Source organism: Alnus glutinosa, chromosome 1 (assembly GCF_958979055.1).
Source record: "Alnus glutinosa chromosome 1, dhAlnGlut1.1, whole genome shotgun sequence".
Taxonomy (NCBI): Eukaryota; Viridiplantae; Streptophyta; class Magnoliopsida; order Fagales; family Betulaceae; genus Alnus; species Alnus glutinosa.
In genome coordinates, this window is record NC_084886.1 from 3,543,482 (window position 1) to 3,606,501 (window position 63,020).

General features: G+C 36.4%; 6 protein-coding genes across 7 annotated transcripts; 4 read left to right on the forward strand and 2 right to left on the reverse strand.

The window, feature by feature from the left end:
* Nucleotides 1-13,434: 13,434 nt before the first annotated feature.
* LOC133866332 (BOI-related E3 ubiquitin-protein ligase 1-like) lies at nt 13,435-20,398 on the forward strand. The gene is made up of 5 exons (XM_062302853.1): nt 13,435-13,782; nt 13,877-13,934; nt 16,201-16,380; nt 18,781-19,142; nt 19,721-20,398. The coding sequence occupies exons 3-5, from the start codon at nt 16,275-16,277 to the stop codon at nt 20,261-20,263; spliced, it is 1,011 nt and encodes a 336-aa protein (XP_062158837.1). The 5' UTR covers nt 13,435-13,782; nt 13,877-13,934; nt 16,201-16,274; the 3' UTR covers nt 20,264-20,398.
* A 681-nt stretch (nt 20,399-21,079) lies between these two features.
* On the reverse strand, nt 21,080-23,326 carry LOC133866341 (uncharacterized). The gene is made up of 8 exons (XM_062302861.1): nt 23,199-23,326; nt 23,029-23,112; nt 22,871-22,951; nt 22,645-22,784; nt 22,449-22,554; nt 22,123-22,180; nt 21,561-21,623; nt 21,080-21,450 (listed from the first exon to the last, which is right to left on the reverse strand). The coding sequence occupies exons 1-8, from the start codon at nt 23,258-23,260 to the stop codon at nt 21,379-21,381; spliced, it is 666 nt and encodes a 221-aa protein (XP_062158845.1). The 5' UTR covers nt 23,261-23,326; the 3' UTR covers nt 21,080-21,378.
* Nucleotides 23,327-24,735: 1,409 nt separating this feature from the next.
* On the reverse strand, nt 24,736-27,349 carry LOC133866350 (cytochrome b-c1 complex subunit 8-like). The gene is made up of 2 exons (XM_062302865.1): nt 27,081-27,349; nt 24,736-24,967 (listed from the first exon to the last, which is right to left on the reverse strand). Exons 1-2 carry the CDS (start codon nt 27,248-27,250, stop codon nt 24,919-24,921), a joined length of 219 nt encoding a protein of 72 aa, XP_062158849.1. The 5' UTR covers nt 27,251-27,349; the 3' UTR covers nt 24,736-24,918.
* Nucleotides 27,350-39,872: 12,523 nt separating this feature from the next.
* Nucleotides 39,873-45,789, forward strand: LOC133866367 (uncharacterized). 2 transcript variants are annotated; one of them, XM_062302875.1, is made up of 5 exons: nt 39,873-40,031; nt 42,203-42,533; nt 43,612-43,716; nt 43,829-43,876; nt 45,353-45,789. In XM_062302875.1, the coding sequence occupies exons 2-5, from the start codon at nt 42,279-42,281 to the stop codon at nt 45,590-45,592; spliced, it is 648 nt and encodes a 215-aa protein (XP_062158859.1). In that variant the 5' UTR covers nt 39,873-40,031; nt 42,203-42,278; the 3' UTR covers nt 45,593-45,789. The 2 variants fall into 2 exon arrangements, with proteins under 2 accessions (XP_062158859.1, XP_062158866.1); XM_062302882.1 differs by having other exon boundaries at nt 39,878-40,031; nt 42,219-42,533.
* Nucleotides 45,790-45,902: 113 nt separating this feature from the next.
* Nucleotides 45,903-48,463, forward strand: LOC133866358 (pentatricopeptide repeat-containing protein At3g20730). The gene has a single exon (XM_062302870.1). It carries the CDS (start codon nt 46,111-46,113, stop codon nt 48,208-48,210), a length of 2,100 nt encoding a protein of 699 aa, XP_062158854.1. The 5' UTR covers nt 45,903-46,110; the 3' UTR covers nt 48,211-48,463.
* Nucleotides 48,464-48,704: 241 nt separating this feature from the next.
* LOC133858407 (probable polygalacturonase At1g80170) lies at nt 48,705-52,040 on the forward strand. Its single transcript, XM_062293876.1, has 9 exons — nt 48,705-49,121; nt 49,331-49,459; nt 49,636-49,806; nt 49,910-49,930; nt 50,011-50,218; nt 50,572-50,653; nt 50,818-50,926; nt 51,230-51,346; nt 51,495-52,040. The coding sequence occupies exons 1-9, from the start codon at nt 48,882-48,884 to the stop codon at nt 51,813-51,815; spliced, it is 1,398 nt and encodes a 465-aa protein (XP_062149860.1). The 5' UTR covers nt 48,705-48,881; the 3' UTR covers nt 51,816-52,040.
* The last annotated feature ends 10,980 nt before the right edge of the window (nt 52,041-63,020 follow it).

Genomic DNA, 63,020 nt, shown 5'->3' on the forward strand with positions numbered 1-63,020 from the left:
AATGGAAGGAACCTTAAAGACACAAAGATATTTCTTTTCATTCAAGTTTTTTTTTTTTTTTTCAAGTAAGATGAGATTTCTATTGTATATCGAGTTGTGGAAAATGGATATGGGCCTAATTAAGCCCGGTCCACCAAACCAAAGTGGGTTCTTTTCATTCAAAGATAAATTGTGGAAAATTCCCCCGTTATATTGTTCTCTTTTCCCGGAATATTGTTTAGAAGAAGAAAAAAAAAAAAAATTGTGGAAAATTCATCATTGAGCCACGTACTAACCCTTTCTTGTGGCTGTGCAAATGTCAAATAATGTGTAGAACACGTACCGTTGGAGTTGGTCACGTTTGATGGGATCTTGGTTTATCAAAGAGGGAAGAATATGAAAAGCCACATCATGAATGATGAAAATTTCACTCTTGAATTAGTTTATTTAACCAGTATTTGATATTCACTTATCATACGCTAGTATATACGTTGTCCTCATCATCATAAAATAAGGGTCTACATTGAATCTTATATTATTCTTGGTTTCACTAGAGAAAGGAAAGAGCTTCATTGTTTGATCGACAAGTAAAATAAGAAAGAAAATATAGAACGAGAAAACATATTTTCTCCCATAGAAAGCTTACCAAGCAGCGTATTTTAAGTGATGAAAATGAGATAATCTATTTTATATTTCAAATTAGCTTTTACAAATCTAATGGATATCATGATCGATTTAATATTGACATATTTTATCAAAATTGGAAAAAGCTCCATGCACAACAGGTTGTGCGCAACCACTCACATTGGTGGAATCCACCTCACATGAGTCCCACCAATGTGAATGGTTGTGCACAAATTATGCATAACCTGTTGTGCAGGGATCAGCCCCCTATCAAATTTGTACATGTATGTCTTTGTAATTTCACTGAATAATTGAATATTGGAATTCACATAATTTAAGTGCAACTGTGCAATCTTAATTATGTGCATATAAGCTATTGGGCACCATTCCTTGTAATCTTTTTTTCTTAATTAGAAAAAAGAAAAAGAAAAAGAAAAAAATAGCTATTGGGCACCCTCCCATTGTAAGTCGGTTTTCAATGATGAGTTTTACCTGAAGTTTGTATAATTTGATATCAATAACAATCATTACGTCACAGGTTCGAGCCACGGAGAGAGCAATCTATGAGATAGAATAAGCGACAATGGACAACAAATTCGAAAGCATAATGATATGTTACGATTCTAATTTAAGCCATGTTTCATATGGTCTTAAATCCAATCTTAATCACAACGCCTTCTTTTTACAAACCAATTTTAATTTCAAATTAAGATGACTTCTACGCTAAGGTTGTAACACACTAACACCACATTACACATTCTTTACGCTCACCGACTCTATTTTTGCCACACGCATTGTCATCTCAATTGAACTTGAATTGATTTGCATTGATGATGATGAGCGTGGCCATTGACAAATTGAGAAAAGCCCAGCGCTGCCCCTACTTCCCGTGTCGTTGTTGGGAGAGGCGTGTACGTCGCCCGATGGAAGTCAACAATAATGCAGGCCATTCGATTAAACTATGCCATCATTGCCCACCCATTGGGCGAGTGACGATAAAGCGCTGCGGTCCAAAACACATGCACATACCACCATTATTGACCTGATTAACTTGTTCTCCACTCTGACAGCGATTTTGAACACTTGGCTGCCCGTTCTTGGCTCAATGGAAGCTAGCTAGAAGATACATATATAGCTAGTACATGCATATCGATTGAACAACCACGAGTGAATCCTTATAACTCACTGGTTAATTCAAACTCTTCTTTTAACCTAGTTTTACCGTTTCAAACTCTTCTTTTAACGTAGTTTAACGTTTCACGTCTACTTTTAAGATGTTCTTCCACAAAAAGTTGCACAATTCACATCAATATATCAAGAAGCATATATATATATATATATATATATATATATATATATATATATATATATATATATATATATATATCAGGCAACAAACATATTTTAATTTAGTGATCGAGATAGGTTCATGAGTCATACGTACGTGTCAAGACCATTCATGATGCTATAATTAACTAAAGCAAGAACATAATTTTCTCCAGTGCATGCATTCTAATAATTTTACATGCAATGCAAGCGTAAAAGCTCAAGGAATCAAGAACGTACATGATGATATGAACAGAGGAGGAAGGCAGAGTAGAATACAAACACAAATTGGTGAAATTTAGCCAACAATATTGATCATAACGTTGCTCTAACCATTGATGTATATATGGTGAAGTGCTTGCAGATACCCATCACCCAATTATATATTAATTAGAGCATAAAAGCGTGAGAGAGAATGGTTAAATCCCACACCGGATAGTAGACACAAGAGTGAGTAATTGAGGAAAGTCTTAACATGCATCGAGAAAATAAAACAAGAATTCTCATCTAGCTTCTCTTATCCTTCTTTCTTTTGAGAGTGACTAGATCTCTCTAATCAGTCATCCTTTTTTCTAATTATCAATTACACATTCCATTTTAACTATTTCATCATCATCCGCACAACACATCCATTTACCATTACAACTCAGAATACAAACACAACAATTACAGTCTTTAAAGTTTAAATTCATTCTATTCATAATTCAAGAAGCCCACTACAAATTATTTTTCTATATATATTAGCTAAATCTTTAAGAGATGGGGCTAAAATTGCGACAAGTGACATTAAATTCTGCTAAAAAGTGTCCCTTTTAAGTGTGAAGCGTGATTAAGTGAGTGAAACATGTTGAGTAAAACATGCGTTTAGTTTTTTTTATCCACCGATTTTAAATACTGCAAGTTGAGTCTTTTAAGAGAGCCTCCTCTTTTATTTTGCTGATATGACACTTACAATCATAACAATCATCTTGAGGCTTATTTTGGGTTAGTGTATGTTACTTTATAAAAGTGTAAAATCATGCTCCTTATTTGATATTTGCATCCAATCTTGATCTAAAGTGTTTTTTGCTTTTTATTCTTTGGTGAATTACTATACTATGTAAATGGTCTCTTGAATTAATGGCTGTAAATATTCAATACAGGTGATAATGTTGCAAGAGAATTTGCACAATGGATCTTGAAAACATGTGATTGCAAATTAGATGATGGTGAAGGTGAAGTGTTGATGAAGATACCATATGATTTAAAAATTCAACATGATACTCATCATATTAATGATATTGTGAATGCTATATATTTACCTTGAGTTGCAAACTATAGGTGCGTTTGAGATTGCGATTTCGTAGATAAAAAGTACGATTTTAAACCAAATCGCATAATATAAATCGTTTGGAAACGGCATTTTTAAAAATTGCAATTTGAAAACGCAGAAAATCTGCTTTTTCAAATCGCATGTAAAATTGTGTTTTTTTTTTTTTAAAGGCTAATTTACAATTTTAAAAGCTAAGCTGCGATTTTACTAAACATGCACTTAACTACGTTCTTAAAAATCACTTTTTCACATCACATATTTTAAAATCGTTATTTTAAATCGCAAACCTAAACGGACCCTAAATACACTGATGCAAAGTATTTAGAAGATAGAGAGATTTTAGCTCAAACAAATAATGTTGTGCAGGGCATAAATGACTACATGATTGATCTTAATTATTAACGTTGATGATAAAACATATCTCAATCTAGATTCAATATGTAAAGCTACAAGCAACATTCAAGACTAAGATATTATGTATTCAATAGAATTCTTAAATTTATTGAAGTTTCCTAGTATTCCAAACCATAAACTCTTAATCAAAGTTGGAATCTCTATAATGTTACTTCGTAATTTAAATCAAAGTGCTGGACTTTGTAATGATACTAGACTTTTAGTTACTCAATTGTTAAAACGGATATTAGAAGCTAAAATCATATCAGAAACTTGTGTTGAAGATAAAGTATTCATTCCACAAATAGTTATATCTCATTATGATTCTCAATTGTTGTATGTATTGAAAAGAAGACAACTTCCGATATATACTTTGTAACGACCCAAGGAAAAGCGCTAGCCACATTTGCGCTATCACCCAAAAAGGACTAGTCAATTTGAAACTTCCTTAGAATCCATTATAAAGCCCAGTTTCACCTAGTAACTAGGCAATGTGAGACTTAGCACCCATGAGTATCTTTATAAACTACTAACTCTATGTGAACTATTCATCTCTTCCCAATATGGGACCGGGGTGTTACAAACTTCCCCCCTTAAACCCCTGACGTCCCCGTCAGGGCCATGTCATGCAGTGCTCTAGTATCACATGACCTGGTGTTACTAGGTGGCTCTGATACCATTTGTAACGATCCAAGGAAAAGCGCTAGCCACATCTGCGCTATCACCCTAAAAGGACTAGTCAATTTGAAGTTTCCTTAGAATCCATTATAAAGCCCAGTTTCACCTAGTAACTAGGCAATGTGAGACTTAGCACCCATGAGTATCTTTATAAACTACTAACTCTATTGGAACTATTCATCTCTTCCCAATATGGGATCGGGGTGTTACATACTTGCTTTGCTTTGACAATTAATAAAAGATAGGGCAGTTATTGCAATGTGTATGCCTTTTTATACCTAAATTTGTCTTCAGTCATGGTCAATTGTATGTCGCTATCTCTAGACTTACAAGTCGAAATGGACTTAGAGTACTCGTTGCAGATAAACATTATGGTGATCATTTCCATACAAAAAATTAAAAATAAGTATATAAGGAAATCTTCAACAATTTACATAAATGTAACATTTAGCATAAATTTTAAATATTTTAAAGAATATATCACGATCCTTACATTGTAACTTGATTTCAAAAGACTAGATTTTTTCCGTACAAGTATAAAGTAAACTTTACTAACATAAATTTTGTTAAGGTGTTACTTAATCATATCAACATGACTACCATCTTTGAATCAAATATCAGTCAAAAAAGGCACATAGAATGTGAAAGTCATAATTATACGAATGTGGGACGCAATTAACATAGCACATGACCATGAGTTGATCATCAATCTTTACATGATTAGGGCTTATGAAAATGTAATTCGATATCCATTTTTTTTCAATAAAAGTCATTTCAAATATGGAGCAATAAATTTATAATCGATGAATGTAAAACGAAGTATCGTCTAGTGCATAACCAAGTTAAAATTATGTTCATGTCAACCACAGCATCGATCTTTAAGATCCATGAAAATAGATCACTTCATACCTCAATGTGGATTTAAACTTGCTAATTATATATGAAACTATAACGAGTCGTTGCAATGACACCACTTATTTGACTGGTATATCGATAATTTATTTTCATACATTTGCAATTGCAGTCTACAAATCAATTTCATGGATATGCATATGTGATTGGTAGATTAGAATCAGTTGTAGTTATTCAAGAGGCTAAGTCAAAAGGTCGCCCAACAAAAATTCAAACAATTCAGCTATTATTTGAAAAGTAAGACATAATTTTATTTGCATGTGAAATACGATGAGCCATTGAATCCAAAAAAATAAATAAATTCTTATCAAATAAAGATAAAAATAAATTGAAAATTGAGAAACTGATTTATAACTTAATTATCTATTATTTAAGAAACAAATCTTTGTAGACAACTTTGTGAGGATCTACAACGCTACAAATAGATGATGATTTCTATTAAAATAATCCAAGGCACTTATTGTAATAGTAACTTTAAGGGGTAATTACATTTTCCCCACATCAACTACTAGCCATTGTCAACATGCTCCCATGAACTGACACTTCGACCAAAAAAGAGTATCAAACTACCATCTCTACATACTTTGGCCCCTTTCGTCAGTCTGATTTATGCAAAAACTTAAATGTTCTAACTCAATTTAAAAAATGACCTAAATGCCCTCATCTTAAACAAAAGAAAAAGAAAAAAAAAAGATGGCGGCAGCCACCCCCTGAGGTGGCTTCGACCACCTTTAGAGTGGCTCGCGGCTACCCCGAAACTAGGGGTGGCCGCGCGGCCACCCCAACTTATCTCGCACGGCCACCCCAAAGGCCGTAGGTGGCCCGCGAGCCACCCCTAAAGGTGGCTCCGGCCACCCTAGGTTTTGGGGTGGCCGCGAGCCACCTCTAGGGGTGGTTCCCGCGCCACTCCCTTAGGTTTATTTTTTTTCGTTTTTTTTTTAACAAAAATATATTAATTTAAATAATTTTTATTAATTACTGTAGATGGCATTTTGGTCTTTAAACCAAAATTAACGCTAAAAAATAGCATATTCCATCCAAGTTAACGGGATTCCCTGACGGAATGGGCCAAAGTTTGTAAATATGGTAGTTTGATGCACTTTTTTTGTCGAAGTGTTAGTTCATAGGGGCATGTTGACAATGGCTAGTAGTTGAAGGGGGAAAAATGTAATTACCCCTAACTTTAACTATTGTAAAAACTTTTAGAGATAACTATTTTACTTAGTATATTTAAAAACCATAGAACGTCTTCGAATCATTAATAGTGTTAATGGATTTCTAGTTGAAAATAAATATTGACTTCTAATTAAACCAAATGTGTGTGTTTGTATGCAAGAAAATATCTTATATGAGGAATTTAAATAAGACAATATATTTATTACGAAGTGAAAATTCTATGAAAAGAAAAAATCACTCCAGGGTAGCCAAACCCAGGAACTCCATTATCAAAAAACAAAGTTAGTTACAAGACACTCGTACTCACATACCCTTATGCAGTAGTCATACATTTAACTCTGACACGAAACCTATCGTGAACGCTTCCCAACCAAATCTTCTACCTGAAGGGGTTTTTTATGGATTCCTTTAGGGGTGTGCAGCGGTTCGAAAGTCTGTTAAATCGGCGAAGTCGGTTCGGTTAACCGACCATGTCGGTTAAGTCGTTTAATTCACCGACATTTAACTAACAAGAAATTTTTTTGAAGTTTTCGGTTAAGACGGTTAAAACGGTTAAGGCAGTCGGTTAACCATCGGTTAAGGCGGTCGGTTAATCGGTTTTGGTTAAGATTAAGCCTTAAAATGGGCCTTCTAGCCCTTCTTAATTTGGGCCTCATTTTTTAATGGGTTAAAAAGACTCAAAATAATATTAATTTTTAAGGCCTATATATATCAATAAGCTGTCTGGCTGTTTCAAAAAAAATTAAAAATGATACATCAAAAAAAACTTAAAAATGATAGTATGATACATAAAAAAAAAAAATTAAGACTAAGAGAAGAGAGAGAGAGAGCTACCGGAGAAGAGGGCAGTCGGCAAACTCGGCACTGAGCACTGCTGCATTGAGCAGTCGGCGACTCGGCACTGGGCAGGTGACTAGGTCACTGACTCACAGGCGGCCAGGTGGGGACTCTAGGTCCCGGGGAGGTGCCGCGGTAGCCAGCAGGCAGAGAGGGGATCCGGGAATGGCTGAATCACTGGAGAAGTGGAGAGGGGATCCGGGAGTCGGGATTGGGAATCGGGATAGCTGGACTGCCAAAGCCCAAAAGCCGTTTGTCAAGGCGTCAACGTGGTCAAGGTTAGGTCAAGGGCAACTGGGCAAGGAGGTTCACGAATCACGAAACAGTTGAAACTGATGAAGAGCAGAAGAAATTGGAGAATGCGTTGAATATATACTCCATACAAAACGACGCCGTTTTGTTTTTTTGTTTTTTAAATGAATTGAAACGACGTCGTTTTGGCATAGGCGATCGGTTAACCGGTCGGTCAACTTTCGGTTCGGAAATTCGGTTAACCGCTTAACTAACCGCTTACCGAACCGACCAGTTTTCGGTTAAAAGATTCTCTTCCGACTACCAAACCGAATTTTGTCGGTTAAGTCGGTCAATTTCGGTTCGGTCACGGTTCGGTAGGTGGTCGGTAGGCGGTAATCGATTAATCTGCACACCCCTAGACTCCTTTACCTTAGAGCCCACCCCTAAGATAGACTTCACACGAACTGTTGAGCACACACCAGCAACGGCTTGAGAGCTAGCGGATCTTCGATTCTCCCTAAACACCCTTTTAAAGCTAAGAGAATTCAACACCGAATTCTGTACAAAATACAAGCATTGGGCCCTCTATTTATAGGCTTAAAGGAAACCTAAAACTGTTGAGATTCGGGCTCTAGCTGTCGAGCGTCCGGACAAAAGTTAGCCACGTCCGGACGATTTTCTGCGATATCCTTTCAGAAACAGCGTAATTCTATCTTTATCAGGTTCACGTCCGGACGGCTTAACCGAGCATTCGGACGGTCTTTGCTAAAATCCTTTCCGCGTTTAAACGGAACTCTGGAGTATTCTGAAATACTGGACATCGTCTGGACGTGTTGCCACGTTGTCGGGATGGCTTGCAGAGACTTCTCAAACAGTGTCGACTTTTGAAATTCAACTCTGTGTTGAACAATGATTGACCTAGCGTTCGGACGGTGTTGCTCTGACGTCTGGATGTCTTCATCGTTATCCGTAAGACATTGCGGGGCGTCCAGACGCCTTAAAAGGCCCGTCCAGACGATTGCACATGAACCGACTGTTCTGACTTGAAAATTGCATGGAATCTTCATGGACATCTTCTTAGAAACTTGTGATCATACACATGGCATGAAATGAGACACTGTCTATATTACTTGAAGACTCTGAATAGAACCGATAATCCCGTTAAAAAACAACCATTACATAAAGTGTTTTTGTCAACCAGAATGCTGTCAATATAAAATACTAACATAGTTAAACTTTTTGTAGGTAAGTAATACTTATCATCAATAAGTGCAAAAAGGGTGTACATTAACTTGGCATTCCTGAAGTTGTCAAAGTTCTTGACAAGTAAAAATACTAACGTATTATATTAATTTTTTACTAAAAAAAAAGCTAACCCAAAAAAAAATTTAATGAATAGGTTGAACATCGTCATGATAACAGAAGTTAAGGAATTGAAAATAAAATGACCACCAAGAATACAAGACAAATAACTTCCCTTACATAACACAAAGACAGTTGCTGAAATAAAACAAATGGAAGGGAATTCAGAGGCAAAGGTATTTATTAGTTATAACTATTAAACAAGATATTGACCAAATGAGGCCCGGATCAATTGTAGTTCAAAAATCTTAGTATTAACCTATAAGATCGTCAATGTCGTATCATTTATTTTACTTTTAAAATAAAAAACAAAAAAAAAAAACTTCATATTAGAGGAAATAGTCGTTAAATGTTTATACAAAGTCCATATAATAAACAACAAATTTGGATGTTGTTATATTGGGTGTCTTGTATGCAAGACGAAGGTTAAGAAAATAACTCAACATTAAAGGCCAAACCCTAACCTTGCCTGGGTTACCACAAAAGTTTAGTATGCTCCAAAAGCTAACCACCCCCCCCCCCCCCCTCCCAAAGCCCTAAGGTTCTCTCCCAAAAAAAAAATCTCAAAATTTAAATTTTACCCATATATATATATATATATTTCTAATTTTGACCCCCCAACTCTTTTTTTTTTTTTTTTTTCCAATTTGGCCTTCCAAGTTGGAGAGAAGACTGGCTCCGCCCCTGATTCTAGGTGTATGATATCAGCATATTAAAATTGATCTCTCTTTGTTTATCGTAGTCATATAAAATGAAATTGGTTCTCATTCTCAAAATCAAGGTAAATTTTTTCTTTTATAACAAATGCAAAGTTTTAGAAAAACTATCGCGACAACAAACCTTATGCAAAAAGTCAGTGAAAAATTAAGCTATTTTCTTTAACGTTAAAATGAAATAAGACTTTTTTTTTTCTTTTTTTTTTTTCTCCCAATAAACTTTAAAACTGAAAATCCTTATATGCCATGATCAGCTACGACTCCACCATATAAACGTGAGCGTTTGGAATTAAGGGAAAAATCAGAAAAGTCGGACAAAGAAAAGAGGAAGAACCTACAAACAAAAAAAAAAAAAAAAAAAAAGAAAAAAAAAGAGGAAGAAGATAATATCAAGCACTTCTAGACGTACATAATGATACGTGTGAACACAATTTTGCACCGAAATTGAAAGCAGAAAAACGGGAGAAAGTCATGGTTAACGCCGTGTGATGGGTGGCGGACGATGATTTAGTAGAAAAACAAAAAAAGGCAATGAATTAACCAGTCTACCAATTGTCTTAACCACGTGATCAATATTATTTGAACCGAAACCCCACGGAAAGTTGTAATTGAAGGAGGCCGAATTCGGGCCCCTCAGTGGTCCAATTACATCAAAATCCTTTTCCAAAACAGGTAGATGGAGTTAGGACTTAGGATTAGGAATGCCTTCTTTCCATATATAAAAGACGCAATCATAACAAGGAAAGAAAATTCTCTCTTAATTAATAATCTCCCTTCTTTCCATTATCGATTGGACAGCTCGACATGTAGTTTTGGTGCCCACATTTAATTATTTGGCAAAATGTCAATTTATTATTATTAATTTTTTTTTTTAAGGTCTAGAAGCGTAAATAAAAATATTATTATTATTATTATTATTATTATTATATAAAAAAAAAAAAAAAACATGGATTAGTTGCGGGATTGGATTGGATTAGATTAGATTTGAATATAATAATAGATGAGGTTGTGCGTGTCCCGTGGACCGTGGTGGGGAGTAACGTTGCATCTGATTCCGTGACTTCTGGACCTGCAGAGCTCGTCGTTTGCTGACCCGCCAGAATTAGGAGCCAACTACGACACGGCCGTGGCCCGTGGGTGGTGTGGGACCGCGGGTCCCACCCGGTAGTAGTCAGCCAAGCCAACCCCCGTTGCCTTTTTCCCGCTTTATATTAAATTCTTGTTGATGGGCCTCCTACCGACCGCGGAGACAAGTATTCATTTTTCGATATTACTAAAACCCTTTCTGCGCACTCCATTAATATTGCCAAATTCAGTATATCCTTGCCGTTATGACGACCATACCCCCGCTCTAGGCTTCTCTAAATCTCTACCCTTCAAATTGTTTTTACCTTTCGTTAATATGCAAATCTGCCCCTTTGATTGTCTCGGATTGTTATTGCTTTTTTAAGGTTTTTTTTTTTTTTTTGAAAATGATTTTAATGTAATATAAATAGAAAAATAATTTTGAGTATTTTATGTTTTAGATTATTTGTTAATAATTTTGTTTTGAAAAAAAAAAAAAAAACCGAAGAAAATAATGGTTTAACAAACAAAACTTCAACAATTTCCTGGCTAATCTAGTATTTTGGACAATTTAAATATTCATGCTCCGTTTGTTTTGGCGTAAAATGTTTTTTGAAAAATGATTTCGTCATTTTTTAGTATTTGGTGGGAGCAAAAATAATGGTCAACAAAAATCATTTTTAATTTAACCATAAATTATTTTTTGAATTTAAACTCTTTATTCTTCCAGACACGTTTGTAGGAATCTTCATCACTTGGCATTAGAGTTTGTTGGTAACCCGTATCTACCTCAAAAGGTTCTTGTTTACCGAATTCCTGTGCTAGAGACAGCCACCAAAATCTAGCTGATGCCGGAATCTGACAACGTCCACCACTGTCGCCAAATTCCAGTTACTATATTTCGGTCACATTTGTTGGAATCCGGTCAGTTAGCCAGAATTCAGTTGTATTGTATCAGAATCAGGCATAAATGGTCGTTGATGATATTTTCCTTACTAGCTAAACACCAAAAAATATTTTTAAAATATTTTACGACGAAAACTATTTTACGTCAAAATACACAAAGTATAAAAGAAAACAAAAATCATCAACAACGTGGAGAAAATGAACGGCCTGAAGGGAACTCATCCCAATAAACAAGTGACCACAAGCGTCTACACCATTAACAAAGGATTCATGCTTTTGTCCATGCACATGATGCTATATTTTTCTTCATTTTCTAGTTTTATCAAACCAAAAACTTTGTTTTTTTTAACGGAAATGATAATCTATCATTGATATGGTGAACAGCCCAAGGCTTACAACTTGAAAATAAGGGACAAGCCCCCCATTCTCTAAGCCAGAAAAATCTGGCTTAAAAAACAGCTGCCTAAGCAGAAATACAACTTTTACAAGAAAGCATTTGATCCTCTTTACATTAACGCTCATTTTCTAAATAAAAGAGACCAGATCTAGCAATTAGCCAACAAATATTCCCGTAAAAATTAAACCCAACACAAGCAGACTGTGACCCAAGAAAAGAGAAAAAACACATGACATTGAAGCAGAGACCACCCAAAAACAAGCTGCCGACAGTGGAGAAAATGCCAAGAAGCCGGACGGCGGCTCGTGGGGGACACGCGCCGACACCGGTGGCACCCAGACGGAGGACCGAAGCCAGACGACCGAAAACCGCCAAGATCGGCCAGAAAAAGTGGCGCGTGGCCCACATGCGCACCAAACAGCGGAGAGCCCACTGGCGCGTGGGAACCACGCGCCGGTCACCGGCGACCGACAGGGCCGGATCTAGCGGTGGAAGGGGCGGAAGGCGACGGAGAATCCAGCTGGGGGGCGCGTGTCAGTCAGAAGTGGGCGAGAAATAGCAGATCTGGCTTCCAAAATCTGAAGAAAAAATGTAAAAGAACGGGCCAAAAAACATCCCGCCGACGACACGAACGCTCGGCCAATCCCCCAAAGAAGACAACGTGAGATGAGAAATCCTGCCAAAACAAAAGAAAGCAAACAAATAAAAACCCATAAAAGCCACCATAGCCCAAAAAGGCTAGGGGAAGACCAGCCTCCACCGGATCTAGCCGGGAGGAACAAAAGCTCCACAACCCTAAAGGTTAGGAGAAAAAACTAACCCCACTAAACCAACTTAGGAGGAACAAAAAACTCTGACTCACGAGGAGTTAGAGGAAAATCACCACCAGAAGGGGGAGGCAAGAAAACCACCTCCTCCCGGCGAAAACCAAGCTCTCAAGACTTTTTCCTCTCCTCTCTCTCCCTGATAAACCAAAAACTTTGTTGAGTTACTTATATATTCAAAAAAAAAAAAAAAAATTGTTGAGCTATGGGTGGTGGTGGTGGTTTGCATTATCACATTATGGGATTTATATTTCATTGACTTGTATCTTTTAATTATACCAAACGGCTTTATAAACTAATTTATAACAATTAATATCGATTAAAGATCCACTTGTAACATCGATTTAATGTCCCTTGAAACATCAAGAGACAGAGAGAAGGGGCAGTATAGTCCACTGAAAACAAAAAAAGAAACCGAAAAATAAAAAAAACGAAAGTAAAATAATTAATAAATAAATCAATAAATATGTGCGGATAGGTGGATGAGTATTGAGCAGGACGACTAATACAAGTGAGCGGGATTCCAGAAAACTGCCCCCCACCCCTTCCAACCCCATTTTCCCATCTCTGACTCCTCTGGAAGCGTGGGGTCCGTTTTCCGCTGTTAAGTCGGACGTTTTTCCCTAACCCCGTAAACCATTCCTTTCATTTTTTTTTTTTTTAAAAAAAAATTTTGAATACGAAAAAATCAGAACAAAACATTAATAAAACAACAAAAAGAAAGAAAGAAAAAACAGAACGGAATTCCGTTTCGCGTAACCACTACCACCGATTCAGTGCCTCATTCATTTCCTTGCATTTCATTTTCTTTCGAATCATAATTCATCTTACTCGCCTCCAACTCCCTACAGTTCCTCCCTCTCGCTTTTATCTTCCTTTTCCTTCAGTTACTATTGCCTCAACCCTCTCTCTCTCTCTCTCTCTATCTATCTCTCTCCCTTTCTCTACGTTTTTTTTTTTGCATTTTTAGATCGGTTTGACGGAACATCCTGTGCGATCGGTCTTTCTGGTTCCTCCTTAAAAAGCATTATACTTGTAGAGGTATTGATTTAATGTTTTTTTTTTTTTTCATCGGAAAGCTGTTTTTTTTTTTGTTGTTGTTTGTTGTGGATTCAGAGATGTCGTGTGATTACAGGACCCGGGGCCGTCGTTGTCTTCCTTGAGACTGTGTCGAACTGGTTTGGCATATTAAGGTAACTTGTGTTCTGTTATTTTTGTTGTTGGATTGCTGTTTTTATAGACATTATGCGGATGTGTACGTATATAGATATGTTTTGGAGATTGATAAGAATCTTGGGGGATATCTACAATCTTTCTTAGTGTGAGATTTCTCATCACAATTTGTTCCCCCTTGCTTTATTGTATCTTGATTGTATCATCTGAAAATCCGGTCAAACTTGCTTTTCTTGTTTCAAGATTCTCTCATCTTTGGTGAGAAGAAAATATTGTCAAGTAGTTTCTTTTTCTGTGGTTTACTCACCATATATACTCATATCTCCTCCTCTATTCGCTAATTTTCCTTTCTGGGTATCATTGACCTCTCTCTCACACAATTAATTTTGCAAGTGGGCTATCTGAGATGCATCTTTGTTTCCTTCACTGAGTTTTTATTTAGTCTCGTCAACTTTTATATTGTATGCTTCCTTTTTGCCCATATGTTTTTCTTTTTGTTTGTCAGCCAATGGGCGACATGCTTAAGTACCATATATGCTATATTTTGCATATGGGGTTTTGCCCTTTAGCAGTGTGGTTTACAAATTTCATTGGTTGCAAAGAAATTAAATGAGTTGTTTGTGCTTTTTCATTTTTTTGGCGATACCATTTTTAGGTTGTGATGGTGCCACATTAAGATGAGCAGTATCTCACATGTTGCCATAGACTTGAGATGATGTTCTTGGACCTGCCCTTTAACTACAGCCGGAGTCCTAAGGCCAATTTCATGATTTCTTTTTTTGATATGGTTATAGTTATCAGAATTTTAATTTATTCATTGGTTTAGGTAGATAGAGAATTTATGTAAAGAAGTTGCTACATGAGAAGTTCGTTATTGGGGCATGACTTGTGTCCTGGTCCTGTGTGCACGAGGCTAGGCGCAAGGTGGAGCAGCCATATCAGTAATTGGAGACTCATGGCACCCACAACTTGTGTCATGTGTGCACAGGCACAGGACACAAACTAATGCCTCTTTCTAGTGTCACATTGTGTCTAGAGAAGCATTAACTATGTCATTGTAGTCCTGAGACCGTTGCTGGATCTTGATACCTACAACATGCCAAGGCTTGACTTACTCATTTCCTTTTATAAAGATTCAAATTTTAAATTCTAGTTCTGAAACTTGCAAGTTTTTACGTCCTTGCGGGTATTTGCATTCCTCTTGAGGGTATATATGGTAAAAGCACGACAATTATTTTATTCGTATCAGAGTTGAGGCAGTGCTTTTCCATTGAAAGTTTACTTCTTTTAAAATATGTATATGCTACTAATAACAACTGATCTTTAATTGCTAACTTTTGAAGTTCACTCTTATCCAAATATGGATATGCTATTAATAACAACCAGTCTTCAATTGCTAAAACACATCATATAACTAAATCCAAATTGAAAGCTACAGCACATTGGATCGGCTTAAATTTTAGTCATTGAAAACTCTTATCCTTAGAGTTAACCCTGTCACCATTATTTCATGGATGTCTACTTCTGAATGCTTATGAATTATCAGAAATTCTTGGGAAATTTTAAGTGTTTCATGCGAGCCGATTTCCTAAGCAACCCACTTTCTTGTAGTGAAGTAAAACATTGAGGTTTTATTATGTGTTTCCTGACATTGGTGTTTTGTTCAACTACATTAGGGTTTCAATTGTGTTCAAGCTACTTCTTTATGTCTTGATGGCCATGAAGGCTCATCACACACATTCTAAATTCTTGAAGTAAATTTGACTGCTGTGGTTGAGTTGAATACGCCATAGGTATTAAATTTGAGCTCATGTGACGGGTGTTGAAAGGCCTTAAAGGCTGGTTTTTTTTATTGGACCATAGAAGTCGACATGCGATTCGCATCTGTTGCTTTCATTTCCTATATACATTAACTTTAAGAGCATCTGAAGTGATAACGAAGGGACATTGCCACCAGTTATTCAAATTAATACTGTCTTGATATTGTTTTCTCTCCCAATAATCTTGAAAGACATGCCTCAAAGATTATGTTTGAGATACGAATTTGTGATTGTCTTGGTAAAGAATTCAAATTCCCAAGTTTGTTCCTTAAAGGTATTTTATTTGAATCCTGCATCAAGGCTCCTTAGAGGGTGAGCCGAGCATGTTTTCTTAAATATCTTTTCTTGAGTTGGGACCAGTTAATTTGGTTAAATTTGTTCTTCGGGTATTGGGTTGTTCTGCAGGCGTTCACTATTCGCTAGAATTGCCAGCTTTTAATGTTTAACGTTTAGCTTTCTTCGACAGGTAGGATTCCCACCGGTTATTTTACTACTTCAGAAGCAACATAAAAAGCAGAAGCTTATTTTTCTTCAAGGAAAATGTTGGGGGGCAACAATGGTAATCCTGTGCTTCCTGCTTTCCTGAATGAGACTTGCTTCCAGTATCAGACTAGTGCATCAAATCAGCTGCAGTTATTTGGCAGTTGTGAGTCTACTCTTCTGCCTTTCTTAGCATATCAATTTATAATTTTTTTCCTGAACATCATGACTCTGTAAAGTACGCGTTATTGTTACTTTTGTTTATAGTATTATGTTCATTGGGCCCTGTGCTCCTCTGCTTTTGTGGTGGATCTTTTGCTTCTGGCTAGGGTATATTTGTGGGTTATTAGGTTGATTAATTTATTGTAATCTCCCCTGATTGGAATATTATTTAAGGAGCTGCTTTCCAGATTGGTGGAAATAAAACTCATTGTTCCTATCTTTTCCCCAGTTTTGATGATGGAGCTGGACAGTGGTGGTAGAGAGCTGAAATCTACCACTTGCCAATCGTCCATTCTCAAATATGAATGGATACATTGTATTGCGAACATACTTCAGCTTCAGATATCAGTTTGGTAGGCCCATGCAATGATCATGTGCACATCTGCAGATGCTTATGTGTGTACATGTTGATTATTAGCCAGATTGGGTTCACTTTTTGGGTGTGCCCTTTGCTGGCAATTCATGAATTCAAGAGGGCATTTTTACTAACTTACACTGGATGTATCTATCCAGAGAAAGACAGATTGTCTTATATTACCTTTTTGTTTCAGCAGATCGGGTAATATTGTGTATGTTTGTTTTAAGTGTTTTGAAAAGAGTTTTTTGTGTTTTGATTTGAAGAGTTTTTTATGGGATGGAAAGTTGTCAAGTGTTTTCGAAGGAGTCCACATTCGAAAAGAGTTGTTTATGGGGTCCATAGTAGAAAATTGTTTGGTAAACCTTTTAGTGTTTAGTCTTTCAAAGAAACACCCTAAATATGCTTATTTTGAGAAAACACATTTTTCTTGTGTGGAGGTTGACTTCTTACTTTCAAAAAAAAAAAAATAGAGAGAGGTACCCCAACGAAGAAGAAGGGGTGGCCACGCGGTCATCCTCAGTGGGACTGACCACCCCTCTCCTCCTTTGGGGGTGGCTATGGCTATTGGCTACTACTATATTTTTTTAAAAAAAATATCGTAAGTAACAAAGTCAACCTCCACACTTGAAAAAATAAGCACGTGTTTTCTCAAAATATTCCCATAAGAAGGTGTGGGAAGTTTTCTAAAAAGTGTATCGTGTTTTGCTTTTTGACAAGTGTTTTGTGTTTTATTTTTTGGAAAGTGTTTTATGTTTTGTTGTTTGAAAAATGTTTTGTTTGGTAGCTTGTTTTCAAAAAGTGTGTTTTTGTGTTTAAAAAGAAAAAAAGACTTTCCAAACACGTTACCAAGCAGCCCATTAACATTTATTCATTAGATTTCTACCATTGCATATTCCATGCCTTTTAGGTTGTCACGATACTGACACAGTATAATTTGCTCATTTTGTATATTGCAAATCATTGTTTTTCCCTTGAGTCTTATATTTGCCTCTTCATAGGCAAAGCATTGTTCAGATCTTTTAGACATTTATATTTTCTTTTACAACCATTCTTGTTGTTTTGTAAATAAAAAACTTCCCTATTTTATAATCACCTCCACTTTTATATCATTATCGCAAATGGTGTGCATTTTCCCTTCTTTTACGATAAGGATATGTGATTAAATAATAGGGAGAAAACATCTTAAAAGGTTTTAAAATCAAGATCAGTCAACTGTAGAAGAAAGGGTAAGAACATTATCATCATGAATATTCTCTTCTTCTTATTTTTCTTTTTGGAATTTTGTCGATATCATCATCCACATTGCGGTTGTTGTTCTATTTGAGGTTCTCACTTGTGATCAAAATTCATAGACTTAGAGATAGAGATGTTTGCAAATCTGTAGTAAGAAATAAACAAAACAAAAAATTCTATCATGCTGAAAGGGTTTTTTGTTACTATAACAATTATCGTTTATTTCTTTTTGAGGTACTTTAAACGAGAATCCCACTCATATGTTGAAAATAGGAATAAATCTGGGCATTATCTAGTTTGTCAAGCATAAGTTACATTGTGTGCATTCTAGTTATCATATTTCATCGTGATTATCTAGTGCCTAACTCTTGCCAGCTATGAGCATAGAATGATAAACATGTGAATAAAGCTGAGATGGGATGAAAATTGTTGTTTAACCTAAAAGGAGGAATATGTTAAGAGAAAACTTACAGTGGTTCGAGTCTCTTGCTCTTAGGAATTTTATATCATGTGTACCTCTATGAGAAGATTTTATAGTTATATTTTTGGTTGATAGTAACAATCTTTTGTGATTTTTTGGTCTTGAATGTCTTTACACATCTTGAATATCGGTATTTCATCATGGAACAACGTGTTTTTCCTTCCTTTTTCTTTTTAATATAGTAATCATGCTCTTTTCATTTTCTATATCTTAAGAAATTTTTGTGGTCAAACTGGTTGCTAAGCATAATAACTAAACAACTTATGTTGCAGTGCCAGCTGGGTGTAGTGTTGATCCAGTAAATTATTTTGGGAGTGAGCATATTACTCCTATGCTTCGGCCAAATAAACGAGGCCGGGAAACGGAAGATATCTCAAAGCAGCAAAAGCTTCAGATATCCTTGAATTATAATGCTTGTCAAGATGAAGCTGATCGCTCAGCAAGCATTCCAAATCCAAACATTGTATCAACAGGTTTAAGGCTATCATATGATGATGATGAACGCAACTCATCTGTTACTTCAGCAAGTGGAAGTATGACAGCTGCACCTTCAATCATCTTGTCCCTTGGTGACAATATTACAACTGAGCTTGATCGGCAGAAAGAAGAGTTTGACCAATATATTAAAATTCAGGTACTGCAGCCCTCAAGTAAGCATATAAATAAGTGTCCTGCCAATTTTTGTATTGATATTGCCAGTCTTCTGGGTGCCAGTTCAAATGAATCAGTTAGACAAGATTCTCCTTTTTTTTTTTCTTTTCGGGGGGGGGGGGGGGGGGGGAACTGTTTAATTATAGATGATTGGATGTTCAATCAGTCAATTCCAATTTACTTATACCCATTCTTCTTTTTATTTACCAAAAGAAATTTTTATTGACTTTTCCTTTAAAATTATTTCATTAGATCCTCAACTTTTTTGTATCTGAATTCGATTATTAATAATGTCTGATTCTGCTGACATGGGTAGTATTTCAAATGGAGGATCCTCTTTGACTACTAAATAGCAAATCCTCTTTTATTTATGTTGCATCTTGGAAACCTGTTGGGAGGATTATGAATGGTGGTTTTCTAGGCTCTGGCATCTGTACATTTTACAGTCATACTTGACTAAAGGCAGTAGTCAAGCTAATTTCATAGGATATTTATGTGATCATTGTATGCTATTTTTTTTTTTTCACCTCTGGGAATAATCTTTAATTACTCTTCAATCAGGAGGAATACTTGGCAAAAGGGGTGAGGGACATGAAGCAGAGACACATGGCTTCTTTCCTCGCTGCTATAGAGAAAGGTGTTGGCAAAAAGCTACGTGAGAAAGACATAGAAATAGAGAACATGAACCGTAAGAACAGAGAACTGGTAGAGAGGATAAAGCAGGTAGCTATAGAAGCCCAGAATTGGCACTACAAAGCAAAGTACAATGAATCAGTTGTTAATGTCCTGAAGAGCAACCTCCAGCAGGCAATTTCACAGGGCGCTGAGCTAGGGAAGGAAGGATTTGGAGACAGTGAAGCTGATGATGCGGCCTCATATATTGATCCAAACAACTACCTGAGCCTTCCTGGAAAATCTATTTCCAGGAATAACATGGGCTTGAAGGAGCACATCGCTTGCAGAGCATGCAAGGCAAAGGAGGTATCCATCTTGTTGATGCCCTGTCGGCACCTGTGTTTATGCAAGGACTGTGATGGGTTAATTAGTGTTTGTCCTGTATGCCAGTTGATGAAAACTGCGAGTGTCCAAGTGTATCTGTCCTAAATTATGAAGCATGTTACCATACAAATGAAGAAGAAAAAAAATCATTTACTCTTTGGTTGATATATCTCTAAAATTATGAACTCAATGTGGGTAACTAATTATCTTCATGAAAAGAGATCCTGTGATTTTCTGTAACCCCAGCCTTGTGTTAGACCTCTCTCTCTCTCTCTCTCTCTCTCTCTCTCTCTCTCTCTCTCTCTCATGAAAATGAAACCAACGAGAAAATCCTATGGCCCTATCGTAACCACCAAGGAGAAAAAAAATAAAACAACATATTTCTTTTTTATTTTTTCGGACCAGAGAGCATATTTCCTGAATCTCGTGTTTCAGTTTATCTGGCATGTTTTTCCCACAATCTTTTGAATCAATGATCTATGCCCAAGTTTCTGGAAAACATTACAAGAGATTCTAGCTAACCTCCTCTTATAGCGTTCCACTTCTTGTGCATGCACTAATCAGTGGAATCTAGCAGGTCGTTTTAAGGTCATATTCAAGCACCATATCGTGGCATATGCACAACAACTCCCAATTCCGTTCCATCTATGCTCATTTCTGCACTTCTGCATACATCTTTCTTGAGAAGGAGAGAGGGGAAGACAGAAAATGGCACAGCTGAAGAGGAGATGCCATGACATCATTACTGCAGACAAATGCTCCAGAATAATCATTCAAAATTTGCTGATCAATTACAGCATACAACCCATAGAAAAGCAGTACAGAATGCCCAATTATAGGCATTTTCCATAGAGAATAAATGTAGCCTAACTGCCAATACATGATCTCTTTTAACTTTCAAATGGGAAAAGACTACAATCATGAGAAACCATCTTATGTATGTATCACAGAAAAACATTTACAATATTGAATATTGTTCTTATAAAGAATATAAGCACATGGTTTAAAATGCACTCCAAAAGGCCAAAAAAAAAGCTCCTCAGAAACTCAAAATGGAAACAAAGAGAGTAGTATTTACATTATCAAGATATGCTGGATGTAGCTAAACAGGTGCAGTTGACAAAATGTGCACGTCAGAGAAGTTAAAGCTGAGGTGAGTCCCAAAAATAAATGAACACCTTTTTGGAATCTAATCAGTTCCCTCCACCATTAACAATCCATTAGATTCTTCTTCTGTTGTCTACTCGTGTTTTCTTTGGCGCAGCTTGTATATGCTCACTACTTGAATGAATCTAAACAGAAAAAGATGTTTCCAAAACTCAACACATAAGAAAAGAACTTTCAAAATTCAAGACTATTGAGAACCTTTTGAAAGAGAACTCATGTATTAGTGGGTTATCACCTTATTGAGCTTCTCTCTTACCAACTGAACTGTCTGATTCATCGATTGAGATGCAAAATAGTCCTGAAATCAATTACAGAAAGAGACTCAAATCTCGGCCCCAGGCCATACACAACAAGCAACTTCTACAACCTTTCATGAAAAGATTCAAGTTTAACTTAATATAATTGTCTAGTAATATGGAATCATATATATTATCCATTATATGATGCACACAAATTTCTGGTGTGGCATCTAACTATAACATTTAAAGATTCACAAAAAAATTAAAGATTATATCAGAGATGATAAACCTCAACCAGAAGTTAAATAGTTAGCCAAATGTAAGTCCCTAAATGACTGACAGAGAGATAAAATAGAATGGATGTCCCCATGGGGCAATCACACTGCGTTCAAAAACTAAAAAAAAAAAAAATATATCCATTTCAAGTTGGATTTCTTGCTCTAAGAAGTTGCTGCAGTGGAAAGCAATTTCCCTCACTTCAAAAATGTAAATTAAAGTGTAAGAATTGGTGATGGAAGGAAATATTTGCGATGTCAATGCACAAAATCAGCAACAAACCTTGTCAGAGGAAACCCGTGTGATCAGAGAATAATTATTACTCGATTCTCTGGAGTCCCTACAGAAAGACAAGAAAAAACCCATCAATTACTACACAGAAACAACTGCAGACGGCTATATCAGGAAACATATCATTGCAAATTCTGAAAATGACTGTTTGTTTAAGCTTTTGCGACAAGTAGCCAACTGTATCAGTTTGAACTTTGTCTTCATAATTCACCTACCATTTAAATTTGAATTACATATTTCAGGGGCCTCGCTTATTGAATGGGAATTTGAGTTCAGAGGTGAGGGTGAGTGTTAAAATATTAATTAAATGACCCCACCTTTGGTTAGAGTTCATCTGTTGGGGAAGGCGGTTCGTCTGCGAGGGAGTTGCAACCAACGAGTCCTCAGTTGAAGCACCAACCGCAGGCCGTTTGGATCTCCCGGCTGAAAATAGAAACGATGACACACACCGACTAAAAAGAAGAACATCACACAGACATAGTTACGTCTAAAAGAAGCAACACGAAACCGTACGATTTAAACGTTCTAGAACTTCCCTGCTCCTCCATTCTAGCTTATCCTTCGTTTCAGAGAGGCTCTCAAATTGCGGAGCATACGAAACCTGTAGCCGATTTCCTAGGAAAACAAACTCGTCCAATTTTCTCTTCGCAAACCTTCATACAAATGTATAATACTCAACCCATTGTCCTCCCCGCTAGCACACATGAAAGAGAACAATAATACTGTATAACAGAATCACCTGGCGTTGCTGACGAGGCGGAATTTGATCCAGTAAACGTCGGTGAATGGCTCACAGTCCTCGGCATCCATTGGTTTACAGCTGACAAGAAAGAGCAAAATTAGTGAGTCAAAGCAATTAATGTTTGTAAAAATTATAGGAAGGATATTTTGACGTACTCTTCAACGTCGCCATAGGAAGCGAACAGTTTGAGCAATTCGTCGGCGCACCCCAGTGCCGGAACGTTCCTCACGATCAGATACCTACTCTTATTCCCAAAACAAACATAAACTAAAATTGCTTAGGGTTCGCTCGCTCAAAAGCTCATCTATTCCGGTATGGGACAGACCTGGATTCGTCGCAGACCGCGTAGACGCGAACCGCCGGAGGCTCGTCTTTGTACCGAGGCATTTATTTCTCGTCGTCCTTCCTGTGTTCCCAAACTCCAGTGAAGCCGTTTCGTTGTGATTAGACATATCCTCTAAAGTAAGCCGTTTCGTTGTGATTAGACCATTTTATGTATAACTTATTGGGGCGGCAAGGTGTCGTTTTGGCTACACAGAAAGCAGGTGTCCGATTATCTTTCCGTAACGTAACGATTTGGTCGAGTCGCCTTTACAGAGGAAAATGTCGCCTCAATTCCGGCTGTTGGTCCACAACAGGAATAGATTAATAATGATAAATAATTATTTCTAAAGTCTCGTCTGTTACGCGAAGTTACGCGAAATAATATCTGAAGTTATTCTCATAATAATTAAAAAAAAAGTTACGCGAAATAATGAGTATTTCATTAATAAATGAATAGTTATTATTAAAAATGAAAGAGGGTGAAATGAAATAATTATTCTTATTCTTTAGTTTGGTGACAATGTATATATCATAATTAAAATTAAACCAAAATTACTTAATAAAAAACACATGATTTTTTATTTTTCTAAAACTCAAATCTATTAAAAGATAGAGCCACCCACAGATTGAACGTGTTTCTATATTTTTATTTTTTTTAAAAAAAAAAAAATGCCCTAGTTTGAAAGAAATTGAAGGATTTTTTTTTTTTTTTAAAATATTGTCTATTTCCAAAAAAATAGTCCCTATCAAATAAAAGAATGTTTATTTCAAAGGAATAAACATTTCTTTCCAATAGTCTATTTCACATCCTAAATGGCTAAATGTATCTCATGGCACACAATGCGCCCAGTTTGAAAGACATTTAGCAATGTTCTAAGTTGTTCCATGCAACTAACCTGAAAACATGCCACCTGTCCAAATAACAGGTCCCCGCAATCCAGAAGAATTGCAAGGACCCCGATCCATCATAATTGGCGTCTCTATAAGTTGCCTTTAGAAAACATTCTCCACAGCTTTTAGGGTGTTTATTTTGAAAATGTAACCCGAGTATATTAATAATCTACATTTTCCTTTCATTTGGAAATTTGTTTCTTAGAATAATTTTTTTAACTTTGAATTTGCTCCTATCAAGTTGTTTCTCAGAATTTTGCTCTCAATCAAAAAGTTCTATTCTGTGAGAAGAGTGGAAGTCAAAAAGTGTCTGTCGAAAAAGGAAAATAATATTATGTTAAGAAAAAGAGTAGAAGAGGAGAAATTTAAGTAGGGCATTTAAATATAAGTATGGCAAATAAAATGTAAGGAAACGAGTACAAGATTCCGTGTGGCAAATTGGGGATAACGGATACAGGAAGAACTACAGATCTGGAGACATAAATCCGGGTTCTTGCCCTTCCTCCTTCAAGGAAAGTTGCTATCTAAATTTTATAGCAAACACATTGTAAAAAATCCTCCATTATACGAGAATTTCTGCTTTATTAATGTTAAAAGATGATCTCCCAATTATCATGCAGTTCCACATTCTACATCACATTCATGCATTTGATGACACAATTCACAAATTTATTTCAAGAAGAATTACAACCCAAACATTGTTCAAAATTCCCAGTAACTCAAATCTGGTAACTCCAAATAACAAAGTCTTATCATGACACACAACTTCATCAAAGTTGCAGCTAAAGGATGTGGAGCTATACTGCATAGTGGATGCCCATCTATGCACTTTAATAACGGTGCGCCAACTTCTCTTTCTCCTGGTAATATTGCACATACCTGCATCCATTGCACACAAATATATAGATAACAAAGGCAAAATACAATGTGATTGCAATATATAACAGATGGAAGATAAGGAGTACGGTTTTACTAGGAAGAACATATATAGTTAACAAAAGGGGGAGATCAGGAAGTATATTCTTATGTCTTTTTCCAGGTGAAATCCACTAAATTTTCGAATTCCATGGATAAAAATGATAGCACAATACAGAGACAATAATGTGGAACAGAAGAAAAGCAAGAAGTTATCGCACCACCAAACTGGTACAAAATGTATGTTTATGCTCACAGAAAGGTCATGGATATACAAATACCTTAATGAACAACATAATAATAAGGAACTTCCACCTGATTCCACGTCAAAAATATTAGTCTCGCAGCCACAAGTTACTCTTAACATCAGCTAGGGCATCTTGCTATGAATTTGAGCATGCAATTTACAATTACCAGCATCACAAATATACATCATACCGAAAGATTCTCATTCACATCCAATTTCTAGATTGTTCCTGCAGGGAGAAAAAACTTTCTATCTGTTTTTGTATATCTATCTTAAATCTAATCGTTGAGGTTTTCAGTTGAACCAAACTGATCCCTAAGGTACCAAGAGTATCATGGAGACCCTTGAGTTAAGTTAAGTGTCGAAAATGGTTTCTGTCATCCAGCCGTTTGACGGAATTGATAGATTCACGATTGAGACATGACATAGTTGACTCACACTTACTATGACTGTAAAATTACAGTTTTGCCCCAAATAAAAAGAAAAAAACCAAACCAACAAAAAAGAGGGGCCACCCCTCACAACCCTCTCCTACGTAGGGCAAGCTGGCGAGTAGGTGGCTATGATGGGCCACCTCTTTTTTTAATTTTTTTTTTTTTTTACTGTCTTTTATTTAGGGTTAAAATTGTAATTTTATAATGACAAGTGTGAGTGATCAGCTATGTCACGTGTCAATCTGCTATTGGTTATAACGTGGATCCACATGTGCATCTAACGATTTCCGTCAAACAACTGGACGGCAGAGATTATTTTGGCACTTAGTTTACCCCCAAAGATCTTCAGGACACTTTCGGTATCCTAGGGATCAGTTTGATACAACTGCAATCCCCAAGGATCAAATAAATAATTTTCCCTAAAAGCTATCTACCTTACACCCTAGAATGTCAAACGAATTTTATTGATAATTGTTAGTAGAAAATACTTTATATGGTTATAGTGCAACCTTCAAGGCCAATTTTGAACACATGCATCAGCAAACATCAACCCAATGGCTCATAGAGGAGAATGATTACGTAATTGAAAATTACACACACGTACACATACATCAAACAAATTCAATATAGTGATAACTCATAACATTCCCCACATTTAAACATCAGTTCCCTTTCTTGATCATTATGCAGATGGCAATGAAAAGCCCCGCAGAACCAATTCCAAATAGCATCAACCATAGTTTGCCCATAAGAATCCATAACTTCGTTAAAACTATAAGGCATACCACCTCTTCTTCATGAAATTGCCATATACTAGAAAGCAGCATATATCAGATTCACTCGTAACACAAATTGCCGGCACAGTCATCCTAATTTGGTCCAATAATAGACAATCCCAATGAGCTTTAGCTCAAATCGTAGTTCCTCCCTTTGTAGCAATGGGGAGGGTGAGGTCGTGGGTTCAAGTCCCACCGGGTGTGCGTGTAACTTACCAATCAAAAAAAAAAAAATGATGAATAACTTACCCATCAAAAATATATTTGATACATACACCAAATATGCAATATGAAACCTCGGTTTCTTTGCTGCAATCACAATACGAGGCATTTATTCATCACTACCATTTCCTAAAGTCATTTAGTTGTTAATTCTCCAAAATTAATCGATTAGAAGCTGGAGACTGTCTATAGTCTCCAACTCGCACTGGGCTACAGTATCTTCATCTGGTTCATTCCAGTCTCTCATATACAATTTAATCTCACCTCTCACAGCCAGAGAAAACCCCTAAATCATTTATCTAACAACACGGTCTAATCCAAGTCAATGATCAGCAAATTTCTCATTCAAAGTTTGATCTCGTAAAGCAAAGAGAGAGGAGGGTAATAGAGTGAATTACGTGTAGGTGCTGACGACGGGGCCGAGGAGGAGGACGGCGCCGAGCCAGCTCTCGGAGACCTTGTGTTGGATCTTGCCGGGCAGGTCCTTCCACAGCCCAGTCATCACCTTCTGCTGGAACGGCGAGAGCGCGTACACCACCGCCTTCATCCTCACCGGCTGCTTTCCCATTTCTAATCGATCGAACTGAGACGACGATGTTTGGGTCTCTCTCTGATTCTTAGCTTTTAGGGCAAATGGGGGTCGTCTCAGAAGAAATTAGTTCTCAATTTATCCTATGCAGTCTAGAAGCTACTTCTATAGAGAATTCTGTTCGCACGTGCCAAATTTGTCTTTTTCTTTTTCTTTTTCTTTTTCTTTTTTCCACCGCAAAATCGTTGTTAAAGGAGGAAAACTGATCACTGCTACAGCAACTTTGTATCCATTATTTTGACAAATTAATGCAATTTTTTGTTTTAAAAAAAAAACCATTAAATTGATCCATGTAGTTTGTTATTGTAACAAATAAATTTATAGTTATTATCAAAAAAAAAATTATAGTTTTAAAATGATTTATAGTTATTGTAACAAATAAATTTATAGTTTTAAAATGAGTTTAATTACAAATGTAATTGGTATGTCTATGCAACGAAATAATAATATATTTCTACCGTCATTATTTCGACAAATCTTTTAAGGTAAAGTCTACATATTTTTTTAAAATTATTATTTAATTGACAAAGTTCCTCCAAACATTCAATTTGGACAATGTTTCTCATAAACTATAACAAATTGTCAATATCCTCCCAATGACAAAAATATCCTGAATAAAAAATTAAAAATTCAGTGAAGAATTGTTTTTACAACCAACAAAAAATAAATAAATAAATAAAATAAAATAAAACTAAAAAATAAAATAAATACATATATACATAAAAACTAACGGTGGCCAAATTTAAATCGTTTTTACAACCAACAAAAAAAAATGTTTTTTTAAAAGAATTTTTTTTTTCTTTTTTTTTTTAAAAAAAATTAAAATATATATATATTTTTTAAACAATAATTTCTCGTTTTTTTCAAAAAAATCAATTTTTCTTTTTTCCAATTTATAGAGTTTTTTTTTATTGAAAAAAATCTAAGGTCATTTTTGTCTTTTTGTTGGCCTTGGGGGAATATTGATAATTTTTTTTTTGTAGTTTGGGAGGAACATTGTCTCAATTGAATGTTTAGAGGCATTGTTAATAAGGCGGCAGTTTGAAGGGAATATGTGAACTTTTCCCAAACTTTTATGAAACAATAATTTTATTTTCAAATTAAAAAGTATAAAACAAAATTATAAAATAATAAAAATCCGGGGCGGCCAAAGAGGATAACTGATAACCCTCCTAAGTGACATCTTGAATTGATATTTGAAGATTGATGAACCACTCAAAATGTCTTGAGGGGTGTCTGAAACACTCCATAACTGATCCTTGAGGGCAATCTGTGATGTCCCACATCGCCTAAGAATGAGGATGTGCTTATATGTATAAATGTGTCATTTATGACACAACGCGTTTTAAAGCCGTGATGGTCATGAACCTATCAGAACTCCGCAGTTAAGCGTGCTTCTGCGAGAGTAATCCTAGGATGAGTGACCTCCTGGGAAGTCTGGTTTGGGAAGCCAAAAGCGGACAATATTGTGTCATTGGGGATGGGTCGTTACAAATGGTATCAGAGCCATTGCCCAGTCTGAGATGGTGGGAGCGTGCACAAGCTCACTGAGGGACGCCAGCGGGGACGCTGGGTCCAAAGAGAAGGTGATTGTGACATCCCACATCGCCTGGGAATGAGGATGTGCTTATATGTATAAATGCACAATTTATGACACAACGAGTTTTAAAGCCGTGGTGGTCATGAACCTATCAGAACTCTGCAATTAAGCGTGCTTCTGCGAGAGTAATCTCAGGATGGGTGACCTCCTGGGAAGTCTAGTTTTGGGAGCCAAAAGCAGACAATATTGTGTCATTAGGGGTAGGTCGTTACACAATCAATTACCATCATAAGGGTGCGTTTGGGATTGCGATTTCGTAGACAATAAGTGCGATTTTAAACTAAATCGCAGAACATAGATCGTTTGGGAACTGTGTTTTTAAAAATTGCGATTTGAAAACGCAGAAAATCTGCTTTTTCAAATCGCAGATCAGATGGTGCTTTTTTGAAAACACAAAATTTTAAAGGTAAATTCGCGATTTTAAAGGCTAAACTGCAATTTTACCAAACGCTTAACTACGTTTGTAAAAATCACTTTTTTCAAATCGCACATTTTAAAATCGTTATTTTAAATCGCACTTTTTGAAATCGCAAACCCAAACAGACCCTAAGTAGGAGTGAGCAAATCCCTGCAGAACCCGCACTGCCCCCGCAAAGCCTAAACTCGCACCGATGGTGCGGGCCACGGGGCCTTATTTGGGCCCCCCGTGCGGTGCAGGGCGGGTTGCGGGGGGGTGGGGGGGGGGGACCTTAAAATTTCTCTAGTCCCCGGCCCGCCCCGCAGGTTTTGAAAAAAGAAAAGAGGCAGAAAAATGTAAAAAACGTTAAGCAAGCTAAAGCAGCCACTGGCCCACTACAGCCCTTTCAACTTTTCTTACTTTCCTTCTAAGTTCTAACCTAACCCTAACTTTTAACTTCTCTAACTCCTAAGCGCTGCAGCCCGCATCAGAGGGAAATGATGCTCCTAATGTCTTTGCTTCAATTGTCTCTTTCACAAGATCCGGCAATGGTGTTGTCGGCCTCAATAGTGTCTTGGGGGGTGCCCTCTTTGTTTCTAGTATTGTTGTCGGAGTTATAAGTATCTTAATTAGCCCACACCATATTTTAGTCGGTAAGCCTAGCTTTATTAGAGATGTTTTGCTCTTCCTTTTCTCTCTTTTTTCTCTTGTCCTTATAATAGCGAATGGGAAAATCAACTCGTGGGGTGCCATTTCTTTTACTTCTATCTACTTGATTTATGTTTGTGTTGTCTAGGCCACTCATTTCTTCTGTGGAAATGAAGAGACTGTGCATAGCCACGAAAATATCAGCTAGATTTCCATACCATTACTAACCTATGTTGATGATGAAAAACCAGTCTTGTTGGAGAAAACTAACCTTGAAGATCAACAAGCAAAAATTCTAAGCTTTTTGAATCATTTGGGCAAAATCTTACATGTATTGGAGCTGCCTCTTTACTTGCCAAGAAGATTGATAAGTGGCAACTGGCAAGAGTTTTCAAACAGGCATAACCCGCGGAGATCCCCGCCCCATCCCCACCCGCCCCGTGGGAAGTGCATGGGGGGGGAACCCGCACCTCTGCAGGGCGAAGTCAAAAAATCCCCATCCTCGCCCCCCCGCCCCATGCTCAGCCCCACTCATAAGCTCTATTGGAGTGGTCCACCCACAAATTATTTTCTTTTTATTTTTGTTTTTTATAATTTTTTACTTAAATATATAATTATAATTTCATAAGAATTATGTATGGTGAGATTATTTTGTTACATAATCATACTAAAATAATTTATAAGCTTGTCAGTTTTTTTTTTTTGTTTTTTTTTTTTTTTAAAAAAAAAGGTGCTTGAAAAACATTTTTAAATTACGAGAAACTTGATTTGCCTTTCTTTTGACCTAAAATGTTTTTATTAAAAAATGTTTACTACATTGTTTGGCTTTAATTAAACCTTGAAAATGATTTTTGTTTTTAATGTTTCGTGTACATTAAAAATGATTATCTTGTCACTATGGGTAGCAATTCGTATTCACGTATAGGGTTTAAATTAGTATAAGACTATATATATAGTCCCACCTAAAATTGCATGTGTGCATGCGCGCACGTATACAAATCCAATAGGTTAATGTTGTTGATTGTCTAGAACACCCAAGCAGAATTTGATGATTTAAGAACGCTCGAATTAGAGAATAGAAAAATGCATTATGTGGTAAAAAGTTCGAACGATGTCAAAGACTATCATAAAGGTAGAGGCCGTCTCAACGATTTTCAGGATATATGTACGGTTTTTGGGGTAGATTGTTTTTTTTTTTTTTTTTGTAGAGTATGATTTTTAGCTTAAAACTTTGGCTATTAATCGAGTGTAATGTAGAGCAATGAGTTAAAATTTTTGCAAGAAGCTTGTGTTTGGAACTAAGCGCTCAAGGTAAGTAATCACCACAAGAATACTTAAATGATAAATCCTTTCAGAATGAGAATGGTATATTTATAACGTTGGGTATCAAGCTAGCATGAAAACCTTGATTACATGTTGTGAGCCTTAAGCTTTGCAGTAATATATATTATTGATCAATTGCATGCTTTTGCCTTGTAAATTAGCTTGCTAAATAATGCTTAATATTAACAAATACTAAGTGATGGTTTGACGTGATCAATCATTTTTATGTTGTAAAAATTGATGATTAATGACGAGCACGGACATACTACACTATACATACTTGACCTTATGGCCATGTGATGTGTGTGCAAGTTTTACCTTGAATTTGAAGGCTATAGTTATCAAAGCAACCACGTACAGGAGGTGTCGCCGACAAAAATTAGCCACAAATTGGTTTGTAGCTAATTCCTACAAACCAGTTTAATAAATTGCAAACACATGTTTTTTTAATAGCATGTGCTTATCGTTTGTTTTTTTAATAGCATTAATAAGAAATAATGTACTTCTCACTTGCTTTAGAAACACATGTCACTTTATTAGACTGATTTCTATAAATTAGTTACAAACTAATTTGAAGCTAATTTCCGTCCATGGGGTCACTCCTGGTCGCATCATTAGTTGAGTGGCACCCGAGATCGAACTCGATCGAATAACTAGGAGATGACTTGCTATAATAGTTTGTCCGCTAACTGTGGAATTGTACCTGTTAGAAACTGAAGTTTGGGAGAAAATTCTGATTCTCATTCAATGAATAATTTGATACAAGCAATCTGTTCTTATACAAAACAGAGTATAACAGAAAACTAACTATAGCAAGTTAACTAACTATTACAAGTTAACATAACTAACTATGACTAGTTAACAAAAACTAACTAATAGCAATCAAAAAACAATTTTACTCGTGCAGTACATGAGCTGGAAATCTCACACGTTTTCTATGCTAAAAACATGGATGCTCAATACTCCCCCTCAAGATGAGGAGTAAATATTATGAAGACTCATCTTGGAGATTAATGAAAGAAAAGAAGAACAACCAAGAGCCTTAGTAAACAAGTCAGCCAATTGATGAGCAGAAGAAACATGAAAAGTGCGGATGATCCCAAGTTGCAATTTCTCTCGAACAATATGACAATCAATGTCTATATGTTTTGTACGCTCATGAAATACAGGATTGGCTGCAATGTGTAATGCAGCCTGACTATCACAATAGAGCAAGGCCACTTGAGGAGAAACTAAAAAATCTTGCAACAAAGAACGTAGCCAAACTATTTCACAACAAGTAGAGGCCATAGCCCTATACTTAGCCTCAGCAGAAGATCTGGAAACTGTGGACTGCTTCTTAGATTTCCAAGAAATCAAAGAGTTGTCAAGAAAGATGCAAAAACCAGTGACAGAGCGGCGGGTGTCAACACAACCGACCCAATCCGAGTCACAAAAGGCCTTGAGCTGAAGGGAAGACTGAGCAAAAAAGAAAAGTCCTTGTCCCGGAGAGGCTTTAATGTAACGAAGCACTCTATAAGCAGCAACCAAGTGATTGGATCAAGGTTGAGCCATGAACTGGATGAGGACTTGAACAGCATAAGCAATGTCAAGACGTGTGATGGTGAGATATAAGAGACGACCCACAAGACGTCCATAAGAAGAAGGATCATCCAAGAGAGAACCGGATGTTTGAGAGAACTTGGCATTCGGTTCCATAAGGAATTTAGCGGGCTTAGAGGCTAGAAAACCAGTGTCTTCCAAAATTTCCAAAGCATATTTCCGTTGACTAAGAGAAATCCCTTCTTGATTCCGAGCAATCTCTAGACCAAGGAAAAATTTCAAGGGACCAAGATCTTTGAGTTTAAACTTGGCATTAAGAACAGAAATAAGCTGAGAAACAGCAACTTGATCATTGCTATCAATTACTATATCATCAACATAAACAAGTAATGCAATAAAAGATGAATCCTGACACCGTGTGAACAAAGTGTAATAAGCTTTTGATTGAGTGAACTGAAATTCAAGCAAAGCATAAGAGAATTTAGTGAACCATTGGCGAGAGGCTTGCTTAAGACCATATAGAGATTTGTTAAGCTTGCAGACTTTTGACTCCCCCTTTTTACCAAATCTGGGAGGCATGGTCATATAGACCTCTTCTTGAAGATCACCATGAAGGAAGGCATTGTTCACATCAATCTGATGAAGATGCCAATTACGGGCTAAAGCAACAACAAGAAGAGTCCTCACTGTGGTAAGCTTGGCAACCGGAGAGAAGGTCTCATAGTAATCAAGACCCTCACATTGAGTGTAGCCCTTAGCCACCAATCGTGCTTTATACCGTTCAATAGTACCATCTGATTTGAGTTTAACTTTATAAACCCATTTACATCCAATAGCTTGCTTGGAAGGAGGAAGATCAACAACAGTCCAGGTGTTGTTCAACTCAAGAGCTTGGATCTCATTGGGCATAGCGTCACGCCATTCAGCATGCTGAACGGCTTGGTGATAATATGTCGGTTCAACAATGGAAGAAGTGGAAAGACTAAAGTGTTTATGGTTAGAAGAAAGCTTATTATAAGAAATAAATGAAATAATGTCATAGAGAATACCTGAAGATGGAGATAACCCTGAAGTAGATCCAGAGGAAGTAGCAAGGTGACAGTGATAGTCTTGAAAGTAACCAGGACGATTTTTAAGCCTAGAAGATTTTCTAGCTGGTTCAGGAGGATGAGATATAGGAGAAGGAGAAGAAGAAGTAGGAAAAGAAATATTAGGAGGAATAGAAGAAGAAGAAATGTTAGAAACTAAAGAAGAAGGAGCAAAATCTGAAGAAGGTAAAGGAAGAACAAGATCAGGTGAAGAAAGATGAATAGGTTCTGAATGTGAAAGAGCAAAGGGAAAAATAGTTTCATGAAATTGGACATCCCTGGAAATGAAAAAGGATTAAGAAATGAGATCATAATGCTTATAGCCTTTAACACCAGCAAGGTAACCAAGAAAAACACAAGGTTTAGCCCGGGCATCAAATTTGTGTCTAGATCGAGTGAGTGTGTTTGTATAACAAAGACAACCGAAAACTTTTAAATGAGAATATGAAGGCTGAACTGAAAATAAGACCTCAAATGGAGATTTGTTATGCAAAACAGGAGCTGGAATTCTATTAATCAAATGGACTGCAGTAAGAACACAGTCACTCTAAAAAAATAAAGGAATGTGAGATTGAAATCTAAGGGACCGAGCAACATTCAGAATGTGTTAATGTTTTCGTTCAACTACTGAATTTTGTTGAGGTGTCTCTACACAACTAAGTTGATGTAGAGTTCCTTGAGATGAATAAAATTCAGTCATGTTAAACTCAACACCATTATCAGATCGAATACATTTGATTTTGCTATCAAATTGATTTGCAATCATGTAAAAAAAATTATGAATATGAGTTCTAGTTTGAGACTTGTGTTGCATTAAATGAACTCAAGTGAAACAAGAGTGATCATCAACAATTGTCAAAAAATAAGCTGAACCATTAACAGATTTAGTGGAAAAAGGACCCCAAATATCACAATGAATTAAGTTAAAAGGATGTTGAGAAATATGATCGCTATGATGAAAAGGCAATCGATGTTGTTTGGCCAAAGGACAAACGGGACAAGCTTTATTTGAATTATGAATGAAATGAGGCAGTACATGAGAGAGTATCTTAAGTGGTCTATCAGATAAATGACCTAATCTGTAGTGCCATAGACTGTTATCTACAGAATGATCAATATAGCCAGAAGATACATCATTATTGGATTGAACAGAACATGTATTTACAACAGAATTTGACAAATCATGTACTACAGAATCAGACAAAGAAGACTTAACCGAAACTGGTACTTGCAGCAAATGAAACAAGCCTCCTTCCTCTTTACCCACTCTAATCGTCCTCCATCTTGTAAGGTGCTGAATAAAACAAAATTGAGACAAAAAAAATAAGACAGCAATGCGTCACTTTTATCGACTCACTAACAGAGATCAGATTGAAGGAAAAAGAAGGAACACACAGAACATCAGTTAGAACAAATGATTCAGAAATTCGAACTGTGCCTATATGAGTAATTGATGCAGATTGATCATTAGGTAAACGAACTATTCGTGAAATAACAGCAGTTATGGTAGTAAACAAAGAAACTGTACATATCATATGATCTGTGGCCCCAGTATCAATGATCCAAGGAGCATGAATTGAATTTGTAAAAGATGTTTGCTGAAGCAAAGATGTTGAAGAGGCAAACACATAATGTGATTTGTCTACGGAAGAAAACTAAGAAGTGATTGAAATACTACCTGCCATGTGAGAGATCAGTTGCTCTTGAGAAGAAGTGGAGGACACCTGATTTGCTGCTGAAATGTTTGAAGAAGAGGCCTCCGAAGAAGATGACTTGAACATGTTCATGAGCTGTTGGCATTGCTCATATGTAATCGGCAATTGAGGTATTTCAGACTTCGTTTCAGAATAAACTTGATTTGCTACAGAAGATGCATTCTTGCCCTTATTGAATTGAAATCTAGGTGGAAAACCATGGAGCCTATAACATTTCTCCATGGTATGACCTGTGATCCCACAATGGGAGCAAACAGGACGGTCCTTGCCTTTGGAATAACCCTTGCCACAATTGGAAGTGGAAGAGTTAGCCTTGGTGAGTAAGGCAGTGGTGTTAGGATTAAAAGAACTGCTTGAAATCGAAAGACCTTGTTGTCTTTCTTCCTAAAGAACAAGAGAGAACACCTTGTTCATCGGGGGCAGAGGATCCAGCAAGAGGATTTGACCTCTAATGTGTGAGTAACTCTCATTCAGACCAATGAGAAATTGGTACACATATTGACGCTGGTGCTTGGCTTGTAAAGCCTTCACAGCACCGCATGTACAACAGGGCAATGGTTCCTGATGATCAAGTTCATCCCATAAACCCTTCAAAGTAGTGTAATAGGTACTCACCGAATCATTCTCTTGAGAAAGAGAAGACAGTTTCTGCTGCAATTGAAAAACTCCTGGACCATTAAGATGCGAGAAGCGATCTTAAAGATCCTTCCACATTTCTGCTGTAGAATCAATGTAGATAATGCTGGCGGCGATCTCTTTCGAGACAGAATTGATCAACCACAACAACACCATATTGTTGCATCGGCACCAAGAAAAATGCAGAGGATCGGATTCAACAACATCTGGTTTAGACAAAGATCCGTTCACAAACCCTATCTTATTTTTCGCAGTTAACGCCATGATCATAGCTCGCCTCCATGAGCTGTAGTTGTCACCGGTAAGTGATTGCGAAACCAAGACAGCACCGGGACTATCGCCGTGATGGAGAAAAAATGGATTAATATAATCCAATTCTGAGAGAGAAGGATGATTTTCAATGGAAGTAGAATTCACCATTGATGAATGCTTTCAAAAAAAAAACTTGAGAAAGACAAGAAAAGAAGATTGATGCGGAAATTTTAGAAAATTCGCTTTGATACCATGTTAGAAACTGAAGTTTGGGAGAAAATTCTGATTCTCATTCAATGAATAATTTGATACAAGTAATCTGTTCTTATACAAAACAGAGTATAATAGAAAACTAACTATAACAAGTTAACTAACTATTACAAGTTAACAGAACTAACTACGACTAATTAACAAAAACTAACTAACAGCAATCTAAAAACAATTTTACTCGTGCAGTACATGAGCTGGAAATCTCACACGTTTTCTATGCTAAACACATGGATGCTCAATAGTACCGATGTCCCACAAGACATGCAAACCCTACTGTGAAAATGGTTTAATATAAGGATAGGCCATGTAGAATAGAGTTAGGACCATGGGTAATCTATTATTTTTGTATAATACATCAACATGATTTTCTACCTTCCCACCTGTGCATGATTTTCTTAAAATAGTGTAATACTTTAACAACGCATTTTTAATACATTCCTATAGATGCTTTTGGATCAAAATGAAACTCTGTTCACCTGCCTTTATAAATTCGCAGTTTTTCATAGCTGTTATTAAAACGGGCTCATTGCATAGGCTATTTACTGATGTTGTTATTACTTATTAAATCACGGACTTATGTATTTTTTGTCACTCATAAAAGAATAAATAGAGTAGTTGGTGCTAACAAAACTACATACAAACCAAGGGGAGCCATGGCCCCCCTTGGGTTTTCAATTTTTATTTTATTTTTTTATTAAATTAAAAACATGTATTTTTAGGATTAAAAATTAGGGTTAAATACCTTATTGGTACTTGAGTTTTATGATTTTTTAAATTTAATACTTGAATTTTCATTTGTTTCATATGTGGTACATAAATTAGGGGTAAAAACTCGTTTAGTACCTCTATTACATTTTTCGTCAAAATATTAACTGCCCGCCACTTGTCAACCACTGAGGTTGACACGTGGCACTATATATATAATCTTCAAAAATTAATTAATTTTTTTTTAAAAAAAAAAAAAATTGTAAAAAAGAAAAGAAAGAAGAGGGGTGCTGGCCGGTATGGGGTGGCCGAACCACCACCCAGAAAAAAAATTGATGGGCTTTGTCCCTTGGGCCTTGGGGGTGGCTGAACCACCCTCGTGGCCCTTGGGGGTAGTTTGGCCACCTCCAAGAGCCAAAACTCATCATTTATTTTATTATTATTATTTTTTTTTTGTGGTTCGGCCACCCCATGGCAAGCCAAGGAGGTGCCCATCCCTTTTCTTTTCTTTTCTTTTTCTTTTTTACAAATTTTTTATTTTTTTAATTAATTTTTAATTTTTGTATATAGTGCTACGTGTTAACTGCTGATGAGCCGTTGATATTTGGACGAAAAATGTAACAGAGGTATCAAACGGGTTTTTACTCCTAACTCAGATACCATTTTGAAACAAATGAAATTTAGGTACTAAATTTAAAAAAGTCTAAAACTCAAATACCAATAAAGAATTTAACCCTAAAAATTAAAATGGACCATTGACAAGTCATGCATATTTTGGTCTCTCTGAATAAAAAATATTAATTCTGTCCCTAGCTGTAGGTGTGACCGATGGCACAAGACTATAAGTAGATCTAGTTGTCATTAGGAAGACTTGAGTTTTGCAGCGTTGTATTCTAAATGGTTGCTTAATGATTTAGCTGTATATAATAATGACAGTGTACAAAAAAGAAGGGAAAATATAGCGATATTGTACCTTATGTTTACTTTCCATTGCAATTTGTAAATGATATTGAGGAGTTAGAGGTAATTATCTAAATTGTTTTTAATTAAATAATTTGGGAGCATTACAATATATATGTTGTTAGGGAAAATATTGGCCTTCTCGACAGCCAGACCTAGCCCGAACACAAGGCCCATTGGGTCCACCCGACCGGGCCATAGCGGTTCAAGAGAAATTAATATATCCAAGCCCGCTAAGATCATTAAGGCTCAACATGTTTAGCCGACCCGACTATCCGACCTGGGTACCAATTGATACCTATGCCCGCGTAGATCTCAGGATTACTTGGGATCTAGGGACTTTGGGCATGAAGCAAATCTAGATCGTGCGCCTGGAGCTTCACTAGTGACGTCACCCATAAAGGATCGTGTACCTAGGATAAGCGGTCGTGGACCCGAAATATCCGTGCGCCCGAAGCATCAACTACCGATTCCCGTATATACAGGGAATTGATTAACTGCTCCTCAAACTCTATAAATACTAGAGACCCTTCGGACATTGAGGTACACTGATTATCTCATTGACATTACTCTGTGCATTTATCCTCAAAACAATACACTTACTTAAGCATCGGAGCGGGATTGTCGGCATCCCCTGACGCAGCTTTCCCTTGCAAGTACTTGAATAAGGAGTATACGAGCAAATCACTGATCGACACATTACCTACCGGAATTTGTCTCAACATATCTAAACCATAATTTGACTGATTTAACTAAATGAGTCGGATTCATTAACAATAAATCACTAATTTTGTGTTGGGTTCCCAGATTGTGTAAAAAATTGTCGACTTTAAATGTCACGTTTCAGGTTCGGGTCGCGTCAAATCATGAATATAAAACTATATAGATAAATCTTAATTCAACTAATTTAATTAAACGAGTCAAACTTCTTAATCATAAGTTATTAATTTCGTATCGAGTTTGCAAATTGCATAAAAAATTGTCAATCATATTTGCTACCATTTTTTTAAACAACCCACTATTAAAAGAAACTTGTAATTATTTTTATTAAATTACTGTTTATTTCTAAATTTTAAACAGATCAAAAATTGATAAAAATGATAATTTAATTAATATTTAACACTCTCCTTATAAGTTAAACATTTAATTGAAGGGTTCAAATTCAGAATTTATGTTCTAATACCATATTGACTCACACTCACCACCACTTATTTTGAAAATTTAAGCTTAAAAAGAATTGTATTTTTTTTTTCATTTAATTAATATTGTAATAATTTTTAATTAGAGGTACTTGAATTATTTTGTGTATTAGGAATATATTATTATAATTATTTTGTGTATTAGGAATATAAATTGACCAAATCAATAAATGGATAAGCACCACCGTGTCCCTTTGATAAAAGACTGATGAGGTGTTTCCGCCGCTTGACACCCTGGCAGCATTATTGTTATAGCTAGTCAAGATCATAGAAAAGAGACATTACCGTGGCGCTTTTGCAATATATCTCCGACCCCATGGCATGTGATAAGAGGCGAAAGAAGGTTTGGTGACTTGGTCTCTGCTACCTGAAAGACCGCAATCCGTAATTCTTCTACGCTGAAAGAACCAGCGTGATTTTGAAGGGTACCTCTCAATTTTGCTTTGCAATCAAACTTCGAATATTTTTGTTTTTGTTTTTGCTTATGTTTATCATGTTTTCCTGTTTTGGTGGAGCAATATAAGTTAGTCAACTCGCTCTGTTTAGATGATGCTATATTCTTCTCCTACTACTATGCTTTTTATGTTTAATCTTTGGAGAGTGATATTCGAGTACTGAAGGGAGTTTTGATTGATGGGTTTGAGTTTCTGTTGCTTTTTAAGGAACAAATATCTTGAATCATTGGTAATTGTTCTTGAATGAAGTGTGTGTGTTCATTTCACAAACGACGAGGACATGTAGCAGAGTTCAATTCAATCAAAATAGAATCTTAAACTAAGGACTTAATAGTTGATAAAGTCATTCAAGTAGATTTCCTTGGGAGGTCGTTTTTAACAGGTTTTCTTTGGGGGAAGATGCGAAGAATTTGACGTACTATGGTGACTATGTGGTTTGGTTTCTCGCAATCCAAGTAGTGTTGGCACTTTTGGAGCTCTTGAAGTAGATGGTATTCGTTTTTCTTTATTTCTTTAAAAACGTTGTGTGAAGTTGCAAGCTTTAGCTTCACTCCAGGATATGTGATGGGTGAATCTTCATGGGACTTGACTTTTCGCAATTTTTATAAGCATCAATGGAATCTGTTACGCTAGTTGACCGCGTGTCGAGGTAACAATTGGAATTACCTGGACGGAGAGAAGAATTTAGTAAAAGAGCTTGCCGGAGTGGGCCGACTAGGAATAACTCTGATGCATAAGTTAGTATGAATCAAAGGGAATAATCACAGGGAAATCAAAGATAGTGTGCAAAGGATGGAGACGAAAGTCCCCTTTTACCTGATGTTTGCCACTCTTTATATTAGATTTTGCCGTAACCGTCTACCGCGTGTTACGCCTTCATTGGAGACTTCCCTTGTTGCCAATATTCCCTACATCTCACAACTCCTATCATGCGATTGCCTCATATTGGGAATTGTGTGGATGTTTGCTGACGTGTCAATGGAGGGGATCCAGTGTGTTACCATGCAGCTGTTCTTGGGTCGGTTGGTTGATCGACCCGGTATCGAGTCTATAGGCCAAACAGTTACCCCCATTCCCTTGTGCAACGTGTGAAGTTGGACAAAGGAAATTGTTTGTTATAGGCCTTTGCATGGTACCACACCGGATTCCCTCCTTCGGCACGCTTGTATTTATTCTAATGATTCCCAGCGTGAGGCAATCGCATGATAGGAGTTGTGGGATGTAGGGAATATTGGCAACAGGGAAGTCTCCAATGAAGGCGTAACACGTGGCAGACGGTTACGGCAAAATTTGCTATAAAAAGCAGCAAACATCAGGTAAATGGGAGTTTTCGTCTCATCCTTTGCACAATACCTTTGGTTTTCGTAAAGTTATTCAATTTGATTCATACTGACTTAAGCATCGGGGCTCTCTCCCGTTGGCTCACTTCGGCAAGCTCTTTTGCTAAGTTCTTCTCTTATTGCTGGTACTTTCGATTGTTACCTCGGCACGCGGTCAATTGTTCTAACAAAATCAATGTCGAGGTTCCATTTATATGCTTTAGTACTGCCTTACATGATTTACTATTTAAAATTTTTTCACATGCATTGCGAATTGCAACTTGTCAAGGCTATCAAGGATGGTATGCACTTGCAGGAAAAGCGGAACAAAATATGATTCAATGACACTGAGAATATATATATATATATATATATTTTCTCCATTGGGAAATGCTTCAATGGGACCCCATTTTTTGAGCATTAAATTTCTATCCCTTCTTCAATCTAGTGACAAGGTTGGAGGTTTTTAGCCCTCGTTCTGGTGTTTGTCAATTGGGTTCATTGTCTAGTGTAATGGTAAATGCCCTAGACTGCAAGTGCAAGTGATGCAGGTTTGAGTCTTGGGAGTGGTTGCTTCTTGCAAAAATTGTCACTGATTGGGAGCATATCGTTTAAAAAATCCTGCTTGGTGGGACCAACCCTGGGTACTGGGCATTTATTCTATCTAGCAATCTCATTTTAGAGGATTGTGTTTGAATTTATATTCGTTTGGAAGTCTATTTGGCGCAAATTTTGCCTCTGTTTTTTATAGGAAAGCCAGTGATGGTGCTTTCTTCTTTCATGTTCTTTAAAAGAGATCATAATCTTAGTTGACTTTTCCAGGGGTTGGTGCATACAGAGGCTTTAGTAACAGTGTTCATAAAAAATAGGGAACTGTATTCGTGTCCAAAACAAGGATATGGGATCTGAAGGACCAAAGGCGGTCACCATTCATGTAACTGGATTTAAGAAGTTCCAAGGGGTTGCTGAAAATCCTACAGAGTCAATTGTTAATAATCTGAAGGATTTTGTTGAAAGGAGAGGATTGCCCCCTGGTGCTACTCTTGGAAGTTCTACTGTTATTGAGACAGCTGGAGATGGTGCCCTACCCCTGCTTTACCAGACCTTGGAATCAGGTGTCTCAAGAACTACAAGCAACGAGCAAGTCGTATGGGTTAGTAATCACTTTCCATTATGCAACTCCTAATGATTTGATAAATTAGTTGCATTTTTTTTTTTTAAAAAAAAAATAATAATAATTATGGCATAAATGAGTTTCTTTTGTGCATTGATTTCCGAAGTTAATTTATCTTCTAAGAGCAGCTGTCACGGGGCCTGCAAGTTGGATTTGCTACTTCGGTAAGACCAAAATCAGGGTAGTGGGACATATTGGTTAAAAAAGAATGTTTAGAAAAGCTCTCAGGATGCCTCAGCAATGGAGTAGTTGTGAGGCTTACCTGGAAATTTGCATAGATATGGACTAACAAATTGCCTGAAGAAAAATTAGTAGATATGAATTCGTCATTACTCCAATCATTTCAACTCAACTGTATCATAGAGATTTGTCTCCAGAAAATCTAGAGTTGTTAACTTAACCATCACCATACATTGCCCTCAATTTAACTATTACTTAATTATTTGATTACTCCACGTTTACTACATTGAATTCGTATATGGTAAAAGACTTGGTAGTTAAGAAAATGGTTTGCATAAATTTTGTCATTTATCAGTTCACGCAATCAGAATGGATGCCCTTAATATTTGATTCATTGATAATCAGTATCCTAACCTATAGGAATGACTGGTAATGGAGTGGAAAAGAGGAAGGAAATCTTTCAGAAGTCTAGCATACTTTGGACACTGCTGGAAAGAAAGTTTTACCCAGAATTACCACATACCTTTGGTCTTTGATTTTGTTTTTTGTTTGTTAAACCTCAAATCTGCTGAACCTTCTCACAGTTTAATGCAGCATTTTGATGCCATATCTAGCCACTCCACTACATTTGGATTCAATCGTAGTTGAAGATAGTGGTCACATTGATATTTCACTTGGTGTAACTTTTCTTTTTCCCTCTCCTTTAAATCATTGCCAGGTTATGTTGCTTTCCTATGGAAATCAAAGCTTTCAACCGTAATTAATATGGTCTTTTATGATAATGTAGACAATTGCAAAAATAATTTAAAAGATCCATTGTTTCCTGGATTGAACTTTGCTGATTTAAATGACTTTTGTACCTTCTTTGCTTCTTCAGCTACACTTGGGGGTGAATAGTGGGGCTCTAAAATTTGCCATTGAGAAGCAGGCAGTAAATGAAGCCACTTTCCGTTGTCCAGATGAGTTAGGATGGCAACCTCAGGTACATGTGGTTCTTCTTTTATTTTAGAGCTATTCCACTGGTGCCGTTACAGCAAATTATTTTTATTATTTTTATCCTCTATGTTATGTTTTTCTCTTGTATGTTTCCCCAGCAAGTCCCAATAGTGTCTGAAGATGGAGAAACTTCCCGCGCAAGAGAGGTACTTTATGATCTCCTTCAAATATATGTATCTTGGCATTCATTCTTTGTTAGGTAGTATTAATATTGAATGAATTTTTCTAGCGACAACATCGATATGGCATTAGTTCACTGCTTCAATACTGATAGAGGAACTTAAAATGATAAATTAAGTTTATGCTGAAAATTGAGCGTTATGCGGGACTATTGAGAGTTAATCCTCCATAAGCAACACTTGGCCTATGTTAGTGCTGGCTTTGCTATTTTACCTTAGCTATTCAGTATTCACCATTAGATGGGCAACTTGGATTCTTTAATCTCTGTGAAGTTAAAGTAGCTCCAGATAAATGAGAAAGGACTTATGGCATAATGATACTTGTCATTGGGGTCGGAGGTGTGTGTGGGGTAATGTTGTAATCAAATTGACTAATTTGCTTAACAAAATCATTGAAACAAAGAACAATCTCTTATCAAAAAAAAATAGTAAGAGAGCACTCTAATACTTGCATATAAACATAAGGGTCATTCACAGCTGCACCGAACTATTGTGTCTGTTTGCAATGATCATGGAGATCCTAGAAACTTTTTTAACTTGTCTAACTGACTGACAGAAATTGTAATTTGACTAGACATAAGTTTTGCTGCACTTGGTTTGTTCGCATTCTACATGAGAAAATAAAATAAAGAAATGAATAGGAAAGAAAAGAAAGGGAAGGTATTTTGTTTAAAGAGAATATAATGAGATTCTAGTATCTTTTCTTCTTGACACCTAACTTTTTTTCTAAAAGCCTGATTGAGAATTGCGTTAAAGAGTTTAAAAAGTACTTTTAGTATATAAAAAGATGTACATAAAATTTAAATAGCATTTTTAGACTTTTTTGCTCTAAAAAAAGTCCAAAACTGCGTTTTGAGGGAAGTTTAAAAATGAGGATTTTTCTATAGAGCTTTGAGGCTTTTTCTATAAACAAAAGCTCTCTTTTTCAACGCGTACCCATTACAAGGAGGGTTTCAGTGGGGGTATGAGAGAAGAATGTGGCATTTTCCTTGAACTTTCTTCTTTCCTCATTAACAAACCTTACACTGGAAAGTTCTCTTCTTTTCTTTTCACAAGAGATGAACCAAATATAGTTTGAGGCAGTTTTTGCAACCCATTGAAGGTGGAGAGTTGTGACTACCATGGTTTGGTCAGTAGATTGACTGGGTTGATTGACCTCTTTGATGAGTACCAGGGGTAATTGAACCAAGCAATGGGCACCGCTGAATCCTCTAGGAAGTTTCACTGCCAAACGAGGCACATATAAGTGACTTGCAATGTCATTTCATTTGCGACCTAGATACTAATAATTGGCCTGTCCATAAAATTGTACCAACTGTGGTAAAATATTGGGAGTTTTTGTTTGTCATGCCTCTGCTCTCTCTGTCTCTTGCTCTTCCTCCATGTTTCTTTTTCCTGTGTGTTTGAGTTTGACTTTTAAATTTCATCTTTTGGTTGTTGAAGACTTCTTGCTGCACTGAGGAAATCCTGAAGTTCTTGAAGAAGAAGGGCTTTGATGTGACGATATCAGATGATGCTGGCCGTTTCGTGTGCAATTATGTGTATTATCATTCTCTTCGTCTTGCAGAACAGAAGGGTCACAAATCTTTATTTGTCCATGTGCCTCTATTTTCGAGAATCAATCAAGAAACCCAGATGCGTTTTGTAGCCTCCCTTTTGGAAGCTATTGCTTCTACATGTTAACGTGATTGATTTGCGTGCTTATTTGAACATTCTTATTTGTTTGTCAATATCACTACAAATGTAAAAATATTCAGGTATGTGAACTTGTGGACTGGTGTTTGCTAATTTGTGGCCCTTCCTGATCTGGGTAAGTTATTGATGTGGAAAATACAGCTCTATGTAATAATGCGCAAGAACTTGCAGCCAGTTTCTCAAAATCTTTTTCATTTTTGTATTAATTTTTGGATCCTTTTAAAAAAAAATTGAATTACTTGGAATAAAAAAAAAAAGGAAAGGGGCGTTATGTCTAATATGTGAATATTATCCAGATAATTAAAATGCTACATTTTTACGTTTTAGCCAAAAATGTGCATGATTAAGCATGCTTCAGGTTATCCTATTTGTTAACTTATAGTAGCCAAGAAATCGATTGTCACAGAGATAAATTTGAGGATTGTAGGCCATGAAAGTCTCTTTTTCTAGACGCCAGTGTTGTCTCGAGGTAATATGGAAATTGGAGGATACGGCGCGAAAATTGGATGGTGGGAAAGTTTGATTCTTTATGCAATTCATGTTTAATAAGTATTCGCTACCAATATTTTCGTGGTTCAGAGATGCCGATTTTACGTAAAATGGTCTCATGGACCATGCAAAGCGCCAAACCCGTGTCCTGTGTCCGAGCCATAACAACCTTTACACCGAAGTGCAGCATACCCGTAGCTTCATCAACGCCTTCTCTGGTGTTGGACTCATATTGTGGAAGGAATGCTCATGAGGATGTTTACTCAAAAAACCGAATTATTGATGATTGGATCAAATCTGGGCAGCTAAATTCTGCGCTCAAGTTGTTTGATGAAATGCCGCTTTGTGATGTTGTTACCTATAATTTACTGATTTCTGGACATGGGCGATATGGGCTTCAAAAACAGGCTCTTTACCTCTATGCTGAAATGGTTCTAATAGGAATGAGAGAAAGTCCATCAACGTTTTCCTGTGTTTTGGATATTTGTAGTGATGCGGAGTTCTATAAAGAAGGAATTCAAGTTCACTGCAGGGTGCTGATGCTTGGCTTTAGCTTGAATTTGTTTGTTGGGAGTTCGCTTGTTGATCTTTATATGCATATGGGGCTTCATGATGTAGCTTTGAAGCTGTTTAATGAGTTGCCAGACCGAAATTTGGCCATATGGAATCTGGTATTTCGTGGGTATTGTGAACTGCATCGGCCAGATGAGTTATTAGGATTGTGCTCTAAAATGGCATTGGATAATGTGGAGCCAAATGGTCTTACATTTTGTTATTTATTTCGTGGATGCAGTAATGAGAAACTTTTAGATGAAGGAAAGCAGCTGCATTGCCACGCGGTTATGGTTGGATTGGTAGAATCAAATATATTTGTTGCTAATGCTTTGGTGGATTTTTACTCCGCTTGTGGGAGTTTAATTGATGCAAGGAAATCATTTGAGACTATTCCATTGGAGGATGTGATTTCATGGAATTCAATTGTTTCAGCGCATGCAGATAATGGTTTATTGGTTGATGCTGTCAAATTATTTTCCACAATGCAGTTTCAAGGGAAGAGGCCATCAATTCGATCTTTTTTAGGTTTCTTGAATTTGTCTAGTCGGACCAAGAATATTCATCTTGGGAAGCAGATTCACTCTTATGTTCTAAAATTGGCGTATGATAATGGAAGCATACATATCCAATCTGCTTTGATCAATATGTATGGAAAATGCGGTGATATTGAGAGTTCGGTAACGATATATGAAAGTGTTCCGGAGAGAACATTGGAGTGCTGTAACTCATTAATGACTTCATTGTTGCACTGTGGCATCACTGAAGATGTGGTTGAGATGTTTGGTTTAATGGTTGATGAGGGAGTTCCACTTGATGAAGTCACTTTCTCCACAACACTGAAGGCATTGTCAGTTTCTGCCTCGACAAGCTTGGCCAGATGCAGATTGCTACATTGTTGTGCAATAAAATCAGGTTGCGAATCTGATACTGCAGTTGGATGTTCTCTGATTGATGCATATTCGAGATGTGGTCATGTTGATCTTTCTCGTCTGGTTTTTGACAAAATTCCTTCACCAAATGTTATTTGTTTCACGTCTATCATCAATGGGTATGCCCGGAATGGAATGGGAATAGAAGGACTTGAATTGCTTCAAGAACTGGTCCAAAAGGGCCTGAAACCCGATGGAGTGACATTCTTGTGTGCATTAACAGGATGCAGCTACTCGGGGCTGGTTGAAGAAGGAGGGTTGCTGTTCAATTCAATGAAAACACTACATGGAATTGACCCTGATAGGCGGCATTATTCATGTATGATAGATCTGTTAGGCCGTGCAGGTTTGCTTGATGAAGCTGAAGAGTTGCTGCAACGAGCACGGGGAAAGGGTGATAGTGTGATGTGGAGCTCATTGCTGCGAAGCTGCCGGGTCCATGGGAATGAGATAGTGGGGAGGAGAGTAGCAAAAACCTTGATGGAGCTTGAACCAGAGAATCCTGCAGTTTGTTTGCAAGCTTCAAACTTCTTTTCTGAAATTGGGGAGTTTCAAACCTCAACACAAATTAGAAACATTGCTATGTCAAGGGAGATCGGTCGTAGTTTAATTGAGGTAAACAGTTGCTGTTAACATAAGATGAAATCAAGCGAACAAACTGGGCACCAAAGAGCCTCAAAAGAGAGCTTTTTGGGCAGCATTTCCATGAAGCTGAACCTATTATTGGATCGTCCATAGAGATTAAGAGTGGAAGAGTTTATTTTGCTTAAAAAACTTAGCGTGCATGCAATGAACAGCATCATTTGTACATGGGTTGCCTGTTTGGTCTAACTAACCGAGTGACCTTTTCTGTATTTCTTTGCTTTCTTCTTCTTTTTGCTTTTTTTTTTCGGGTGGGGTGGGGATTTCATTAAAATATTGTCCATTTTAATATTTTAAGTTTGAGATTTCCAGAAAAGGTAAGATTTTTTTATCTTATTTCTCCTGGAGAGAGAGAGAGAGAGAGAGAGAGAGAGAGAGAGAGAGAGAGAGAGAGAGAGAGAATATCCATGAACACTAAGACTGGTGGATTTTGTGCACTAGTTGAAGAGTAAAGCAAGGAACTTGGGAAAAAAGAATTCCCTTGTACTTAAAGTGTGGGCATGTAGAGAATGGAACACCTTCATCTACTTTCAAGTCAAGCCATATAGCCCACAAAACCCTTCATTGTCTAAACTAATCTCAGCATATATATTATAATCCAATGTGTTCATTGAATTTATACGAATCAATCAATCTTGCAAGACAGGCAGAACATTCCAAAAATGGATAAATTATTCTTGGTTACCTTTCTTGGTTTGCTGATAGCGGCTCAAAGTGTTGCAGGAAACATGATATATGACAATATTGGTGTGCTTGAGGAACTCGAAAGCTTGGACTTTGAAGAAGAAAATGAGGTGGAAGCTTCCCCTATCCCGTCATGGACAAGTGAACGTGGTAGCAAGGTTCTTGTGAATGTGGATAGCTTTGGTGCTGCTGGAGATGGAGTTTCTGATGATACCCAGGTGAATAAGTGTGTTCCTTTAGAAATATTTGTGGCACTCAGATGCAGCTTTGTAAAACTTCATTTTTCACCAAGCCTATACTTTAATCGAAAGTCTGCCTGGAAGACATTTTACAATCCCATTATTAACCTGATATGATCAATTTCATTTTCTTGCTATTATTACTGTTGCGGTGTGCCTTGATTCTTCTCTAATGTTATTACTATCAGGCTTTCCAAAAAGCATGGGTGGTTGCCTGCTCTACAGCAAAATCTGTTCTTTTGGTGCCTCAAGGACGACGTTATCTAGTTAATGCAACAAGATTTAAAGGTCCATGCTCAGACGAATTGGTTATCCAGGTGATATGCTTTACTCTTATCACATATCATAATTAGCTTCTAAAGTGTCTTATCTTTATTTTGTAACTCAGAATCTCGACTCCGTTACCATGTTCAGTCTCCAATTATTCTAAAAGTGATGAATGTAATCATTTACTTAATATTCCAACATTTCTATCTTTATCACGATACTACAGATTGACGGAACTATAATAGCACCAGATGAGCCAAAAAAATGGGATCCAAATTCGCCACGAATATGGCTTGGTTTTTATAAACTGAACGGAGTCCTCTTCCAAGGAGGTGGAGTCATTGACGGCTCGGGCAGCAAATGGTGGGCATCATCTTGCAAAAAGAACAAGACAAACGTAATATTTGAGAACTTCCACTACATTTTTGTGACCAAGTACTTTTATAAAGCAAATGAAATTAACCCCTATTTGTTTTTTCCCCCTGTTTCCAATTTTACAGCCTTGCAGAGGGGCACCAACAGTAAGAATACATCTATCTCTTATAGTCTTAGTTACAGCCGTATTTCCAGAAAAGAATTTAACTTCCAAGGTTTATTGCAGGCACTAACTATAGATACAAGCTCAGCTATAGTGGTAAAAGGCCTCACTATCAAGAACAGCCAACAGATGCATTTTGTTATTGCCCGGTCTGATTCCGTGCGAGTTTCCCGAGTCCTAGTCTCGGCTCCAGGAGACAGTCCCAACACTGACGGAATTCATATCACTGAATCAACTAATGTTGTTCTCCAAGATTGCAAAATTGGAACAGGTTCTCAAACCTTATTTCCATTTCTTTTATTTGTTAGCAGACCAGCATCTGTTAAAATTTTTGTTTTATGTTCTCAAAACAAATGCCGTAACAACCAACTCAAAATGTAAAAATAGTTTTCACCTCTATGTCATATCAAAACAGTTTTTCAAACTCTTCTCTTAACACGTGAAATATTTAACTAAAATGAAGATAAACTGTGAAGTTTGATTCAAATGGTAATCTCTGCTCCAATATCATGTTAAATTAATATTTATCCCACAAAATTGAAGCTAATAGCTAGGAAAGAGTGAATTTAATAATTTGAATTAATATTCTAACAAGTTTCGTGTGATTCTGAATGTAATATCCAGGGGATGACTGCATCTCAATCGTCAATGGTAGCTCCAATATCAAGATGAAGAGAATCTATTGTGGACCAGGGCATGGAATCAGGTACAGTCTTAATTTGACATTACAAACTTAACAGTTTGCAACTCCCATTATCCCAAAAGGACCTTGCAAAAATGGCAGATTCTGATTACACTAAAAGGTATAGAAAACTGAAACCAGACTATTTTAGTTCGTTACTTATACGAGTGCAAAACTCTTCTACTCAGCATTGGAAGCCTTGGGAAGGACAACTCCACTGGTATAGTAACGAAGGTCGTCTTGGATACAGCAATCTTCCAGGAGACAACCAACGGCGTCAGGATTAAGACTTGGCAGGTAAATGCTCGACATCATGCTGGCTAATCAGATGACACCCATTATTGATAATTGGATGAAAATTCCGAGTTTGGGTTGCCTCCTGTGTAAAAATAAACGGGAGAGAAATTCAGTTATTTCTTCACCAGTGGCAATCTCAGGAAGATCTACAGTAATTTTTCTCTCGAAGCAATCCAAACTCGAAAATACCAACTGAGCTATTAGCTAGTATTATACATTCTGTCGCAGTAAAAGTATAGGTTTCATATAATACCCAGAGGATGACAATAACATAAATTCCTTTCACTCTGGTGGTCTCTAAAGGGAGGTTCTGGATATGTTCGTGGAGTACGTTTCCAAAATGTGAGGATGGAAAATGTATCAAACCCCATTATTATTGATCAGTTCTACTGTGATTCTCCAAGCGCTTGTCAAAACCAGGTAAAGCTCTTCAAAATTCAATTTCCCTTTCATCATTTCATCACAAAGAGCCTTAATTCAGTCACACAAACAAAACCATATATAGTCAGAAAATTGTATGTAATGATGAACTTGGTCATCATCCAATCAAAGCTTCTTGTTTTGTCAGACGTCAGCAGTGAATATAAGCCAGATCGTCTACAGGAACATTAGTGGGACTACAATGAGTGAAAAGGCCATGAAATTTGCTTGCAGTGACGCAGTTCCCTGCAGAAACATAGTCCTAAGCAACATCAACTTAGAGAAGAAAGATGGCACAGTAGAGACCTACTGCAACTCTGCCCAAGGCTTTGGCTACGGAGTTGTGCATCCTTCAGCTGACTGCCTATCTTCCCAGGACAAGGAAGAATGCATCGTTAGCAGTCAGCTGGAAGAAAATGCTGATGTTGCAGAAACCAGCAGAGAGGATATTGTTCATACTGAGCTCTAACTTGGCTCTCTCAATAGGGCTTAAATAACGATTAGCGTTCGCCACTATGGATTTCTTAGAGGAAGTTTGAGCTGCCCAAGCCAAATTCAAGATATTGTATCATATAGTTATACGAAAAAAAAAATACTGGACTGAAACTAATTCAGAGAAAATAGAAAGAAACAATGTACTACGTACTAAAAGAAAAGATAGAGATTATCAATTTTATGAATATTGAGTTATATATATTGTTTTACATCTTGGTGATCATGAATGGTTTTTTGTCGTTTAATTTGTTATCGATCATCTTTTTAACATAGTCTACTATGTATAAATTATTCACAACATTTAGCTACAATGGGTGCCCAAATGTAAGCAATAACTGTAGCAAAATGTTGGGTTTAAATAACTTTAACACGATATGTTTGGAAGTGAATTTTGGCTCATATTTGCAAAGTTTAAACAATTTATGAATTTTAATTAAGTTGATGGAGATGCTCTTATAAGTTGTGATTGTAGCCGGTCTGCCGGACTTGTTTGGTAAGTAATTGTGTTGTGGAATAATTGTTTAAATAGTAAGTAAAAAAGTTACAATTTTTTTTTTTTTTAGAGAAGTGAAAAGAAATAGAGGAAGAGTTAGAGTGATTTGCCAAACAACTCCGCCGCATCTATGAGAAAAGTCAAACAAAAAAAAAGAAGAAGAAGAAGAAGAAGAAGAGGAGGAGGAGGAGGAAGATGATGAGGAGGAGAAAAGAAAAAGAAAAAGCTCTTTGTGGGCAAGAGCATGTTTGTTTTGTGTTTGGGAGTCTAAGAAGCAGTTTAACACCTAATAAAAAAAATTAAACTAGTCTGAGGTACCCTTATCTCTATCGTAGAGCTCAAAATACTTGGAGAGAAAACTTCCCAAACAATCTCCGTTCTTCCCTTCTCCTCCTCTATCACATGATGTCCCCACCACCTGCAGTGGCAGAGCCACTAGCCCCAAAGTTCTCCCAAAAAAAAATTAAAATTTTACCCCAAATTTTGTTATTTTTTTTAATTTTGGCCCTCCCAAAACTTTTTTTTTCAATTTGACCCCCCCAACTTGGGGAGGCTGGCTCCGCCCCTGACCACCTGTCTTCTTGGAATGGTTTATCTATTACTGATTTTTCCTTAACTGTTTTTTACTTGAAGTTTTGGAGGTTAGATCTTTAACCATCCTTCCACCTCGGTCATTCTCGCTCCTCCTCTCCACCTTTATCGGTCTACCATCTTCCTCCCTATGGCTTTATTTCCAGCTGGTGTACCACACTCACCTCCTTGGCGCACATGGGCTACATGTGCCACCTCTACTATGGATATGCCCAGTAGATCCAAGGTTCTCTTGCTCTTTTCTAAATGAGAGGTGATTTCCGTCCCCTATCACTCTCTTTTTCATTTTTAAATTAAAAAAAAAAAATCAAAATTTGTCCTTTGATGTGACATCAAATAACAAATTTATATTTTTTTTTATTTAAAAAATCAAAAGAGGGTGATAGGAGACGGTTGTTTGTCCCCCACATATCATTTTCCTTTTTAAATAACCCTTTTGATTCCCCAGATTTCTCAGATATCAATTTGAGGTCAAACTTTCGATTTGGTTAGGTGTTAGACTCATCGTCGTTGTATGAGATCTCTCAATTATTGTATTATAACCTCTTAGCTTCTCCAATTTCATCGGAAGTTGGTTATGAGTTAAGTTTTATGGAGTTCTCTTGTTAACAATTCCAACCAAAGGCCGCTATCAACTTCGTTATAGGCATTCCGACTTGACCTTCTCTTTTGAGGTCTCCCTTTCGGAGCAGTGAGCATGTCTATTTAGTTGGGTTTCTTTATTGATTTGTTTGTATTTGGTTCTGTATTTTTTTGGTATTTTTGTACATAGTTTGTTCTTTTTTGTGGTATATATATTATATATACATTAAAAAAAAAAAAGTTATGGTAAAAAAAAATTAACCGCTTTTGTAGGCCTGAAAAAATGTCCGAAGTTACATTTAAAAAAACTTAAAATTAATTATTTTCCATTTTCCTGAAACGTGCTGTCACAAAGGAAGGGCTGGTACCCAAACAGAGAACATAGCCTACCATACCTTCTTGATGGGAAACTTGACAAAAAAGCAAGCCTGAATAGTTTCAGGCCCCAACAGAGAACAGGGGAGAGAGAGTTGGGCGGAACTTAGCCCGCCGAACCATAGGATGAGACACAAACCCCAAACTTAAACCCAATATTGTCACAGTCCTACCTACATCGACCCAGAAAGGCCTAAGAGCAATTTTATTGGGCCATTTTGACTAGGTCTGACAAAAATTTATTTTTATCTGACTAGCCAATTTAGCAGAAAAGATAGCTAGCTGCTACGGTTCTAGCCAGTTTTGAATAGTTAAAATTTACCTGGCCAAATGTGAATCCTCTAACAATTGCCCTATTTATACCATAGAGAAACAAATTAGATCCCAGCCAGGCAATACCCAATGCCTTGGGTCAAGCTATTTGTTTACTTTGATTGCTGCAAGCTGGCATATATATATCGTTTCCAATGATTCTCACAAATGTGCCTCGGCAGCATACACTATACAATTCTTTCATCTTTATGTCTTCAAAGCTAGACAGAAATGTACGAGACAACAAAGTTGTGATTCTAAATGATTAAATCTGAATGGGGACAAATTAACCATTAATTAGTATCCAATGTGGGACAACGAGGGACCATTGAAATATTCGAATCCAGTCCATAATGATCCGATAAATTTGATTTGTAGCTTATTGATCAGACCCATTGCCGAACAATTTCTACCCTAAGCTTCGTTTGGAGGCAAAAAAAACATACATGTCAGAAACATTAGCTATAAGTCTATGATCAAGAACCACTCATTACTAAAAGTCTCTGTTGGACTTCCCATCTTTGCAAAGTGACAAATGCGTGAATTTCGAACCAGTTTGTATATTACAAGAAACATTGTGGTCCAGAGGAACATGTTATATTAACCAAGGGATTTGGTCTGTTTATTTTGTTGCATAAATCCACCTTAGCTGTATCAGCAAGAAAAGTAAGCCAATTTGTATGGGCCATCTCTCTCTCTCTCTCTCTTATCATTAATCAATTTTAAAAATGGAATATGTTAGGACAATTTTCGGTACAGAAAGAAAACCAATACGTACAGGCCATCTCTCTCTCTCTCTCTCTCTCTCTCTCTCTTTGTGTGTGTGAACTACACGTTCTCCAATGTCTAAATTAGCTTATGAGATAAAAAGTATGATCAATACATAAAATAATCAGTCTTGTTTATATCTGGGGTATGAGCATATTTATACGCAAAGAGGTGGAGTCACACCTAAATTAAGTTTATTATTCTCACTTAAACTATGAATGTCTGGAGTTCGATTTGTTATGAGAGTTCTATTTCTATTCAACTGGGAGTTGGATTGTTGACAAGATTTTTCGAAGAGTCCTTATTGGACCCGAATTGGGATTACTATCCCAATTTAACTTGGAGTATGATTATAATTTCCAACATAATATGAACATGAAATCATTCCTTCAATTGGGTTTAAAGATCTAAACTTCAAATGATAGAGTTTTTCTCGAAACTAGATTTGAGAAAATTCTTTTAATTTAGTCTATTAAACTCACATTTGTCTTTAATGTCAATTTAATCAACTGAGTTGAAATATATTTTTTTAAAAAACTTTGTCCAATTTCATATGGCATGGATCTGATCTGATCCAAAATAAGTTCAACAATGTGCGGATGAAATGGGATTTCACCAGCTTTACTATGATTGGGATTGGGATTGGAAGAATTGAGAAAGACAAAGAACAAAAATTCCAAACAGAGATGACACATGGGCCAAGACGGATAACCATTTTGTAATATCTAACGGTTGTCTTAATCTGATCGAGGGGCCGCCCGACTTAGCTGGTAATGTTAGGCGCCAGACAAACTCCGGGGCTAATGGCCGGGCGAGGGTCTCTTTTCCAGAGGATAGGGGCCAGGTGGGCTTAGCTGGGGGTAGTGATCGGGGAGGCACCTGACCGCTTTCTCCCCCCACTTTTGAATAAACAAATCTATTTTATTCCAAAACTGATTTTTTATTTTATTTTATGTTTTCTTTTTCAATAAAGTGGGTTTGTTTATTTAAAAGTGGGGGGAGAAAGCCGGTCAAGTGCCTCCCTCCAATCACTACCCTGGCTGGGGTACTTGACACGCAGCACCGATAGTAAAAAAAAATGTTACATATACTTTAACTTTTATAAATGGAGTCTTACTAAGATGATGTGAAACTTATTCATTGGTACTTGCAGCATTTTTTTTTTTTTTAATTAATTATTTTGATAATCTCCGATGAATAAGTGCATGTAACATTGCTTGATGGTAAAAGCTAACAAATAAAGGAAAGAACACAAATAGACACGCAACTTATGGAGAAGTCTTATTTCAAGGCAAGGGACTGTTAAGAACAGATTAGACGTAATAACAAAGTAATTGTGAACATATAAAGACGACAAGATAAACATAAACTGAGACACAAGAATCCCATCCCCAACCGGCTTCGTATACCACTATAAGCAAAAGAGCAAAATCCTTTCTTCCAGACTTGGAATTCATCGTAAGTGACGTCTGGCTCGTTGATGGTAATTGGCTAATGATTCCTCAACGTCACTTTGGTGTACATAAGTATACGCCAATGTGATGTATGTACACCAAGGTGATGTGCAAATAATGCATTTCCTCATATTCTAGTTGACACGGGTCTTCTTGTTGACACTCAACTCCTTTGTTGGTGATTGAGCTAAAGACATTATTGGGTGCCGTGATTGGCGGGGGACGTTTTACCGTCCCCTACCCTCTCCTTTTAATTAAAAAACAATTTTTTTTTTTTTTTTTTTATCAAAAAGTGACTTATGATGTCATTAGAAGTCACTTTTTGAAAGAAATTTTTTTTTTTATTATTCAAAAAGCCAGTTTGGGGACGGTAAGACATCCCCCACCCATCATTTCCCCATTACTAGTGATGTCAATTTCCCAGTCGGAAAAGATCTGGATGCAAGTGTTGTACTTCTTTGTTTGCAACCAACAACAATCTGGCCTATTTTTCCCTTTTCAGTGGGTAATGATTTTTTTAATATTGGTGTACATAAATTCTACATCAAGATACATGGGGTGTGAGACTTGTGCATGTACGTCTTACATGTATGGTTCCCACACCCAATGTGTATTGGTGTATACTTGATGTAAACCAAAGTGATATAGAAATAACACATTTATTTTTCATTTATCGACAACTCTTGGTACCCTCATCGATGATGATACCTACATTTTACACCAAATACCATATATGAAGTGGCCAAACCACCGCTAAATTGTTTAAAAATAAAATAAAAAATTAAGGAGTAGCCAAACTATCCCAATAGCCATAGGGTGGTTCGGTTAGACCCAAATATGCTCGGAGGGGGCCACCATGTGGGGGCGTCTAGGGGGACTAGGGCCTAGGGGTGACCGAAACCACCACTATCTCAAATTCTCTCTCTCTCTCTCTCTCTCTCTCTCTCTCTCTCTCTCTCTCATATAATATTACAATTTCTTTATTATTATTATAGGTAACATGTACCATAATTCGATTGATGTTAATATAGCATTTAACAGTTTCCATCATAAAATTATACAGAAGTTGGGTGTGGAAACCTATTTGTTATTTTTTCATGCCACAGGAGCTAGCTCTCAGAATATTGTTATATATACCTCATGAAACTTATTGTAAGTCGGTGTAACTATTTTGACTAATTTTGTATTTTTCATATATAAAGAAAAGTTAATCACCATTTTTTTTTTTTGTTAAAATATTGATTAAATGATTAAATTTACCGTTTATTTTTCACTTAAATTTTAACTCATGTCTAACTTTCATCAAACATTTTTTTCAAACTAACTATTAGATCTGTTTTCTTACATGTGAGTCCTACATATCCAATAATTAATTTTAAAAATATGTTGTTAGAGTTGAATAGGAATTTGACCGGAGTTAGAGAAATAACATTTCTCTAAGTTTTTGAGACAATTAATAATTTAATATGATATTAAAGTAAAAGTTCTAAATTCGAACTATGTCTTTGTAATCCACCTCTCAATTCAATTAAATATTTCATGCATTTGACATCGCTTATTAAGTAAGATTTTAGATCGCGACAATGAAAAATATTAAAATATTAATTGAATAAATAAAATTCATCATTTTTCAATTACCTTATACTTTTGAAATAATTAATGGTAATTTAACAATACCAAACGTGTTTCTTCTCCGATAAGAGATCTTGGAACTCTTCTATCATTTGAGAGCAAATAAAATCTAACGAGGCAAGTGTTTGGCAACACGTGTTTCAACTAATGTGTACTATGCCGGCAAATAGTTAGGTTAGGTTAGGTACACAAATGTTTATTTCATTAAAAAAAAAAAGTAGTTTTCATTAAACTAAAAAAAATATTGTGGAATGAAATAATCATTTCATTTTGGACAACAAGATTGCTTATCATATACTCTAACACGGTAGTATTATATTCTTAATAAAAGCTATTATTTTAATGGAATAATTATTCCGCGTACCAAACGTAACTTTAGTAATATTAAATGAGAAATGCTACATGTACTTAAGCTCTTACGAAGGAAGCCTTACTAACTAATGTAGAGCTTATTCATTGGAGATGATTAAAACAATTAATAAAAAGAAATGCTACAAGTACCAATAAATAAGCTGCACATCATCTTAGTAAGGTTCCCTTCATAAAAGTTTAAGTAGATGTAACATTTATCGTATCGAATAGAGGCATTGAAAGGGACCTCGATCAATTGAAAGGATTGAGATCCGGTGCAATACTTAGGGTATGGTGCTGGGTGTAATACATTTTATTTGGACTAATTATTTTAAATAAACAATCCAGATCGTAGTAGTAAAAAAATAAAACAAATAAAAGAAAATGTGATTTGGGTGATTGTTAGGGTGGTTCGACCATCTCCGATTGCTAGTTTGGGGTGTTCGACCACCCCAACAGACACCCAAACTTTTTTTAAAAAAAAATTTAATTTTAATTTTTTGTATTTGTTGTTAGCACAAATAAAATGTATTGCACCGAATCCAAATAAATGGGTTAATTTGTGTGAAACTCATACGTATGTAGAAACCAAAAAAGAAAAGAAAAGAAAAAGAAACACGTACATTGGCCGAGCACAAACAAACAAACAAGCACACGCACGCCAAGTGCATAATTAGAGAAATGTATAATCCAAGGAAAAGAAAGACTCTTAATTCTTTTCCTGTAGCAGCTCTCATTTTCATCTGGTCCGTGGCCGATGGCTCCATGCTCCGCGGTGGGCTCGTACAGAGATGGTACTTGAAAGGACACCGATCTCGTCAAGAAAGAAAATTGCAACTCGATCGCATGAATACATAATCTAATGGCGCATGTGTATGCACAGTGAACACAAATCACAAAGCTAAATTGCGGGTGATGCTTTGGTAAAGAGAAAATAAAAAAAATAATAAAAAAGGTACATGCATGGGGGAGAGAAGATGGAAGAAGAAACAGGAAAAAGTAGCCCGAGATCGATCCTGTCCTACAAAAAAAAAAACCATGAGGGGAAGTTTGGGGGATCAGAGTGATCCGTGATGTTGCTTTGCTTGGATAGCCTTTTGTTGGCCATGAATTCAGGCTCCTCTAATACAAACAAAGTGGTGGGGGCGAAGGCACTTTTTGTCTTGAATCAATTGGGATCACGCACATAAGCAGAAGGGTCTTCCAACTGAACATTCACATGCACAAGGACAATGTCCACACAACTATTAACATCAAAACAAATACTGCGCCCGTTGTTCTTTGTGCAAGGGAAACTCTTAAATTATTACGTTTCAAAGCTTCAAATTCTAGAATGATCCGTGATAACTTTTTCATCAGTTTTTTTCAATGGGGGTGACTGCTATTTCTAGGACCACTAGTACTTCAAAAACACATGCACTTTTTTCCCACTCGAATTTAATTTGAAGGGTGACGTGGAAACTTGTATTTGTATGGTCCTCGTCTCATTCTTCTCACCAGTAATACAAATATATCCCTATATATATATATATGATACTTGAAGAAAATAATTGACTACCAGTGGTGGTGGGTCAGCAGTCTCAAGGGAATCCTAATGGGGTGAGGCAACTATATTAGTGAGTGATGGCTCCGAATCCTGCAACGAGAATCACTTATTCTTGATTAGTGTTAGCCGGTCATCTTGGGTCCTACTAATACCCTAATGTGATCGGGTCAAGCTATGACCTAATTCGTCTCGAGGGATCGATCGAGCGCCTATGATTCATTGCTCTCTAGGCCTCACTTGAGCAATTCACAACAAGTACATATATATGCTATCATGGTAACGCACATGTAGAATAGCCACAATTAGTCCCTCCCTCCTACCCTTTAATTAGGAAAAAAAAATTGTGGTCCATATGATGGGTGAGGGGCATCCTGTTCAACATTAATCTTAGAACATTAATTGAAATTTTTCCTTTAATATTGAAAACACACCGATTTGTCGCTTTATCCTCAAGATTTAAGTACCATACCAGCATAATAGATAATGACATTGAATATGACAACATTCCAACCGATGCAAAGTTGTAGATCTAAATATTAGTATGAGGAAAGGGAAACAAATGGAGGCTTAGGTGTAGGTGTAACAAGTGTATAGATTTTCCGTGCAACTGATCATCTCGATCATGGTAGGAAGTTGGAACACCCTCGCTAGTCCCTATATGAGAATAAATGAGTAATTGTCATTTTTCCCTTTTTTCCTTATTTGCTACCCGTAGAATCAATAGTACATTAATAGGCCGCACATGCCCCTTTCCCCTATCTGGTCATATCTAGCTGCCCAAGATGATGATGTGTGGTCTTAAAGCATGAAGCTTTTCATGCCTTGGTTGGTCACTGACACACTTTCACAAGTTAATAATGGAGCACACACAAGAAACCCTAATCATCTGTATAGACTGTATGCATGGGGTTCACGAGAGGACTCCTCCCAAGTTCACGAGCATATAAGCACAAAAAGACGGCTAAGAAGGTCGCAGTCAAAGCTCTTCTTTCGTATCTATATATATATATATATATATATATATATAAATTTAAATAACTTATTTATTTATTTTTAAATAAAAATACATTTATCTCCTCTAACTACTAAACAATTTACAATGTTACTTCAAACTTTTAATTTGCATGTGCAATGCTCCCTCCCCCAACTACTATATGGTTGCAATGTCTCTTTTTTGCTAAAAAAAAAATGACAAAAATATCTCTAATAAATTTAGAAGAAGAAAAAATGAAGGAAAAATATCAATTTTAATTTCCTGAATTTTTTGCTTTTTTTAATTTATTTTTCTGAACTTTCTATCAGGAGTAATTTTGTCATTTTTTGTGCAAAAATTAGACATATATTAGAGGGAGGTAAATATAGTTTTCCCAATTTTTTAAAGAGAAATTTTGAAAACTATGGAGAGCCATGCATTATGCATAGCCCCCCTTGGGCCTATGGCCCTATATGTAGTTGTTCCTAGATTAATGCAACTTAGGCATATTATAAGGATAAACAAATAAAATATATTATTTGAATTAAAAAAGGAAACATAAGAATTAATAAATAAATGAGGTGCCCCAGGGTACAGGAGAACCAGAAAGGGTATTATAATATTTCAGATTTCACAACGATAAACAGCGAGTACATATAAAATGTTGTCTTTTAACGGTTTTTGCCACAAAGATTAATTTATCGTGTAGCATCAATAATTTTCACTTGTAATTATTAAAATATTAATTAAATGGTTACGTTAATTATATTTTATTAATTTATTGGTGATTTAATATGATATCAAAGCAACTTTGGACTCTTTCTTAGTGTTGGCAGATTAAACATTTTGGAGCCCATGTCTATTAATCAAAAGCATGATTTTCAAGGGGTGCTTTAAGTTTAAAATTTTTTTTCTCTAATATTCACTTTTTCATTTTAATTAATATATTCCACGTGAGAAAAATATGAGCTCACACATAAAAAAAAATGTTAAAATATTAATTAAATAATTAAATCATTTATATCGTATAAACATATACAATTACCAATAACATTATTATTACAACAATAATTTATAAGAGAAATGTTATATGTACTTACTCCCAAGTGCTTAACCAAGAGCTTCAGTACTGCTGTATCCTGAGTTGCGTGATGGGAGAGGAGTTTGATGCTCTTCTTGCCAATAATGGTACTTGGTCACTTTGTCCTAAACCATCTAATCACAATATCATTTGCAATAGGTGGGTATATAAAATCAAACAGCGCCAGTTAAAAATGGATCTATTGATCGGTTTAAGGCAAGGTAATTGGTGTTTTGTATCAAAGGGATTTAATAAAAAAATGTGGAATGGACTTTACTGAAACGTTTAGTCTCGTCATCAAACCTTTCAAATAGCACCGAAATGGATCTATTAATCGGTCTAAGGCAAGGTAATTGGTACTTCGTAGCCGGTAAAAATGTGGGATAGACTTTACTGAAACTTTTAGTCCCGTCATCAAACTTTTCAAACAGCTCCAAAATGGATCTATTGATCGGTTTAAGGCAAGGTAATTGGTACTTCGTAGCCAAGGGATTTGATAAAAATGTGGGATAGACTTTACATCAAACCTTTCAAACAGCGCCAAAATGGATCTATTGATCGGTTTAAGGCAAGGTAATTGGTAATTCGTAACCAAGGGATTTGATAAAAAAAAAAAAAAAAAAAAGTGAAATTGACTTTACTGAAACTTTCAATCCCGTTACCAAACGTTCCACCATTCGTGTGGTTTTAGCATTGGCAGTCCATTTTCAATGTTGTTGCTTTATCTTCTTCATGTGCCAATGCATGGTGACCGTTGGTTAATAACTCTATGATATGGCAGTGAAAATTACAGAACGAGTAACATTTCTCCAATAATAATTATAATAATAAAATTTTATTTATTTTATTTATAGTTGGAATTCCCAAAGCACAGATCGAGCGAGAGAGATCGATCTTTTTTGATGGGATAATGGAAAGGGACGGGTGGAGGGGTCAAACTGTGAAAGAATCTAAAAGATAAACCTTGGTTGGCAACGAAAATGAGGCGTAGTTCCTCACGGAAGGCACGGTCTCGTGAATT

Coding starts and splice junctions, on each gene's coding strand:
- LOC133866332 (XM_062302853.1), top strand. CDS start 16,275: ATGTTGGGGGGCAACAATGGTAATCCTGTGCTTCCTGCTTTCCTGAAT. Junction 16,381..18,780: donor GCTGCAGTTATTTGGCAGTT/GTGAGTCTACTC, acceptor CTTATGTTGCAG/TGCCAGCTGGGTGTAGTGTT. Junction 19,143..19,720: donor ACCAATATATTAAAATTCAG/GTACTGCAGCCC, acceptor CTCTTCAATCAG/GAGGAATACTTGGCAAAAGG.
- LOC133866341 (XM_062302861.1), bottom strand. CDS start 23,260: ATGCCTCGGTACAAAGACGAGCCTCCGGCGGTTCGCGTCTACGCGGTC. Junction 23,113..23,198: donor GCGGTCTGCGACGAATCCAG/GTCTGTCCCATA, acceptor GAATAAGAGTAG/GTATCTGATCGTGAGGAACG. Junction 22,785..22,870: donor CGCCTCGTCAGCAACGCCAG/GTGATTCTGTTA, acceptor ATTTGTATGAAG/GTTTGCGAAGAGAAAATTGG.
- LOC133866350 (XM_062302865.1), bottom strand. CDS start 27,250: ATGGGAAAGCAGCCGGTGAGGATGAAGGCGGTGGTGTACGCGCTCTCG. Junction 24,968..27,080: donor CCCGTCGTCAGCACCTACAC/GTAATTCACTCT, acceptor CAATGGATGCAG/GTATGTGCAATATTACCAGG.
- LOC133866367 (XM_062302875.1), top strand. CDS start 42,279: ATGGGATCTGAAGGACCAAAGGCGGTCACCATTCATGTAACTGGATTT. Junction 42,534..43,611: donor GCAACGAGCAAGTCGTATGG/GTTAGTAATCAC, acceptor TTGCTTCTTCAG/CTACACTTGGGGGTGAATAG. Junction 43,877..45,352: donor AAACTTCCCGCGCAAGAGAG/GTACTTTATGAT, acceptor TGGTTGTTGAAG/ACTTCTTGCTGCACTGAGGA.
- LOC133866358 (XM_062302870.1), top strand. CDS start 46,111: ATGGTGGGAAAGTTTGATTCTTTATGCAATTCATGTTTAATAAGTATT.
- LOC133858407 (XM_062293876.1), top strand. CDS start 48,882: ATGGATAAATTATTCTTGGTTACCTTTCTTGGTTTGCTGATAGCGGCT. Junction 50,219..50,571: donor AGATTGCAAAATTGGAACAG/GTTCTCAAACCT, acceptor TGTAATATCCAG/GGGATGACTGCATCTCAATC. Junction 50,927..51,229: donor TCAGGATTAAGACTTGGCAG/GTAAATGCTCGA, acceptor TGGTCTCTAAAG/GGAGGTTCTGGATATGTTCG.